Source organism: Coregonus lavaretus (genome assembly GCF_964263955.1).
Source record: "Coregonus lavaretus genome assembly, chromosome: 16".
NCBI classification, from domain to species: domain Eukaryota; kingdom Metazoa; phylum Chordata; class Actinopteri; order Salmoniformes; family Salmonidae; genus Coregonus; species Coregonus lavaretus.
Genome location: NC_140003.1, coordinates 33407323 through 33479411, shown reverse-complemented (window position 1 = coordinate 33479411; position 72089 = coordinate 33407323). Strand labels below are relative to the sequence as shown.

Below are 72089 nucleotides of genomic sequence, written 5' to 3'. Positions count from 1 at the left end.
ATACAGCCACAAGCAATAACCTAAATGCAACCATAAAGTTGGACAGGCAGATCTGGCAACAAAAAAAGAACACACTCAAATTGCGTGCAACGTTATCAACAACGTTGATGGAGGGCCTGAAGAAAGTAGTTAAGCCAAAGACGCCCTGGGTGGTACTCCAGAAAGAGCTCGTTAGCGGGTGGAATGTGGCTGCAGAACAGTGTGAGAGGCGCAAGGGGAAAGGAGAGAGGGAAGGAGAGAGAGAGGTACTCCATTCGTTCTCAAACCTACTTGGACCATGTGAGGCCAAGGCTGGTAAAAACCAAGTGCTCCGATAACATTCTCCATATTCAGCGAAAACTCTCCTCTCGCAGAAGGAAGTCCTGAATGGAATGTGCATTCCATAGGCTGAACTGATTTTAATGGAGTGTTTCTGGGCAGGTCCATGTTGTGGGTGGGTTGCCTGCGATTTGGACGAAGGCTTGGAACTGTGTTTTGAACGAACCCAACACGTGGCTCAGCCAGGTGTAAAGCTCTCTCACAACCTCTCGCCTCTTTCTTTCTCCTCACAGTGAAAACTGCTACATGCCTTAGAGTAGACCTTAATCCAGTGGCTCCAGAACTTTATAGTGCCAGGATCCTCTGAGCCTTCTGGATTTCCATGTCCCATCAAATGAACAAAACAATGTTTTTAGCTCCAACCACACTCCTTGGTGCCTCTCTCTCTCTCTCTCTCTCTCTCTCTCTCTCTCTCTCTCTCTCTCTCTCTCTCTCTCTCTCTCTCTCTCTCTCTCTCTCTCTCTCTCTCTCTCTCTCTCTCTCTCTCTCTCTCTCTCTCTCTCTCTCTCTCTCTCTCTCTCTCTCTCTCTCTCTCTCTCTCTCTCTCTCTCTCTCTCTCTCTCTCTCTCTCTCTCCTCATAGTGAAACTGCAGAGTGAAGGTAATACGATGATGTATTGTGGTTCCCCCAAATGTTTCAATGAAATGAACTAAACGAAAATCAGTCAAGTCTTGGGCTCTGCTCTACCGATAGTTCCTGATATACATCATCCCTTATCCCTCACCCTTTGACCTGGAAGAATTTAGAAACAGAATGTCCTAAACCAGCAATGTACAGTGCACTGTAATATATTGAAATTGTAATGTAGTCTACATCTGTAATGTACATGATCTAATCCAGTACAGAGTGGTCTGTAATGTACAGTCTGTATTATTACATCCTTTTCCTTTGTAGTTCCCCAACGCACATTCTTTAGAAACATCTAGTCCAGTTTAATCTTCAGCAGTCACAATTGAGTGAAGCTATACAGTCGTTACATAACTTACAGAACTATAACTCCAAGGTGACACATTCAAACCCCTGTAGTATGGCTACTTTTGTCCTGCCTGGTTTCAACACCTAACCCTGTGTACTCTGTACATACCGTTCATAATGGAGAATGGCCTTGGATATCATTCCTACTAGCTCTCACAGTCGCACATCAGAATTAGACGTTCATCCATGTTTCTCAAATGTTTAGGCATTAACTCTGAATGTTTAAGGTTAGGCTTAAGTTTAGACATTAACTCAGAAAACGTAAGGTTAGGCATTCACTCTGAATGGTTAAGGGAAGGGTTAAGGTTTGGGATAGGCTTAAAACAAAAATCTCAAAAACAATTTTTTATCACTGGATTCGAACTTGCATCCTTTGGAATCAGAGGCAGATGCTTACGCCCATCCACAACACCCTAGCAAAACCAAAACCTACTTGAAGGTAACAGCGCTCACTGTTGCTCCTTGTGGCTGGTTTCCACGTCATCTCCCGACGTCCTCAGACATGGATGGACATCAAATACTGACTTGTATCATGGGTGACCTGGCTGTATCATTCACATCATCACATTGATATCCTAATAAAGTATAATATTCTCATCCATTCATCCCATAGTCTCTGAGGAATACTGCCCATATGATGGTGATGCAGAGCCAGGATTAGCTCATGGCTTTGCAGGGACTTTGTAACCATCAACAAGTATCAACAAAGAGAGATGTGGAGAGATGCTAGAGGTGCTCAGCAGTACCATCAGAAGGGCCAGTACTAATTGGAGCTGGACTGACTGGGGAGGTCTTACCTCACTCGCACTGACCTCTGTGTCCCTGGGATGAATTATGCTCTACAGTGAATTACATCCAACATAATAAGGCATTATTATTACATAATAAGGCATTCCGTTACTCAGAATGGAGCGATTTTGGAGGCTGAGGGGTTTGCCAGAATGACCCACCCACCCACCACTAACCCCCTACACCCAATTCCCCAGATAGCACAGCGCCAGAGCGTCTAGGGATTCAACCAGAACCAGACGTGATATTAATTTAATGCTTTACATTGATATAGCACGTTTCACTAGGTCTGAGTTCATTAGCTACATTGATATAGTACCTTCATAAGCTGTGTCTTAACAGTTTGATTGTTTGTGTGTGTGTGTGTGTGTGTTCCCGAAGGTGCGTGTGAGGGGACCCTGGCCTGTTCCACCTGTCATGTGATCCTGGATCAGAAGGTGTACGACCAGCTGGGGCCCATCACTGATGAGGAGAATGACATGCTGGATCTGGCCTTTGGCCTCACTGACACGTGAGTCTCACAGGCACACACATACACACACGTAGGCATACATACACACACACACGTAGGTAGGCATTCCCAAACACACATTGACAGGAAGATGATTCTGGCTTAAGGCCTCACAGACAAATGAGTAACACACTTGCTGATGCATACTATATACTCTCGCCCACACACAAAACACCTACAGTATGAACATGTTGAGCCTGGCCCATGGCCTAACCAGCACGTGAGTGACAGCTGGCTAACACCTTCACACCTTCTTATAAGTCACGTTACCTCAGGTAGGTTTCCAGCCAAGAGATCAAGAGGTTCAGTCGCCGGGTGAGATGAGCAGATTAAAGATAAAATCATAGTTTGACTAATGGAGGACGATTGTTTCTGATCAATTCACTTCACATTAGAATATAATCAGTTCCGTATGAAAATGGTACTAATTACCCTCAGGTGACAAATCAAATCAGTACGATTATAACACATTTTCGGATTAAATGTGTGTGTTTTTACTCCCTCACAGGTGCTCTGTCTCAGCAACTTGAGGCTCTCAGCTAACTTGTAGTTGAGACTCTTGTCTGTCTGTAACATTTAACCTGGTCAAGACCAGAGCATTCCCCTGTCGACCTTTCACATATCTAACATGATTCTCCAGAACACATCATTACTAATCTAACGTTATTCTCTAGAACACATCATTACCAGACACTTCTCTACTAATGAGGAATGTTTCATCCCAGTCTGATCATTAACACACATGCTTCTCCCACATGGCTCCCATCCAGTTTAAACAGTAACTCACACATGTAGAATGATAACATAACATGTTATGTAAGGTAATTTCACGTGAATGTGAACATACTGTATGTGCACGTATCATGCTAGCATGGCTTCTTTCTACAGCTTAAAGTGTTGGCTTTAACTGTCTGTAGCATTCTTATTTTTTGGTGGGGCACAAAGTGCATGATAGCAGCCCCGAAAGAGACAAACCAAGCTGCTAGTGGGAAGGGAATAGATTTGATAACATGATTCCTAAAGTGTGTATAATGACCTTGTCCCTGTGCTTGCTGTGTCCTGCAGGTCTCGTCTGGGTTGCCAGGTCTGCCTATCCAGAGATCTGGAGGGCATAACGGTCCGTGTGCCAGACGGGGTGAACGACATGAGGCGGTCTGATGATGCTGGACCTACACTGTAAAAAAAAAATTGTGTTGTTTTTACAATATTACACAATAAAACTAACTGTACTTTATTCATTATTTACAGTAAATTGCCGTAAATCACAATGCACTCTGGATGATTTTAGGCGTAACTGGTAAATGATACCGTAAATTCCAAATAAACTTTGTTTTAACAGTACGTTACTGTCAAGAAGTGCTGAATTTCAAATAGTTGTCACGTTCGTTGAATGACGGGACAGACCAAGGCGCAGCGTGATATGCGTACATGTTTATTTTCTATTAAACACAACGACCAAACAACCAACGAAATGAAACGTGAAGTCCAAGGTAGACGACACAACATACCTTAACCGGAACAAGATCCCACTAGTGCCAATAGGCTGCCTAAGTATGGGCCCCAATCAGAGACAACGAACGACAGCTGCCTCTGATTGTGAACCACACCGGCCAACATAGAACCATACATACTAGATCGACAAACAATGACCAAACACAACAAGGAATATACACACCCTGACTCAACATATAAGCGTCCCCTGAGTCAGGGCGTGACAGTACCCCCCCCCAAAGGTGCCGACTCCGACCGCACAACATAAACATAACAGGGTAGGGGCCGGGTGGGCAATCCGCCTCGGAGGCGGATCCGGCTCGGGGCGTGACGACCTCTCACTCTCCGCCTCCCTGTTGCGCCCCTGGTCTGGTCTGGAGCCGCTGCTTCCCCTCTCCGTCCTCCCACCATACGCCAGGCCCTGTCTGGACCCTGGTGTGGGAGACCCCGAACCTGGAGAGGGGCTGACGTCATGGTCTGGACTGGAGCCGCTGACCGGAGCTGGATCAGGCACCGGTGGAGTGGACTGCTCTGGCTCCAGAGTGGAGCCGCTGACCGGAGATGGATCAGGCACCGGTGGAGCGGACTGCTCTGGCTCCGGAGTGGAACTGCTGACCGGAACTGGATCAGGCACCGGTGGAGCGGACTGCTCTGGCTCCGGAGTGGAGCAGCTGACCGGAGCTGGATCAGGCACCGGTGGAGCGGACTGCTCTGGCTCCGGAGTGGAACGGCTGACCGGAACTGGATCAGGCACCGGTGGAGCGGACTGCTCTGGCTCCGGAGTGGAGCAGCTGACCGGTGCCGGACCAGGCACCGGTGGAACGGGCACGGGCCGTGCCGGACTGGACAAACGCACCACTGGTCTGGTGCGAGGAGCAGGCACGGGTCGGACCGGACTGGCGACGCGCACCACTGGCTTGGTGCGAGGAGCAGGAACAGGCCGGGCCGGACTGGCGACGCGCACCACTGGCTTGGTGCGAGGAGCAGGAACAGGCCGGGCCGGGCTGGCGACGCGCACCACTAGTTTGGTGCGAGGAGCAGGAACAGGCCGGACAGGGCTGGCGACGCGCACCACTGGCTTGGTGCGAGGAGCAGGAACAGGCCGGGCCGGCGACGCGCACCACTGGCTTGGTGCAAGGAGCAGGAACAGGCCGGGCCGGGCTGGCGACGCGCTCCACTGGCTTGGTGCGAGGAGCAGGAACAGGCCGGGCCGGACTGGCGACTCGCACCACTATCTTGGTGCAAGGAGCAGGAACAGGCCGGGCCGGACTGGCGACGCGCACCACTGGCTTGGTGCGAGGAGCAGGAACAGGCCGGGCCGGACTGGCGACGCGCACCACTAGCTTGGTGCGAGGAGCAGGAACAGGCCGGGCCGGACTGGCGACGCGCACCACTAACTTGGTGCGAGGAGCAGGAACAGGCCGGGCCGGACTGGCGACGCGCACCACTGGCTTGGTGCGAGGAGCAGGAACAGGCCGGGCAGGACCGGACTGGCGACACGCACCACATACATGGTGCGAGGAGCAGGACTGGGTTCCTTTATTAACCCCCGCTCCTTCTGCTGCCTAACCAGCTCCTCTCACCGTGCCTCTACACTTTCCTTCTCCCTTTTAGCCTCCTGTAGTGCCTCCCTCTGACCGAATAACTCCTGCTCCCTCTTTACCAATAGCCCCCGTAACATGGTGGCCTCCTCTCCTAACCTGCAGACCCGTCCTTTAACGGCCACCTGCTGCCTCGTCGTCCACACCGTGTGCCCCCCCCCCCCACAAAATGATATTGGGGTTGCCTCTCGGGTCTCCGTCGTCGGCACTATTGGCGCCGTTTCTCCTCTCTATACCGGGCCTCCACTGTCTCCTCCCAAGGACGGCGATCCATCCCAGCCTGAATCTCCTCCCAAGTCCAGGATCCCTTACCGTCCAGGATCTCCTCCCAGGTCCAGGCTGTCTGCTCCTGAACACGCTGCTTGGTCCTCGTTTGGTGGGATCTTCTGTCACGTTCGTTGAATGACGGGACAGACCAAGGCGCAGCGTGATATGCGTTATATGTTTATTTTCTATTAAACACAACGACAAAACAACCAACGAAACTAAACATGAAGTCCAAGGTAGACGACACAACATACCTTAACCGGAACAAGATCCCACAACCCACTAGTGCCAATAGGCTGCCTAAGTATGGTCCCCAATCAGAGACAACAAACGACAGCTGCCTCTGATTGGGAACCACACCGGCCAACATAGAACCATACATACTAGATCGACAAACAATGACCAAACACAACAAGGAATATACACACCCTGACTCAACATATAAGCGTCCCCTGAGTCAGGGCGTGACAATAGTACTGTAATTCCACCCCACAGAATACAGTACCCTACCAGTAGTGGGTGCATGGTATTGTTGTTTCTGGCTCATTTTGAGGAGTGCCTTGTAAGAGCCTACATTTGTTGCACCTGTTAGTTAAAGTGATGTAGTGATGTAGAGTGATGTACCAATTTAACTGATATGTTAAGTCCTAAACCTTAAACCTTTAATGGTTGAGTATTTGCCATGTCCTTTGGTCTGTTTTGCCCTGTAGTCACCGCCAGTTTGGAATCCTTTGTTAAGGCCTCTAGAAGTGCAAGTGATATAAATGACCAGATATTCATATATACTGAACAACAATATAAACGCAACATTCAAAGATTACTGAGTTACAGTTCATATAAGGAAATCAGTCAATTGAAATCAATTCATAAGGCACTAATCTATGGATTTCACGACTGGGCAGGGGTACAGCCATGGGTGGGCCTTGGAGGGCATAGGCCCACCCACTGGGAAGCCAGGCCCAGCCAATTAGAATGAGGTTTTCCCCACAAAAGGGCTTTGGAGGCGGCTTATGTCCTATCCAAGATGACATAGCAGTGCGGTCGTGTACTCTGTTGTGTATCCGTGTAAATAGCCAGTTTTTTCTTTTTTTGTCTTTTGTTGTATATATATATATATATATATATATTTCCCCTATCACACTTTTCATCCTTCTACTAAATATACTTTCCTGCAACCCGCCTCACTCAATGTGGAACGGATTCTATTATTTACTTACCTTTGATCTAGAATCTCCAGTTGAAACTAGCTAGCCAGCTAACTAGCTACTTGCTATTAGCCACCATTAGCGGTTTTCACCCAGAACATCGGATTTTCTGCCAGAATAACTGAATCACTGGACCTTAACACCGGATCGCAACCAGCTAGCCGCAACCGAATGGATGTTGCTGTTGGCTAATCACCACTGACCCCGAAGCAAGCACCAGTTAGCCTTGAGCTAGCCTCGAGCCAGGCCCATATCCCGGCTATCTACCTCTCTGTCTACCGGACGGGAGTAGCCAGCTAACTAGCTACTTGCTATTAGCCACCGTTAGTGGGGGTTTTTCACCATTGTCCGTGGCCTGCACTACCTACCAGCTAGCTCTAGCCTGGACTATTATCGGCCAGTCTGCACAGCGCGTTATCGACCCAGAACATATCGGATTTTCTGCCGGAATCACTGGACCTTTAACACCAGATCATCACAACTAGCTAGCTGCAACTGATTGGATGTTGTGGTTGGCTAATCACCACTGACCCCGAAGCAAGCACCAGTTAGCCTTGAGCTAGCCTCTAGTCAGGCCCATCTCCCGGCTATCTACCTCTCTGTCAACCGGACGGGACCTCCTAGTGTCGACGCGGAGCCCCGCCGATCCATCACGACTGGTCTGCCGATGTAATCGTCTGTGGTTTCAACAGGCTTCCCGTTGCGACGACCACGAAGATCCATCTGCTAGCCCCGGCCCGCTAGCACACGCAATTCAACAGCCGTGCTTCCTGATCGCCTGTGCTGTAGCACCAATTCGAACTGCTCTCGGACTCACATTGCTGTTCACTGGACCTTATGATCACTCAGCTGCACAGCTGATGCCTGCTGGACTGTTCCTGGTACCCTGTCCTGTTTTATCTGTTTAGCCTCAGCCCAAACTTTCATCGCCATTACCAGTTGTTGTCTTAGCTCTCTCGAATAACACCTGTGATTGCTTCATGCCTCTCTCCCATGTTAATATGCCTTGCCTATTGCTGTTCCAGTTACTTCTTATTATACAATTTCACTATAGAGCCCCAAGTCCCTCTCAAACTGCCTCAAATAGCTCCTTTGTTCCACCCCCCATACACGCGGAGACCGGCTCAATCGGTGCCTCCAGTGATGCTATCTCTTTCATTGTTACCCAACGCTTAGGTTTACCTCCACTGTACTCATATCCTTCCATATCATTGTCTGTACATAATGCCCTGAATCTATTCTACAACGCCCGGAAATCTGCACCTTTTATTCTCTGTACCCAACGCACTAGAAGACCAGTTCTTAAAGCCTTTAGCCGTATCCTTATTCTAGTCCTCCTCTGTTCCTCTGGTGATGTAGAGGTTAACCCAGGCCCTGCAGCCCCCAGTATCACTCCTACTCCCCAGGCGCTATCATTTGTTGACTTCTGTAACCGTAAAAGCCTTGTCTTTTTGCATGTTAACATCAGAAGCCTCCTTCCTAAATTTGAGTTATTCACTGCGTTAGCACACTCCGCCAACCCTGATGTTCTAGCAGTGTCTGAATCCTGGCTTAGGAAGGCCATCAAAAATTCAGAAATGTCCATCCCCATCTACAACATTTTCCATCTAGATAGAACTGCCAAAGGGGGTGGAGTTGCAATCTACTGTAGAGATAGCCTGCAGAGCTCTATCATACTATCCAGGTCTGTGCCCAAACAGTTTGAGCTCCTACTTCTAAAAATCCACCTTTCCAGAAATAAGTCTCTCACTGTTGCCGCTTGCTACAGACCCCCCTCAGCCCGCAGCTGTGCCCTGGACACCATATGTGAATTGATTGCCCCCCATCTATCCTCAGAGTTCGTACTGCTTGGTGACCTAAACTGGGATATGCTTAACACCCCGGCCATCCTACAATCCAAACTAGATGCCCTAAATCTCACACAAATTATCAAGGAACCTACCAGGTACAACCCTAAATCCGTAAACATGGGCACCCTCGCATCTGCTACAAGACCATGGTGCTTGCCTACGGAGCTGTGAGGGGAACGGCACCTCCGTACCTTCAGGCTCTGATCAGTCCCTACACCCAAACGAGGGCACTGCGTTCATCCACCTCTGGCCTGCTGGCTTCCCTACCTCTGCGGAAGCATAGTTCCCGCTCAGCCCAGTCAAAACTGTTCGCTGCTCTGGCACCCCAATGGTGGAACAAGCTCCCTCACGACGCCAGGACAGCGGAGTCACTCACCACCTTCCGGAGACATTTGAAACCCCACCTCTTTAAGGAATACCTGGGATAGGATAAAGTAATCCTTCTACCCCCAAAAATTCACCCCCCCCCAAAAAATAAAAAAATAAAAAATAAAAAAAAGAATAAAAAAATAGCCACTGGCTATAGGGTGAATGCACCTATTTGTAAGTCGCTCTGGATAAGAGCGTCTGCTAAATGACGTAAATGTAAATATCATCCTGACTAACTTACCCTCTAAATACACCTCCGCTGTCTTCAACCAGGATCTCAGCGATCACTGCCTTATTGCCTGCGTCCGTAACGGGTCCGCGGTCAAATGACCACCCCTCATCACTGTCAAACGCTCCCTAAAACACTTTAGCGAGCAGGCCTTCCTAATTGACCGGGCCCAAGTATCCTGGATGGATATCGATCTCATTCCGTCAGTAGAGGATGCCTGGTTGTTCTTTAAAAGTGCTTTCCTCTCAATCTTAAATAAGCATGCCCCATTCAAAAAATTCAGAACTAAGAACAGATATAGCCCCTGGTTCTCCTCACACTTGACTGCCCTTGACCAGCACAAAAACATCCTGTGGCGTACTGCATTAGGATTGAACAAACCCCGCGATATGCAACTTTTCAGGGAAGTTAGGAACCAATATACACAAGCAGTTAGGAAAGCAAAGGCTAGCACTAACTGCAAAAAGTTTTGGGACACTGTAAAGTCCATGGAGAATAAGAGCACCTCCTCCCAGCTGCCCACTGCACTGAGGCTCGGAAACACTATCACCACCGATAAATCTACAATAATCGAGAATTTCAACAAGCATTTTGCTAGCCATGCTTTCCACCTGGCTACCACTACCCCGGTCACCAGCTCTGCACCCCCCGCTTCTCCTTCACACAAATTCAGACAGCTGATGTTCTGAAAGAGCTGCAAAATCTGGACCCCTACAAATCAGCTGGGCTAGACAACCTGGACCCTTTCTTTCTAAAATTAGCCGCCGAAATTGTCGCAACCCCTATTACTAGCCTGTTCAACCTCTCTTTCGTAACGTCTGAGATCCCCAGAGATTGGAAAGCTGCCGCGGTCATCCCCCTCTTCAAAGGAGGTGACACTCTAGATCCAAACTGTTACAGACCTATATCCATCCTGCCCTGCCTTTCGAAAGTTTTTGAAAGCCAAGTTAACAAACAGATCACCGACAATTTCGAATCCCACGAATTTGAATTCTCCGCTATGCAATCCGTTTTCCGAGCTGGTCATGGGTGCACCTCAGCCACGCTCAAGGTCCTAAATGATATTATAACCGCGATCGATAGTAGACAGTACTGTGCAGCGTCTTCATCGACCTGACCAAGGCTTTCGACACTGTCAACCACCACATTCTTATTGGCAGACTAAATAGCCTTGGTTTCTCAAATGACTGCCTCGCCTGGTTCACCAACTACTTCTCAGATAGAGTTCAATGTGTCAAATCGGAGGGCCTGTTGTCTGGACCTATGGCAGTCTCTATGGGGGTGCCACAGGGTTCAATTCTCGGGCCGACTCTTTTCTCTGTGTATATCAATGATGTCGTTCTTGCTGCTGGTGACTCTCAGATCCACCTCTACGCAGACGACACCATTTTGTATACATCTGGCCCTTCATTGGACACTGTGTTAACAAACCTCCAAACGAGCTTCAATGCCATACAACACTCCTTCCATAGCCTCCAACTGCTCTTAAACACTAGTAAAACTAAATGCATGCTCTTCAATCGAACGCTGCTGGCACCCACCCATCCGACTAGAATCACTACTCTCGGGGGTCGACCTAGAGTATGTGGACAACTACAAATACCTAGGTGTCTGGTTAGACTGTAAACTATCCTTCCAGACTCACATTAAGCATCTCCAATCCAAAGTTAAATCTAGAATCGGCTTCCTATTTTGCAACAAAGCCTCCTTCACTCATGCTGCCAAACATGCCCTCATTAAACTGACTATCCTACCGATCCTTGACTTCGGCGATGTCATTTACACAAAATAGCCTCCAACACTCTACTCAGCAAATTGGATGTAGTCTATCACAGTGCCATCCGTTTTGTCACCAAAGCCCCATATACTACCCACCACTGTGACCTGTACGCTCTTGTTGGCTGGTCCTCACTACATATTCGTCGCCAAACCCACTGGCTCCAGGTCATCTATAAATCACTGCTAGGCAAATCCCCGCCTTATCTTAGCTCATTGGTCACCATAGCAACACCCACCCGTAGTATGCACTCCAGCAGGTATATCTCACTGCTCATCCCCAAAGCCAACACCTCCTTTGGCCGCCATTCCTTCCAGTTCTCTGCTGCCGATGACTGGAACAAACTGCAAAGATCTCTGAAGCTGGAGACTCTTATCTCCCTCACTAACTTTAAGCTTCAGTTGTCAGAGCACCTTACCGATCACTGCACCTGTACACAGCCCATCTGAAATTAGCCCACCCAACTACCTCATCCCCATATTGTTATTTATTTTGCTAATTTGCACCCCAGTATCTCTATTTGCACATCATCTCTTGCACATCTATCATTCCAGTGTTAATACTAAATTTTAATTATTTTGCACTATGGCCTATTTATTGCCTTACCTCCATAACTTGCTACATTTGCACACACTGTATATATATATTTTCTGTTGTATTTTTGACTTTATGTTTTGTTTACCCCATATGTAACTCTGTGTTGTTGTTTTTTATCACACTGCTTTGCTTTATCTTGGCCAGGTCGCAGTTGTAAATGAGAACTTGTTCTCAACTGGTTTACCTGGTTAAATAAAGGTAAAAAAATAAATAAAAATAAAATGTTATAGACATTAAATTATCTGGCAACAGCTCTGTTGGACATTCCTACAGTCAGTATGTGTTACGAACCGGCTCGTAGCCCGTAACTGTCACACCCTGGCTCTGGGGACTCTATATGTTGAGCCAGGGTGTGTAGATTCTATGTGTGTTTGTTCTATGTTCACAGTCTGGGATTGTATTTCTATGTTGGCCAGAGTGGTTCCCAATCAGAGGCAACGAGTGTCAGCTGTTGCTGGTTGTCTCTGATTGGGAGCCATATTTAGACAGGCTGTGTTCCCACAGGTGTTGTGGGATCTTGTTCCTTTTGGTTTGTTTCCGTGTTGGTTGTTTAACCTAGGACGTCACGTTATTCGTTTATTGTTTTGTTCGTGTTATCACTTTGGAAAATAAAGTATGTTTGCCACCAACGCCGCGCCTTGGTCTACTCCGTTCAACGATCGTAACAGAAGATCCCACCATACCAGGACCAAGCAGCGTGTCCAGGAGCAGGCAGCCTGGACGTGGGAGCAGATATTGGACGGGCAGGGGTCCTGGACCTGGGAGGAAATCCAGGCCGGGATGGATCGCCGTCCATGGAAGGAGACGGTAGAGGCGCGACGGAGAGAGGAGCAACGGCGTAAACAGTGTCGTCGTCGGTCGGACGAGAGGCAACCCCAAAATATTTTTAGGGGGGGGCACACGGCATGGGCGACGGGGCAGCAGGAGGCAGCTACAGGGCGTATTAGGGGGTTAGATGAGGAGGCCACCAGGTTAAGGGGGCTAGTGGTCCAGAGGGAGCAGGAGTTAGTGGTTCAGAGGGTGGAGCTACTGGAGGCGATAAGGGAGAGAGTGAGAGTAGAGGCACGGCGAGAGGAACTGTGTAGGCAGCTGAGGGAGCGGAGGGTTATGACGAAACCCAGTCCCGCTCCTCACACCAAGCAAGTGGTGTGCGTCACCAGTCCGGTCCGGCCCGTTCCTGCTCCCCGCACTAAGTTAATGGTGCGCGTCGCCAGCCCGGCCCGGCCTGTTCCTGCCACTCGCACCAAGCCTACGGTGCGCGTCGCCAGCCCGGCCCGGCCTGTTCCTGCCACTCGCACCAAGCCAGGGGTGCGAGTCGTCAGCCCGGTACGGCCCGTTCCTGCTCCACGCACCAAGCCAGGGGTGCGAGTCGTCAGCCCGGTACGGCCTGTTCCTGCTCCACGCACCAAGCCAGGGGTGCGCATCGTCAGCCCGGTCCGGCCCGTTGCTGCTCCACGCACCAAGCCAGGGGTGCGCATCGTCATCCCGGTCCGTCCCGTTCCTGCTCCACGCACCAAGCTAGGGGTGCGCATCGTCAGCCCGGTCCGGCCCGTTCCTGCTCCACGCACCAAGCTAGGGGTACGCATCGTCAGCCCGGTCCGGCCCGTTGCTGCTCCACGCACCAAGCCAGGGGTGCGCATCGTCAGCCCGGTCCGGCCCGTTCCTGCTCCACGCACCAAGCCAGGGGTGCGCATCGTCAGCCCGGTCCGGCCCGTTCCTGCTCCACGCACCAAGCCAGGGGTGCGCATCGTCAGCCCGGTCCGGCCCGTTGCTGCTCCACGCACCAAGCCAGGGGTGCGCGTCGTCAGTCCGGCACAACCCATACCTGGGTCACCGGTGCCTGGTCAGGTACCGGTCAGCTGCTCCACACCGGAGCTTAAGCAATCCGCTCCTACGATGTCCAGTCCAGCTCCAGCCAGCGGGGCCAGACCGGACCAGGGGCGTTACGGGGGGATTATTGGAGGGTGGTGGGCAAGCCCGGAGCCGGAACCGCCTCCGAGGAGGAATGCCCACCCAGCCCTCCCCTGTTTGGTTTATGTTGAGGCGCGGTCGCAGTCCGCGCCTTTAGGGGGGGGTACTGTCACACCCTGGCTCTGGGGACTCTATATGTTGAGCCAGGGTGTGTAGATTCTATGTGTGTTTGTTCTATGTTCACAGTCTGGGATTGTATTTCTATGTTGGCCAGAGTGGTTCCCAATCAGAGGCAACGAGTGTCAGCTGTTGCTGGTTGTCTCTGATTGGGAGCCATATTTAGACAGGCTGTGTTCCCACAGGTGTTGTGGGATCTTGTTCCTTTTGGTTTGTTTCCGTGTTGGTTGTTTAACCTAGGACGTCACGTTATTCGTTTATTGTTTTGTTCGTGTTATCACTTTGGAAAATAAAGTATGTTTGCCACCAACGCTGCGCCTTGGTCTACTCCGTTCAACGATCGTGACAGTAACAAAGAGGGAGACAACGTGGAGATAAAGAAATAACAAACATATGTATTAAATAAAGTAAACTAATGGTGTCAGTAGTGTAAGTGAGTGGATGCGTGCATAGATGGTGATAATAATGGGTGTTGAGAGGTGCCAAAACAAATTAACATAAAGAAGCCCCAAAATGCCACAACCCAAAATAACAGTGTGTCTGCATGGAGAGAGTCTCTTCAGTGTATGGGGGAAAGGTGTATTTATCCCCGGGACACACCCGAGCCCAGGTGTGTCCCATTTCACTGACGACCCTCCCGGCTCCGCCCACAGACATCCTATTAAGGAGCACCTGTGTAATGATCATGCTGTTTAATCAGCTTCTTGATATGCCACACCTGTCAGGTGGATGGATTATCTTGCAAAGGAGAAACACTAACTAACAGGGATGTAAACAAATTTGTGCAGATTGCAGAGGTCTTGAAAAAGAAGGGTCAACACTGCAAATATTGACTCTGGGTCAACACTGCAAATATTGACTCTTTCCATAAACTTAATGTAATTGTCAATAAAAAACTTTGACACTGTAATTATACTTCAGCATACCATAGTAACATCTGACAAAAATATCTCATAACACTGAAGCAGCGAACTTTGTGAAGACCAATACTTGTGTCATTCTCAAAACCTTTGACCACAACTGTAGAATGCAGGCAGTGAGCTTGAAGATGAAGTCCTGTGTGTAGCTCCAACATGCGCTTATCGTTACACATTCTGCATTTATTCCTTGTTATTTTTTATTTTTTATTATTCTCTGCGCTGTTGGAAACCCCCTGTAACTAAGCATTTCACTGTTACTCTACACCTGTTGTTTACGAAGCATGTGACCAAATACAATTTGATTTGATTTGATTTGAACAGCCTCAATTCGTTGGGGCATGGACACGTACAAGGTGTCGAAAGCGTTCCACAGGGATGCTGGCCCATGTTGACTCCAATGATTCCCACAGTTGTGTCAAGTTGGCTGGATGTCCTTTGGGTGGTGGACCATTCTTGATACACACTGGAAACTTTTGACGTGAAAAACCCAACAGCGTTGCAGTTCTTGACACAAACTGGTGCGCCTGGCACCTACTACCATACCCCGTTCAAAGTTACTTAAATCTTTTGTCTTGCCCATTCACCCTCTGAATGGCACACATACACAATCCATATCTCAGTTGTCTCAAGGATTAAAATTCCTTCTTTAACCTGTCTCCCCCCCCTTCATGTACACTGATTGAAATTGATTTAATAAGTGACATCAATAAGGGATCATTGCTTTCACCTGGTCAGTCTGCAGTATGTCATGGAAAAAGCAAGTGTTCTTAATGTTTTGTAGACTCAGTGAAAAAACGATAACATTACCTAGCACCAATCCTATGTAATTAAAGTAGAATACTGAAAAATACAAACCCCACCTCCCCTCAATGAATATAATTCAATCATTAATTCATCCATTCAATCATTACAATATAATTGCAGTAGCATTCACTTTTTACACTATAATACAGTCCATTTTTACAGACATGTACTGTGTGTCATTAGTCTGATGTACAATAACTTACTGGCAGCCAGTTGATTACAGGAAGATTTACCGTAAAATGACTACAACAGCATTATTGGTATCGTAAAAAAATTACAGTAATTGTATTGACTCCCGAGTGGCGCAGTGGTCTAAGGCACTGCATCGCAGTGCTAGCTGTGCCACTAGAGATCCTGGTTCGAGTCCAGGCTCTGTCGCAGCTGGCCGTGACCGGGATATCCATGGGCGGCGCACAATTGGTCCAAGGTAGGGGAGGGTTTGGCCGGCAGGGATGTGGGTTTGTTTCCCACGGGGGGCCAGTATGAAAAAAAAAAAAAAAAAAAAAACAAACAAAGAAACATGTATGCATTCACTAACTGTAAGTCGCTCTGGATAAGAGCGTCTGCTAAATGACTAAAATGTAAATGTATTGGATATTGGGAAATACGCTATGGGAACATACTGAACCTTTTCTTAAGGTAACTTACAGGCAACTTGCTGCCAGCAAGTTACCGTAAAAACAACAGGACATTTTTATAGTGTACAGGAAATAGCTAGTAATTAACATCAAATTGAGCAGAAATACAGTGTAGACATTGTTAATGTTTTAAATGTCTATTGTAGCTGGAAATGGCTGATTTTTTATGGAATATCTACATAGGCGTACAGAGGCCCATTATCAGCAACCATCAGTCCTGTGTTTCAATGGCACGTTGTGTTTGCTAATCCAAGTTTATCATTTTAAAAGGCTAATTGATAATTTGAAAACCCTTTTGCAATTGTGTTAGCATAGCTGAAAACTGTTATGCTGATTAAAGAAGCAATAAAACTGGCCTTCTTGAGACTAGTTTAGTATCTGGAGCATCAGCAATTGTGGGTTCGATTACAGGCTCAAAATGGCCATAAACAAATAACTTTCTTCTGAAACTAGTCAGTCTATTCTTGTTCTGAGAAATGAAGGCTATTCTATGCGAGAAATTGCCAAGAAACTGAAGATCTCATACAACGCTGTGTACTACTCCCTTCACAGAACAGCGCAAATTGGCTCTATCCAGAATAGAAAGAGGAGTGGGAGGCCCTGATGCACAACTGAGCAAGAGGACAAATACATTTTTACAGTTGGCAATTTCTCGCATGGAATAGCCTTCATTTCTCAGAACAAGAATAGACTGACTAGTTTCAGAAGAAAGTTATTTGTTTCTGGCCATTTTGAGCCTGTAATCGAACCCACAATTGCTGATGCTCCAGATACTCAACTAGTCTCAAGAAGGCCAGTTTTATTGCTTCTTTAATCAGCACAACAGTTTTCAGCTGTGCTAACATCATTGCAAAAGGGTACTCAGTGCTTTGTTGAAGCACCTTTGGCAGCGATTACAGCCTCAAGTCTTCTTGAGTATGACGCTACAAGCTTGGCACACCTGTTTTTGGGGAGTTTCTCCCATTCTTCTCTGCAGATCCTCTCAAACTCTGTCAGGTTGAATGGGGAGCGTTGCTGCACAGCTATTTTCAGGTATCTCCAGAGATATTAGATCGGGTTTAAGTCCGGGCTCTGGCTGGGCCACTCAAGGACATTCAGAGACTTGTCCCGAAGCCACTCCTGCGTTGTCTTGGCGTTTAGGGTTGTTGTCCTGTTGGAAGGTGAACCCTCGCCCCAGTCTGAGGTCCTGAGCGCTCTGGAGCAGGTTTTCATTAAGGATCTCTCTGTACTTTGCTCCGTTCATCTTTGCCTCGATCCTGACTAGACTCCCAGTACCTGCCTCTGAAAAATATCCCCACAGCATGATGATGCCCCCACCATGCTTCACCGTAGGGATGGTGCCAGGTTTCCTCCAGACGTGACGCTTGGCATTCAGTCCAAAGAGTTCAATCTTGGTTTCATCAGACCAGAGAATCTTGTTTCTCATGGTCTGAGAGTCTTTAGATGCCTTTTGGCAAACTCAAAGTGAGCTTTCATGTGCCTTTTACTGAGGAGTGGCTTCCGTCTGGCCACTCCACCATAAAGGCCTGATTGGTGGAGTGCTGCAGAGATGGTTGTCGTTATGGAAGGTTCTCCCATCTCCACAGAGGAACACTAGAGCTGTGTCAGAGTGACCATCGGGTTCTTGGTCACCTCCCTGACCAAGGCCCTTCTCCCCTGATTGCTCAGTTTGGCCGGGCGGCCAGCTCTAGGAAGAGTCTTGGTGGTTCCAAACTTCTTCCATTTAAGAATGAGGGTGGCCACTGTGTTCATGGGGACCTTCAATGCTGCAGAAATTTTTCTCTGAGCTCTACGGGCAATTCCTTCAACCTCATGGCTTGGTTTTTGCTCTGACATGCACTGTCAACTGTGGGACCTTATATAGACAGGTGTGTGCCTTTCCAAATCATGTCCAATCAATTGAATTTACCACAGGTGGACTCCAATCAAGTTGTAGAAACATCTCAAGGATGATCAATGGAAACAGGATGCACCTGAGCTCAATTTCGAGTCTCATAGCAAAGGGTCTGAATACTTATGTAAATAAGGAATTTCCGTTTTTTATTTTCCATACATTTGCAAAAATATATCAAAACCTGTTTTCACTTCATCATTATGGGGTATTGTGTGTTGATTGCTGAGGATTTGTATTTATTTAATCAATTTTAGAATAAGGTTGTAACGTAGCAAAATGTGGAAAAAGTTTAGGGGTCTGAATACTTTCCAAAGGCACTGTATAGAAAATTGATTTGATGCTAAGTTGGTAGAGCATGGAGCTTGCAATGCCAGGGTTGTGAGTTCATTTCCCACGGGGGGCCAGTATGAAAATGTATGCACTCACTAACTGTAAGTTGCTCTGGATAAGAGCGTCTGCTAAATGACTGAAATGTAAAATGGAAATGGAAAGACATGAGTCGTAGAAGTGACTTGTAAAGTACATAATAAAGAAATTCCATTGCCATTCCTAGAACAGAATAATAATTTACAACATTGACTGGCCTGAACATTGTAACAAACGACTCTGTTTAGTCGCAACACTGTACTGTAGATCCCTGTAGATCCCTCACCACCCTGAACTGTACTAAAGGAGTGCAGATTCCTCTCTCAGTCAGAAGTAAAGGGTTATTAAAGGCTGTGCAGAACTGTTATAATGATATTGTACTGTAGCTAAGTGGAGGCCTTGACACAGATGTACAGTTAGCACAGAAACTTGTGTAACTGAAGAGTTCCCTCTGAGTTAGGGGTCAAAGGTCATAATAATTATAGCCACCCACCGTCAAGTAATTAGAGGGCGCACACACTCCTGTGGAGTCTGGACACACTCTCACCTCCATCACACGTCTGACACACACACGCATACACACAGACACACCCCTCTGTTCCATCTCCACCCATCCCTCCTCATCCCTCCCTCGCATAACCCATTGCCTGCATTTAGCGGTCACAGGGTTCACTGGAAACTGGTTTTCTTGAAGTTGCATAAGTGTGCACATGCACATGCACATGCGCATGCGCGCAAGTGCAGGTCAGAAGGGGGTTAGTGGGTAATTGGAAGAACTGTCAATTCTGAGTTGTAAATCACACACAGGTGATCACAGGAGGCGGGAGGAGACAGTGTCAAAAGTTAGGGTCGTCTTCTGCTTTTGGAACAGCTAACCATAAATACAGTGTTACATCAGGAATCAAACAGCACCTAAACCTTGGGGTCAGTGCAGGGGCTTTTTAGTGGAGAAACATGTGAGGTACAGTATCTCTATTAGAGACTTCTAATCTAGGGAGACATGGGGTTTGTCTTCACTAACACACATATAAGCACACATGTATGGAAGCACGGCAGCACAGACACACCCACTCTATTGAGTGTGCTGTAGGGACAGAGGGGAACATTCTGTTTTACAAGCGTGTATAAGAATGACGTTTGTAGCGCTGACTCATACTCATACGTGTCATACGTGTCAATACAGGGGTATTTCTAGATTAAACTTCCAAAGCCCAAGGGATGTTGGGGGGTCAGATTACAACATGTGAGGTATGCTATGGGGGAGAGAGGTGGTGGTGGTGGGTGTGAATAGGCCATTGGATGAAGGTTGGCCTAATCCTTTTATTTTAATGCCAGCAAAGTTCAGTCCCCTGCCCTCCTCACCCCCTCTGACATGCACATGAAAGGGAGTAGGGACCCAAGCACACGGGCCAGGAAAAAGGGCAGCTTTAAAGCCGGGGAATGCATCCGGAGGTTTCCGCACACTGATCCTCAAAGCATCCAGACGATTGTTGATAAAAGAGAGACTGGTGGCTGAGAAAGCTGAGGTGTGTTGGTGTGTGTGTATTAGGACAGTTGGACAGGGACCAGTGGGGCAAGGGTATGCTGTGGGCGTTCGTTCATGTGAGGACACAAGTCTTTGAAGATCAGACAGGGGGTTTCTGGGGATCTGTTCAGAACACAGCAGAGGCCAGGTGCTTAGAATACACCCCACTGAGTACAGAGACATCACTGTCATTGAGCGTTCAAGCAACGTTGGATCAACACGAATTTCCATCACTGCTTGGCTGCTCTTCTGAGACTCTGGCCAGTCCCTGTCTTCCTCTATCCCTATCCCTCCACCTCTTTCTGACAGGTGTCTTCCGCTCTCGTCTACCTGCATCCATCTTTCCCTCTCGAAGCCTAGTGTCCACATCAGAATCAACTCCTCAACTCGACCAGTCTGATGTAATATATTACGTAACTGGGCTGGGGATTTGGTGTCCAGACACATTTTTCCAAGGCCTGTAATTTTGCGGTATTTGGACTATTTGGAAATAAAGATCTCAAAACCCCTTCAGTAAATTACATGTTTATCTCTTAAAGAAATAATCCAATCAACATTTTGGGGGGGTATTTTCTCATTAGTCCACTGTTGATAGAGTTCCAAAATGTTTTGCATGTCAGCAATCAAGTTTCCAAGATATAGGACTTTCAAAAAGCAAATTGTCACTTGCCACATCATCATGATGATGCATTTTGCATCATATGATGCATTTTGCATCATCATGATTATGTGGCAAGTGACAATTTGCTTTTTGAAAGATAGCTTTTGAGTGGATTATGTATTTAATAATATAGTCCTAAACTTTCGATTTAGGACCTAAAGTGTCCAGCCCTGTAAGAATTGCTTCTGTTGCCTTTAACTTTTCTGAAAACTATGAGAAATATTAGTTGTATCTCCTTATTTTGATAAAGCTTTGATTGCCAAAGTGATAACTAATCCAGTTTGTACTCAACAATTGCAAAGATAAATATCATTAGTCTAACATATTTGTAATGACATAATATAACACATATTGTCATATTATTATCTCTTCCCTAAAGTAACATCATATGCTGGGTCCCACACCACATTAGGTAGGGGGTGACTCACACCTGCTTCTCATTGTAACAGTGTAACAACACCAGTATGTGTGTCAGACAAGCGATAGCTGGGAGATTTATCAGGATTTCTGTGCAGGGAGGTAACATGTTATACCACCCGGGTCAAGAGTGCAAAACAAGAAAAAAATACAGTTGATGGCTGTTTTGACTGGGATTGGTAAGAGAGCCAGATAGTATAAACTGTGACCTCATCAGAGAGGGCCATAAACCAGCCAAAATATTTCACCCAGCAGCCCCATCCCCACCCTCTCAACTGGACCCAATCAAAACAAAAGCAAACGCACCATCGCCAAGGAAACCAGAGAGGACCTGGGCGTGTTGGCTGCACCTGTGCTACGGGCAACGTGCCCCATTAGAAATAACAACCCCAGAGTGGAAAGAGTGTAGACAGGCAAGAGTGGCTGTCAAAATACAAGCGCACAGATGCTCAGTGTCTCAGTGTCTCAGTGTCTCAGTGTCTCAGTGTCTCAGTGTCTCAGTGTATCACTATGAGTTCAACAGGGTATTCTAGTGCCTTGGAATTCAACAATGTTGCCAATCAGTGGATGTTCTTAATAAGTGCATACGCTTGGATGGGGTAACCAATCTTGAATGACGAGAAACATTTAATTAGCTCCCCAGTCCCCAAGTAAATGCCTTGGCTTTAGCTTAGCTGGCTAATACAGTCTTATGATGTGCAAGAGACTGGGGTTTGGGCCCAGGCGGTCACATAAACCTGCACTGGGCCCTTGTCAGAAGCCCTGTCATCTCTTGCACATTCTGTCCTCTCAAAGGGCTCAAAGTGTCTGGGACAGTAGATCACTCATGTTTATTGCAGGTTGCTAGAGCCTAGGAATGCTCGACTCTTCAAACATGACTCCAAAGCATCCACAGCATAGCAATTTCAAGGTCGAACTTTAGAGTTTGCGTTTCCAAAAGAACATGCTGTTTCACAAGCAGTTGTAATACCCCATTAAACCATATACATTTTACTACAGCCTCTGCTGTAGAGCCTATGTTGTTTTGCATTGCATAAACTAATTGTGTTGCTTTCATGTGCAAACTTCAAAGAAACAACCTGTCAATCATTTAAGAGGCGCTGTTGGTTTGAATTCTTTAATGTGCTGTCCACTTAATTATTTGGACCTTTTGAGTTGATGTGAACTAGAATGCCCTGATTTGGTTTAGTAAATTAGAAGCCTTGTAAAGTTTTTGGGCCAATCACATATAGGCTGGGGTTTTGCTGTTGCACTGGACTCTCGAGCAGCATCACTTGATAGGGTAATGCTGCTCAAGACGTGAGGAGAACAGAGACCGACACTATGTCGTCAAAGTAAAAAATGTTAAATCTGAAGAGATTACGAATTGCATTCAGCAAAGAGACTGTTGCTTCATTTTACTTACCTATTAAAAGTCTAGAGAAAGTCTAGTTAAAGGGGCAGTGCAGTTAAAAATGTGATTTTCTAGTTTTCCAGCAGAAGAGAACCTCCCCCGACAGTTTTTTCTTCTTCTTCTCATTAAGACCAGTATGTAGGGGATTTAGTTTCAGGGATTTATTTTACGCCTGCTATGTTAGGTAAGGTGGGATGGAACATTTGGCCCACATAATGACGTCACAATTTGATCTGATTATAATAGACCAATGACTGTTCATCTGGATAAGGGGGTGGGCTCTAGACCATCCTACAATCAGACTGAGCATTTCAAGGGACAAAGGAGGCTCAGGGAAATAAATTATGAAAAACATTTGGAGTTATTTTCCTTAAATAAAAAGACACAGTATTTATTAGACATACAGTACACTGATGATATAAAAATGCAATTACAAAGACTGCATTGGGGCTTTAAACATCTATCTATCGAATTTGTCTGAATTCGCCTGCTGCTGTGTGGAGAATTTAGCCATCGTAGCCTAGGTTGTCAGATCAGGAGCTGCTTTATTTCGAGCAAACCAAGGACTTTTTCCAAGGACTTTTTGTTGTGACACTGGACTTCTCTTATGTTGCATGCAGGGCATTTTCCGCAATGAATTATAGATAGGCATCAGCCTTGGAATGATTGTTTCAGGGAGTTTGCTACGTGAGTAACATTGGGTTTCCCATTCATTTGCTGAATAATTCGTCATACCTTTATTGAGCCCCAACGTGCACCAACATTAGCTTGCAAGCTTGCTAGGTCGAACATTGTCATTGACTTCGTTTTAAGAGTGCACTCAAATACCCGGGGGTTTTGTTTTATTTATACAATGAACAAAAATATAACTCAATATGCAATAATTTCAAAGAGTTACAGTTCATATATGGAAATCAGTCAATTTAAATAAATAAATTAGGCCCTAATCTATGGATTTCACATGACTGGGAATACAGATATGCATCTGTTGGTTACAGATACCTTTAAAAAAAGGTAGGGGCATGGATCAGAAAACCAGTCAGTATCTGGTGTGACCACCATTTGCCTCATGCAGCGCAGCACATCTTCTTTGCATAGAGTTGATCAGGCTGTTGTTTGTGGCCTGTGGAATGTTGTCCCACTCCTCTTCAATGGCTGTGCGAAGTTGCTGGATATTGGTGAGAACTGGAACACGCTGTCGTACACGCCACCACGGGGCACTCTGTTCACAACGTTGACATCAGCAAACCGCTCGCCCACACGACCCCATAAACGCTGTCTGCCATCTGCCCGGTACAGTTGAAAACAGGATTCATCCATGAAGAGCACACTTCTCCAGCATGCCAGTGGCCATCAAAGTTGAGCATTTGCCCACTGAAGTTGGTTACTTACGACTCCGAACTGCAGTCAGGTCAAGACCCTGGTGAGGACGACGAGCACGCAGATGAGCTTCCCTGAGACGGTTTCTGACAGTTTGTGCAGAAATTCTTCGGTTGTGCAAACCCACAGTTTCATCAACTGTCCGGGTGGCTGGTTTCAGACAATCCCACAGGTGAAGAAGCCGTTTGTAGAGGTCCTGGGCTGGCGTGGTTACACATTGTCTGCGGTTGTGAGGCTGGTTAGATGTACTGCCAAATTCTCTAAAAGGATGTTGGAGGCGGCTTATGGAGAGACATTAACATTACATTATCTGACAACAGCTCTGGTGGACATTCCTGTTGTCAGCATGCCAATTGCATGCTCACTCAAAACTTAAGACATCTGTGGCATTGTGTTGTGTTTAAAAACTACACATATTAAAGGGGCCTTTTATTGTCCCCAGCACAAGGTGCACCTGTGTAATGATTATGCTGTTTAATCAGCTTCTTGATATGCCACACTTGTCAGGTGGATGGATTATCTTGGCAAAGGAGAAATGCTCACTAACAGGGATGTAAACAAATGTGTGCACAACATTTGAGAGAAATATACTTTTTGTGCATATGGAACATTTCTGGGATCTTTTATTTCAGCTCATGAAACATAGGACCAACACTTTACCAACACGTTGCGTTTATATTTTTGTTCAGTGTATATTGTGATTGATTGTGTGGTATTTGTGTAACTTATCTTTTTCTTAATCTAATAATACATTCTAGTCAAATCGAATGTACAATGCATTCGGAAAGTATTCAAACCCCTTGACCTTTTCCACATTTATAGCCTTATTTACATAAGTATTCAGACCCTTTGCTATGAGACTCGAAATTCAGCTCAGGTGCATCATGTTTCTATTGATCATCCTTGAAATGTTTCTACAAATTGATTGGAGTCCACCTGTGGTAAATGAAATTGATTGGACATGATTTGGAAAGGCACACACCTGTTTATATAAGGTTGCACAGTTGACAATGCATTAATTGTCCGTAGAGCTCCAAGACAGGATTGTGTCGAAGCACAGATATGGGGAAGGGTACCAAAAAAATTCTGCAGCATTGAAGGTTCCCAAGAACACAGTGGCCTCCATCATTCTTAAATGGAAGTAGTTTGGAACCACAAAGACTCTTCCTAGAGCTGGCCGCCCGGCCAAACTAAGCAATCGGGGGAGAAGGGCCTTGGTCAGGGAGGTGACCAAGAACCCGATGGTCACTCTGACAGAGCTCCAGAGTTCCTCTGTGGAGATGGGAGGACCTTCCAGAAGGACAACCATCTCTGCAGCACTACACCAATCAGGCCTTTATGGTAGAGTGGCCAGACGGAAGCCACTCCTTAGTAAAAGGCACATGACAGCCCACTTGGAGTTTGCCAAAAGGCACCAAAAGGACTCAGACCATGAGAAACAATATTCTCTGGTCTGAAAAAAACAAGATTGAACTCTTTGGCCTGAATGCCAAGTGTCACGTCTGGAGGAAACCTGGCACCGTCCCTACGGTGAAGCTGTAGGGAGGTTTTTCAGCGCCAGGGACTGGGAGAATGGTCAGGATCGAGAGAAAGATGAATGGAGCAAAGTAAAGAGAGATCCTTGATGAAAACCTGCTCCGGAGTGCTCAGGACCTCAGACTGGGGTGAATGTTTACCTTCCAACAGGACAACGACCCTAAGCACACAGCCAAGACAACGCAGGAGTGGCTTCGGGACAAGTCTCTGAATGTCCTTGAGTGGCCCAGCCAGAGCCTGGACTTGAACCCGATCGATCATCTCTTGAGAGACCTGAAAATAGCTGTGCCATGACGCTCCCCATCCAACCTGACAGAGCTTGAAAGGATCTGCAGAGAAGAATGGGAGAAACTCCCCAAATACAGGTGTGCCAAGCTTGTAGCGCCATACCCAAGAATACTCGAGGATGTAATCGCTGCCAAAGGTGCTTCAACAAAGTACTGAGTAAAGGGTCTGAATACTTATGTAAATGTGATATTTCAGGTTTTATTTGTAATACATTTGCTAAAATTTCTAACAACCAGTTTTTGCTTTGTCATTATGCGGTATTGTGTGTAGATTGATGAGGGGAAAAAACAATTAAATTCATTTTAGAATAAGGCTGTCACGTAACAAAATGTGGAAAAAGTCAAGGGGTCTGAATACTTTCCAAATGCACTGTATTTGTGCTATTTGCTCCATCACTCCTGTGCGCTTTGTTGACTATGAACTTGCTCGTTTACCCGACCGTGGGACAGAAAATGTTTGTTCCCACACTAGCGACTCTGACTCTCTATCGGTTACACTCAGTGTATAAAGGCTTAGATTACTTTTTCCAGAATGTTATCCAATGAAATAAGAATAAATGCAGTATGACTCAATGAAATAACCACTCTTGGCCTCCCATCCTATTCTAACCGCCTCTCGCCGGCTTTGTATTCATGTTACCTGATGAAATTGCTGTACAATATGATCTTGTTGCCATCTGATGCACATTCAAATATCATACAAAATCCACACTGCAAAGCTCTCCCTGTCCTCTGCCATGCCCTGATTGTATAACTGCTGTGAATGTACACCCTGGCCCGTCTACTGTTGCTAGCCCATATTCTGACTTCTGCTTTGATTTCTGCTTCACTGATTTCTGCTCTCGTAAAAGCCTGGATTTTCTGAACATTAACACTAGAAGTTTATTACCTAAAGTTGATCAATTGAAAGTGTGGGTTCACATCTCCAATCCAGATGTATTGGTCTTTACTGAGACATGGTTAAGAAAGAGTGTTCAGAACACTGATGTGAACCTTTCTGGTTATAACCTTTTTCGGCAAGACTCCCGAATGGCGCAGCGGTCTAAGGCACTGCATCTCAGTGCTAGAGGTGTCACTACAGACCCTGGTTTGATTCCAGGTTGTAACACAATCCGGCCGTGATTGGGAGTCCCATAAGTTGGCGCACAATTGGCCCAGCGTCGTCCGGGTTTGCCCGGGGTAGACCATCATTGTCAATAAGAATTTGTTCTTAACTGACTTGCCTAGTTAAAAATACATATCTTCCAATTGTGGTGGATTGGCAATCTTTACCAAGGAACACATTCTATTATGGAAGACAAGCATTGTAATTTTGAATTCTGTAAAGTGAGTGTGGAAGAGGTGAAAGAATGATTGTTGTCTATCAACAATGACAAGCCACTGGGGTCTGACAACTTGGATGGAAAATTACTGAGGATAATAGCGGACGATATTGCCACTCCTATTTTCCATATCTTCAATTTAAGCCTACTAGAAAGTGTGTGCCCTCAGGCCTGGAGGGAAGTAAAAGTCATTCTGCTAAGAATAGTGTGGCTCAGTTGGGAAAGCATGGCGCTTGCAACGTACGAAAATGTATGCATGCCCTGCTGTAAGACGCTCTGGATAAGAGCATCTGCTAAATTATTAAAATGTAAAAACAAATTAAGCCCCCTTTACTGACTCAAATAGCCGACCAATCAGCCTGTTACCAACCCTTAGTAAACTTTTGAAAACAACTGTGTTTGACCAGACACAATGCTATTTTAGTAAACAAATTGATAACAGACTTTCAGCACGCTTATAGAGAAGGACATTCAACAAGCACAGCACTTACAAAAATCTCTGATGATTGGCTGAGAGAAATTGATGATAAAAAGATTGTGGGGGCTGTTTTGTTAGACTTCAGTGCAGCTTTTGACATTATCAATCATAGTCTGCTGCTGGAAAAACGTATGTATTGTGGCTTTACACCCTCTGCTATATTGTGGATAAAGAGTTAACTGTCTAACAGAACACAGAGGGTGCTCTTTAATGGAAGCCTCTCGAACATAATCCAGGTAGAATCAGGAATTCCCCAGGGCAGCTGTCTAGGCCCCTTACTTTTTTCAATCTTTACTAGCGACATGCCACTGGCTTTGAGTAAAGCCAGTGTGTCTATGTATACGGATGACTCAACACTATACACGTCAGCTACTACAGCGAATGAAATCACTGCTACACTTAACAAATAAATGCATTCAGTTTCAGAATGGGTGGCAAGAAATAAGTTAGTCCTAAATATTTTTTACAAAATAAAAGCATTGTATTTGGGACAAATCATTCACTAAACCCTAAACCTCAACTAAATCTTGTAATGAATAATGTGGAAATTGAGCAAGTTGAGGTGACTAAACTGCTTGGAATAACCCTGGATTGTAAACTGTCATGGTCAAAACATATTGATACAACAGTAGCTAAGATGGGGAGAAGTCTGTCCATAATAAAGCTTTGCTCTGCCTTCTTACCAACACAATCAACAAGGCAGGTCCTACAGGCCCTAGTTTTGTTGCACCTGGTCGTGTGGTCAGGTGCCAAAAAGAGGGACTTAGGAAAATTACAATTGGCTAAGAACAGGGCAGCATGACTGGCCATTAAATGTACACGGGGAGCTAAATTAATGTCAATCTCTCATGGCCCAAAGTGGAGGAGATATTGACTTCATCACTACTTGTTTTTGTAAGAAGTGTTGACAAGCTGAATGCATCGAGCTGTCTGTTTAAACTACTAGCACACAGCTCGGACACCCATGCATACCCCACAAGACATGCCACCAGAGGTGTCTTCACAATCGCCAAGTCCAGAACAGACTATGGGAGTTGAACAGTACTACATAGAGCCATGACTACGTGGAACTCTATTCCACATCAGGTAACTGATGCAAGGTGTAGAATCAGATTAAAAAAACAGAAGAAATAAACATCTTATAGAACAGCGGGGACTGTGAAGAGACACACACACACACAGGTACAGACATACACATACGCACACACATGCTAGCACTCACACTCTAAACACACACGTACATTGTAATATTGTTGTATTGTGGTATTATACATTTTGTATTGTAGATATGTAGTGGTGTAATAATGTTATATATACTGTTTTGTTTTATGTGTAATGTAAGTGCCTTAATGTGTTTGGACACCAGGAAGAGTAGCTGCTGCCTTAAATACATAAATACAAATACTCTAAGTCTGAATTTGTCTTGCTAGGTGACCTAAATTGGGACATGCTTAAACCACCTGACCAAGTCTTAAAACAATGGGACTCCCTAAATCTCTCTAAGATTATTACCAATCCCACAAAGTATCACTCCAAACACACAGAAAATGCTACTCTCCTTGATGAAATCCTCACAAATAACCCTGATAGGTATCAGTCTGGTATTTTCTGTCAGTCAATATGTTTAAGATTTTAGATTTTTCAAAGTAGCTACCCTTTGCCTTGATGACAGCTTTGCACACTTTTGGCATTCTCTCAACCATCTTCACCTGGAATGCTTTTCCAACAGTCTTGAAGAAGTTCCCACATATGCTGAGCACTTGTTGGCTGCTTTTCCTTCACTCTGCAGTCCAACTCATCCCAAACCATCTCAATTGGGTTGAGGTCAGATGATTGTGGAGGCCAGGTCATCTGATGCAGCACTCCATCACTCTCCTTCTTGGTCAAATAACCCTTACACAGCCTGGAGGTGGGTTTTGGGTCATTGTCCTGTTGAAAAACAAATGATAGTCCCACTAAGCGCAAACCAGATGGGATGGCGTATCGATGCAGAATGCTGTGGTAGCCATGCTGGTTAACTGTGCCTTGAATTAGAAATAAATCACTGACAGTGTCACCAGCAAAGCACCCCCACACCATCACACCTCCTCCTCCATGCTTCATGGTGGGAACCACACATGTGGAGATCATCCACTCACCTACTCTGCGTCTCACAAAGACACGGCGGTTGGAACCAAAAATCTCACATTTGGACTCATCAGACCAAAGGACAGATTTCCACCGGTCTAATATCTATTGCTCGTGTTTCTTGGACATCGGATGTCTCTCCATCTTATTGGTGTCCTTTAGTAGTGTTTTCTTTGCAGCAATTCGACCATGAAGGCCTGATTCACGCAGTCTCGTCTGAACAGTTGATGTTGAGATGTGTCTGTTACTTGAACTCTGTGAAGCATTTATTTGGGCTGCAATTTCTGAGGCTGGTAACTCTAATTAACTTATCCTCTGCAGCAAAGGTAAGTCTGGGTCTTCCATTCCTGTGGCGGTCCTTATGAGAGCCAGTTTCATTATAGCGCTTGATGAGTTTTGCAACTGCACTTGAAAAAACGTTCAAAGTTCTTGAAATTTTCTGTATTGACTGTAGTTTCTCTTTGCTTATTTGACCTGTTCTAGCCATAATATGGACTTGGTATTTTACCAAATAGGGCTATCTTCTGTATACCAACCCTACCTTGTCACAACACAACTGATTGGCTCAAACGCATTAAGAAGGAAATAAATTTCACAAATTAACTTTTAACAAGGCACACCTGTTAATTAAAATGCATTCCAGGTGACTACCTCATGAAGCTGGTTGAGAGAATGCCAAGAGTGTGCAAAGCTGTCATCAAGGCAAAGGGTGGCTACTTTGAAGAATCTCAAATATAAAATATATTTTGATTTGTTTAACACTTTTTTGGTTACTACATGATTCAATATGTGTTATTTCATAGTTTTGATGTCTTCACTATTATTCTACAATGTAGAAAATAGTAAAAATAAAGAAAAACCCTGGAATGAGTCGGTGTGTCCAAACTTTTGACTGGTACTGTATATCTTTTTTAAATGTATTCCGTGTGTGGTTGTTTCATTGAGTCATACTGCATTTATTCTTATTTCATTGGAGAACATTCTGGAAAAAGTAATCTAAGCCTTTATATACTTATTGAACAAAACATTAAAAACACCTTCCTAATATTGAGTTGCACCCTCTTTTGCCCTCAGAACAGCCTCAATTCATTGGGGCATGCACTCTGCAAGGTGTCGAAAGCGTTCCACAAGGATGCTGGCCCATGTTGACTCCAGTGCTTCCCACAGTTGTATCAAGTTGGCTGGATGTCCTTTGGGTAGTGAACCATTCTTGATACACACTGGAAACTGTTGAGCGTGAAAAACCCAGCAGTGTTGCAGTTCTTGACAAGCTCAAACTGGTGAGCCTGACACCTACTACCATACCACTTCAAAGGCACAAAAATATTTTTTCTTGCCCATTCACCCTCTGAATGGAACACGTACACAATCCATGTCGTAATTGTCTCAAAGCTTAAAAATCCTTCTTTAACCTGTCTCCTCCCTTTCATCTAGACTGATTGAAGCGGATTTAACAAGTGACATCGATAAGGGATCATAGGTTTCACCTGGATTCACCTGGTCAGTCTGTCATGGAAAGGTGTTCCTAATGTTCTGAGCACTCAGTGTATATATATTAATAATAATAATAAGCCATTTAGCAGACACTTTTATCCAAATCAACTTACAGTCATGCGTGCATACAATTATCATTATTTTTTTTGTGTACGGGTGGTCCCGGGGATCGAACCCACTACCTTGGCGTTACAAGCGCCGTGCTCTACCAGCTGAGCTACAGAGGACCACATCTCTAGCCTCTTGTTTTTCCAATAGCTTATCATACAAGTCCATTTACTGAGATGTCCTTTTCACCATTATTCCCATGCTGATTTATCCGAGCCTTGTGGTGAGAAGGTTACACAGTGAATCACCCTAGTTATTATAACTACTAATAACTCCATCAAGCTCCCTCACCAAACCAACCATTCCTGCTTGTACTACTTTCCCACTAAGCTTCCCACCTCTGTAGAGGTGCGATAAAAATACATAAACAGGCAGAATCACTTCAAAATACAGCTAGACCCCTGACCTTAGAACTCCACAGTGCGTGTTAACCTGGGTCATGTGGGTCAGCATATAGTACCTTTTAGACTAGAGACGTAACACTTAATACTGGTGGAGTCATGCTCCAGTGATTAAAGTACAACAGCATCCAGCCCTACACAACTTGTACACACACACATTTTGAGCAGATGTTCTACTTTGAGACAGGTCCAGGAAGTTGGGCCAAATCTGTGGGCTTCATGGCTCTGCTTCCATTACATAATTGGCCGTGCTCATGTCTCCCTGTCTGGCTGACTAACTCTAACAGACCTGTCAATCTGAGAAGCAGCACCTCAGTGTGAGTGTGAGTGTGAGTGTGAGTGTGAGTGTGAGTGTGTGTGTGTGTGTGTGTCTGTGTGTGTGTGTGTGTGTGTGTGTGTGTGTGAGACTCTCTGGCTGACTCTACCACTACCAGACCTGTCTATCCTCTTAGACCCAGACCTACATCACTCCGCCACCAGAGACCATTACATATTAATTATTCAAGGAAAATATGATGTTTACTTCACACTATGAGTCTGATGATTCATGCTAAACAGGTGTAAAGAGTTTACATTTTAACACTAATAAAGCACTGTGCTTTTAGTATAGTACAGCCTGTCCTACTTTGTCGGTTCTGCAGGGTCGTAGTCCAGAATCCAAGTCATAGAGACCCATAACATCAAAAAGAAGGCACAAAATAACAGAAGAACATTTTCACAATTTTAGCCTTTTTAATAAAGAAAAATGAAGACTCCCGTTGATACATAAAGATACTTTCACAAGAGCAACGTTTTATTATAATCGCTTTATTTAATTTTCATAAGCATTAGACATCAGATATACAAATGGTGTGTTCTGTAGCAAATATACTCTATAGGACAGCAGCAGGATTGGCATCATGTACAAAAATACACATTTTATTTCTTACAGCTCGTAAAACACTATATCAAAGCATCATATGAACATAAATATAGACCTCTACCTGTCGTTGATTGACAGACATGGAAACAGAGCTCAAGCACAACCAAACATCTACTATGACCAGGGGAAAATAACTGTACATATATGACAATATAAACACCAACAACAAGACCATTTAAACATACAAACGATATGCTATAAACAACATTGACCATCCATATAAAACAAGCCCAGACTCTCTTAAAATCCTCTTAAATGTAGGAGAGTCTAAGTCCTATTAAACGTAGGACTCCTCAGCAAATAACATTTGGTCAAAGTCGTCGACGCAAGGGTCACTACACTTCCTGCTCTGCCACTCCCTCTTCCCCTGGACGAGGGCCAGAGCAACCTCCTGACTCCTACCCAGGCACGCGTCTGCATCCACCCGCCCCTGCGAGGAAAAGTAGTCCCTCACTGCCCGCGTGGCAGAGGGAGACAGGCAGATCCGTGGCTCTGAGTTCGGGCCTGCTCCGTTGCGCTGTAGCTCCACGTCAGAGACTCTAAGTCCGCTCTCAGGGAGCTGCTGATCTTTGACCCTGGGCCTGTCCAGGGTGAGGCTGGAGGCTGCGTCTTTCACGCATGAGGGCTCAGAGGCTCTGCGAGGCATGGTGAGGACCTTGCAGCCAGCCTCCATGGCCGGGGTGAGGGAATGAGACTTATGCCTCTGGAGAGTCAGTGTTGAGTCACTCTGTCCATAGAACACACCCTGGGGGGGCTGGCTGACCTCACTTCCTGTTCCAGTGGACTGCTGGGTGACGTCACTTCTGGTGGGTGGTCTGTGGGTGACTTTGCAGGCCTGGTCGTGCAGCAGCCGTAGCTCCCTTATGGTGAGGGGTTTCTCTGTGCCTCTGTAGAAGGGAGACCTACTCCCCTGTAGCTGTAGGATAGCCTGCTGGTAGGATGGAGGGCTGCTGGACCTCCTCTTGGTGGTCACCTCTACACCTTTAACCTCAGGGGATTTTGGGATGCTAACCCCTTCCCCCTCCCCCACTTCCTCCTCCAGGTGTCCGTTGTCGGGTTGCCGTAGCGACAGCCGTTGGTCCCTCTTGAGCCAAGTGTTGGGGTGCAGGCCGTGGTGGGTGGAGGGGGTCCGGGAGGAGTGGGGGGGGTGGCTTTGGCTCCAGTCCACTGTGTCTCTCTTTGGGGGTGAGGCCTGGGGTGAGAGGGGGGAGCGGGGTGAGAGGGGGGAGCGGGGTGAGAGGGGGGAGCGGGGGGAGAGGGGGGAGCGGGGGGAGAGGGGGAAGCGGGGTGAAGGCTCAGCCAAATGGAAGCCGGCGCTGGTCACATAGTCTGTGGAATAATGGGAGAAGGCGGAGTCTAGGGAGCTGAGGGAGGATCCTGTGGGGGAGGTTGCCGGGGATGACAGGCTGGAGCAGCTGGCATCCAATCGTAAAGGAGTGGGCGGGGCGTGCTTCAGCTTCCTCCGCCCGAGAGTTCCAACCCCTCCTCTTTCTCCACCTGTGACTACATTGTCTTTCAGCTGCAGAGCCCTGATCCCCTGCTTCAGAAACACTTCATCCTCCTCTTCCTCCTCCTCTCCTTCCTCTCCCTCCATCGCCGCATCGTAGCTCGTTTTACGTGACGCCAAACGGTGCATATCTGATTGGACAATCAGAGATCCGGGGGTGTGTCCGAGGGCGGGCTCTGAGCTGCGTCGCAACCTCCGAGGGCCATGTGATTGGACAGAGGTGAACTTCCTTGGTCTGGCCAGTGGGGGGAGATGTAGGAGGTCAGCCTCAGGGTCAGGGTCGGGGTCACAGTCACTCAGCGTAATGACAGAGTCTCTACTGCGGCTGTCTGGCATGGCCTTGTCTCTCAGAGGGAGGGACTCCTGGAAGGGCGACTCTGGGTCTTCGTTTAACTCGTTCTCCAGACTGTCGTAGGATGAGTCGTTCATCTGGAAAGATGACACATCTATGGAGGGAGTGAGAAAGGGAATGAGAGAAGGGGGGAGATTGAGTTTGAACAAACCTCCATTTCATTAGATAGACACAGGGTTTGAAAACTAAGCATAAAGTGTTGTCATGGTCCCTAGCATACAGCTGCCATTCATAGAGTTTGGTTTAGGTGGTTTAGGGGAGAAGGAGGGAATTGGCTGGTGTGTTAATGAGTGTCTGAGAGTGTACTAATCACTGAAGTGACTGAGGTCAACATAGTGACCCCAATCAGCAAACCTCACCGAGACACAGGCTTATGGAGAGGCCACGTCTGAGAGAACACTCAACTCGCACACACACACAACCTTTCTTTTTTTTCTTTTTTTTCCAATTTCGTGGTATCCAATTGGTAGTTACAGTCTTGTCCCATCGCTGCAACTCCCGTACGGACACGGGAGAGGCGAAGGTCGAGAGTCGTGCGTCCTCCGAAACACAACCCAACCGAGCCTCACTGCTTCTTGACACAGTGCCCGCTTAACCCGGAAGCCAGCTGCACCAATGTGTCGGAGGAAACACCGTACACCTGGCAACCGAGTCAGCGTGCACTGCGCCCAGCCCGCCACAGGAGTCGCTAGTGCGCGATGGGACAAGAACATCCCTGTCGGCCAAACCCTCCCCTACACTGGACAACGCTGGGCCAATTGTACGCCGCCCCATGGGTCTCCCGGTCGCGGCCGGCTGCGACAGAGCCTGGACTCGAACCAGGATCTCTAGTGGCACAGCTAGCACTGCGATGCAGTGCCTTAGACCACTGCGCCACTCGGGAGACCCTACGCATGACCTTTCTGACCCTTGTGAAGAGCTCTCTTCCTCCCTTTACCAATAGGAGACATCTCTTCTTCCTGTCTTTTCTGTTCCTATCCAACTGTATTTTTATCTGCCACCAAAACAAACAGCATTTGTTTAGAGCACTGTACAACATAATCTGGAATTAGATGTTATTTCTTCAGTAAATAAATGGAGACTTTGTTTACCTGATCCGTGGTCGCTGCTGTTGCTCTTCTGAGGGAATCCACCAAACAGAGAGGTGACATCATCTCCCAGGACCTTCCTGCAGTTCTCAATCAGGAACTGTACCAGCTCACAGACCTGGGAACAGATCATAGAACTTGTTACACACAAGTCAATGACTGGTCCTAGATCAGGGCTCCGACTGCAATTCCAATCATTACAGTTTTTCTCAATTGCTAAAACACTAAACCCTATTGTCTGAACCAAATGCTCAGTTGCCTGAACCCACTGATTGAATCAATCACTCTTTTGGCAAAACCATAAGCACTTTTCACCTGTTTAGACATAACTTGCCAACACATTTTCATTGTGATGCACCCGTGCTGCATAATGGTGAGCACAGGTGACAAAAGTCAAACACAATTAGAGCACAGGTGTCACCACTTGAACACAACAACTCAAAATTGATCACACTTGTGGCTAATGATGTGAGGGAACATATACAGTAAGCCAGTTCAGAGAGCACTGGTTTGTGAGGCCCTACAATGGATAGAAATCTGAGAGGAAGAGTTCGTGTGAGAGGAGGTCGAGGTGGTCGAGGTGGTCAGCGAAGACAAAGAACAGTAATATCTGATGAAATCAGAGCTACTGTGATTGACCATGTTCTTGTCCATGGTATGAGCATGAGGGAGGCTGGACAAAGGGTACAACCAAACATCAGTAGATTCACTGTGTCCACCATAATCCGAAGATTTAGAGAAGAGAACAGGTAATTACCTTTTTTTGACATTATAGTACAGTTTGTGTAAATGTTGACAGCAATTACTGTATGACATACTATATACTGTACCACAGTATACTGTAAGTAAATATATGTTTCAGTACATCACTGTACCAATGTACTGTAGTATTGTAATGGAGGGTTGGTCTAACTGTTTGTAGGCCTAGTATTCCATGTATATTTTTTGTAACTCCATGTTCTCTTTTTGTAGAATTGAAAGACTGCCACATGGGGGTGGGAGGACAGGTATGTTCTCCCCACACCAAGAGACCCTAATTGTTGATATGGTCCGTGAGAACAATGCCATTAAACTGAGCGAAATTCAGCAGAAGATCATTGTATCAACAGTGTCAGCCTCTCTACTGTTGATCGTGTCCTCAAGCGCAACAGACTGCGCATGAAACAGCTATACAGAGTGCCCTTTGATCGCAACTCAGACAGAGTCAAAGAGCAAAGATTCCAGTATGTACAGGTTGGCATATATCCAGACACATTCAATGTTGATTACTCTAAGTAGTGATTTACTGTAGTGGCCTAAATCACTTTTTCCGTATCACTTACAAAACTATATATATTTCTACAGAGGGTTTTTCAACTGGATGCAATGGAAAGACCCCATCAATACATCTACATGGATGAAGCTGGGTTTAATCTCACCAAAAGGAGAAGGAGAGGCCGTAATGTGATTGGCCATCGGGCCATTGTTGGTGTTCCTGGGCAGCGTGGTGGCAATGTCACATTATGTGCTGCCATCAGCAATCATGGGGTTGTCCACCATCATGCCAACCTGGGGCCCTACAACACTCACCAGCTCCTCATTTTCCTCAATCACATGCGAGATGCTTTGTTAGGGCAGCAGGATGAGCATCCCATCTATGTTGTTGTTTGGGACAATGTGAGTTTTCACAGAGCCCTCCAGGTTAGAGAGTGGTACAATATGAACCAAGGTTTTATCAATCTTTGCCTTCCACCGTACTCCCCTTTCCTAAACCCCATTGAGGAATTCTTCTCCTCATGGCGGTGGAAGGTATATGAACGCCAACCTTACACCAGGGTAAATCTCCTGCAAGCCATGGGACTTGCCTGTGGTGACATAGGTGTGGAGGCATGCCAAGCCTGGATACGGCATGCCAGGGGTTTTTTCCTCCGTTGCCTGGCCAGACAAAATGTGGCCTGTGATGTGGATGAAGTCCTGTCGCCTGACCCAGTACGGAGACATGATGCTGTGGCTGAGTAATGCACTTATTTGTATATTTTTGTACTTTATTTTTTACATGGGCTTACTGTACACAAGTGGCAAATGCATAAGATTTCTGTTTGTTTTTACAAGTGCTACATGTAAATGCACAAGATTTCTGTTTTGTCTTTTTATACAAGTGCTAAATGCACAGTTTTTTTTTGTTTTGCAACATGCATTTAGCCTACAGTGAACAATAAACATTTATTTCTCCAGCTTCATGTCCTGAGCATTGTGTTTTCTATTTTTCTACGTAGTGTTTGGTGACTGTTCAGTAGTGTTTTTTATTTTGATTGACTCGGGGCACGATTTGACAACAAAGTTCAATTTTGAACACAGATTGAACTGTTTTGAGGTGAAAGTTTGGTTTAGCAAGAAGAGTCTGAGGTTTTGTGAATGTAGCTTGAAAATTGGGTTTTGTGTTCACAGTTAAGAGAAAAGGAGAGCAGCTTTCAAGAAATGTGTCTTAGCAATCGAGAAAAACTGTAATCCAGAACCTGTTGTCATCAGTGAAGGTGTAAGGGGGCTTTTTCTGGGGTAAGGTAAGCTAGTGTGCGTATTTATTGTGCATACTTTTCTGACAAAAACAACCTACAGTCCAGAGTGTTCCAGACTTCCCAGTGTCCCAGACTTTGTCCTTGTGAGACCGCGACCGACCAGGGGAATGAGTGTGAGTGTGTTTGAGTGAGTGTGTCCGTGTGAGTGTGCGTGTGTTTATGTGTGTGTGTGTGTGTGTCCGTTTGTGTGTGTGTGTGTGTGAGTGTATGTGTGTGTGTGTGTGTGTGTGTGTGTGTGTGTGTGTGTGAGTGTGACCGTGTGAGTGTGAGTTTGTGCCTGTGTGTAAAGACAAGAGAGGAGTGTTTAAAGCGGCGGGTTTGTGAAAACACACTCGTCCTCAGGAATCTGTAGGAAATGCTTTGGATTTTTTCCCAGTGAACCTCAACAGGCCCAAGCCTCAACAGAAACAAACACACATTTGACAAGGAGAGAGAAAGATCTGGAAACACCCAGATTGAGTGTGTTTCAACAACAATGTGTCCAAAATCGACCGTAATTCAGAGAGTATTATAGACATAATGACTTATTCTTGTTTATTATTAACTTACAATACATCTGGGGCCACTGGTGGCAAAACAAATCAAATCAAATGTTTTTTGCCACATGCGCCGAATAGTGAAATGCTTACTTACAAACCCTTAATCAACAATGCAGTTTTAAGAAATTAAAAAAAGTGTTAAGTAAAGAACAGATAAGTAAAAAATAAAAATAGCAAATAATTAAAGAGCAGCAGTAAAATAAAATAACAGTAGGGAGGCTATATACAGGGGGTACCGGTACAGAGTCAATATGCGGGGGCACCAGTTAGTCGAGGTAATTGAGGTAATATGTACATGTGGGTAGAGTTAAAGTGACTATGCATAGATAATAAACAGAGTAGCAGCAGCGTAAAAGAGGGGGTGGGGTGGGGGGGACAATGCAAATAGTCCAGGTAGCCATGATTAGCTGTTCAGGAGTCTTATGGCTTGGGGGTAGAAGCTGTTAAGAAGCCTTTTGGACCTAGACTTGGTGCTCCGGTACCACTTGCCATGTGGTAGCAGGGAGAACAGTCTATGACTAGGGTGGCTGGAGTCTTTTACAATTTTTAGGGCCTTCCTCTGACACCGCCTGGTATAGAGGTCCTGGATGGCAGGTAGCTTGGCCCCAGTGATGTACTGCGGTCGGAGGCCGAGCAGTTGCCATACCAGGCGGTGATGAAACCAGTCAGGATGCTCTCGATGGTGCAGCTGTAGAACCTTTTGAGGATCTGAGGTCCCATGCCAAATCTTTTCAGTCTCCTGAGGGGGAATAGGCTTTGTCGTGCCCTCTTCATGACTGTCTTGGTGTGTTTGGACCATGATAGTTTGTTCGTCAGTCAACCTGTTCCACTACAGCCCCGTCGATGAGAATGGGGGCATGCTCAGTCTTCTTTTTTTTCCTGTAGTCCACAATCATCTCCTTTGTCTTGATCACGTTGAGGGAGAGGTTGTTATCCTGGCACCACATGGCCAGGTCTCTGACCTCCTCCCTATAGGCTGTCTCATCGTTGTCTGTGATCAGGCCTACCACTGTTGTGTCGTCTGCAAACTTAATGATGGTGTTGGAGTTGTGCCTGGCCATGCAGTCATGGGTGAACAGGGAGTATAGGAGGGGACTGAGCACGCACCCCTGAGGGGCCCCCGTGTTTAGGATCAGTGTGGCAGATGAGTTGTTACCTACCCTTACCACCTGTGGGTGGCCTGTCAGGAAGTCCAGGATCCAGTTGCAGAGGGAGGTGTTTAGTCCCAGGGTCCTTAGCTTAGTGATGAGCTTTGAGGGCACTATGGTTTTGAACACTGAGCTGTAGTCAATGAATAGCATTCTCACGTAGGTGTTCCTCTTGTCCAGGTGGGAAAGGGCAGTGTGGAGTGCAATAGAGATTGCATCATCTGTGGATCTGTTGGGGCGGTATGCAAATTGGAGTGGGTCTAGGGTTTCTGGGATAATGGTGATAATGTGAGCCATGACCAGCATTTCAAAGCACTTCATGGCTACAGACGTGAGTGCTACGGGTCGGTAGTCATTTAGGCAGGTTATCTTAGTCAAATTGAATCATTTCAGGGCTAGCATTGGTTGGACACAGTCTAGTGGTAGGGTTAGTACTGTGAACTGGTGTGTCAATTCTTACTCTGTGTGAGTAAGTTAGTGTAAATTGTCAAGCTTTTCTGTCAGTGCATGGATTTCATGCTTGTTTTGTGTCACCGTGACTGCAAGGATAGAGATCTCAAACTTGTGCGTGTGTGTGTATGTGTGTGTGTGTGCTTGTGTGTGTCAGTACAGAGATTGAAAACCGGTGACTAGATCAATGTAAAAGCAGTGTGTAAGTAGGTCAGTCCAGGTTTAAAGAGGAAACATACATAGTATAGCCCAGCCTGAGGCTCCTAGCAGGAGGTTGACACACACTGTAACTCCACACTGCTGTTTCTACTTCCATTGGACATCCTGGTTGGTCAGACAGCTAGGTAGCAACAGTATAACTTTCCTTTACACCCTGTCCTGGCCCTTAGCCTCAGTCCTCCAGACATTTATGCGTGCAGTATGAGTAAGTATGTATGTACGTATGTATGTATGGGGCCCTTGTTCTTAACTGGAAATGTAACTGGAAGTACACGTGAGCAACTCACTCTCATCCAAATCTCCCATTGATATTAATACTTGATATAAGCAAGAGTATGATGTAGTAACACACATACACTTTGAATGTATGGTAGAATTATGTGATTGAAATAAGACATGAAAGTAAATTAAAGAAATGAAAAAGTTTGTTAGCAGAGAGGAAAATCTACAAAAAAGTTTGAGGTTTGGGGTCCATTCTCACCTTCTTGGTGGCCTCCCCCTCCCCCCCTGGGCTACAGGGGGCTGGTGTCCACAGCATGCTGGGAGCGATGCACACCGACAGGTTGAAGGCATTCATCTGGTTGTCTTCTGCATTTCCTTGGATACAGTGGAGCAAGGCAACCACATGTCTGAGTAGCAACAGGTTCTCACTGGGTAGAAGATGGACCAACCTAAGGTGGAGGGGGGGGGACAAAGTAATCAGTGATGAAAACACAACATTGACAACATCTTGTGAGACTGCATATGTCAGACAAAGATTGGGCAGAGAATGGAAGGTGCACTAGCCCCCCCCCCCTCACACACACACATACACATTGCTACATCCTTTGGGAAACCAGCAGAATGTAGGGTCTGTCACATTCCTGGGGTAAGAAGAATGGAAACATATTTTCATTTTATTTTATGCTTTTTCCCCCCTGTAGGCTTGAGAAGAAGGACTTTATTTTCCTCTGGATCAAAACAGCTTTTTCCTCCCCTTTTCTTTCATTCTAGCTCCCTGTGCCACCCCTCCTTCACAGCAGCTTAGTTTTTCGTCTGTGTATGTGTTTGTGAAGGTGCATTACGGGGAGTGTCAGTACCTATGGATGGCTTGCGTCTTCTCCTCTTCTACCTCTCGCTCCATCGCTCCAACCCACTGCTCATACAGATCCACACACAACAGACTGCCCGGAATGTTCCGCAGGAAGTCCTGTTGGGGGACACAACCACAGGGACACACTTTAGGTTAGAACACACCTTAGCATCACCACATATGCTTATTTTCAGTAGAGATTTAATGAATCCTGAAAATATGGCACATAAAATAGAATAGAATGCTATGAAAGAGGCTGTGCAATTCAAGTATGCAGGACTTCTGAAGTAACATTATAGAGTAGTTGAGAGTTGGCACAGCCAGATGTGTTTTTACTGAAGCAATTGATCCTTTTTCACTCAACGTTGTTTGTTTGTCAACTCAGTTGTTTTTTGTTTGTTGGCTAGGATTGGGTATAGTAATATACCTAACTGAACAGCAGCATGTGTTCTCTCTCTCTGTGTGTGTGTGTGTGTGTCCTGTTCTGTATGATCTAATACAGCTACAGGTTTCCAGTAAAGCCTCCCAACGTGCTTTGAATTGAGTGTGTTTTTCTACCTGAGCTTTGTCTTCAACTCCAATCACTTCACTACTTTCTGTCTGTCTAAGACTTTCTATGGGGATTTCAAACACACACACACACACACTGGATATGGCGGTGAATATGTGTGTCTACAGCTGTGTTAGCTCGGTGCTGTGAATTATTCTGATGTGTTGAAGCAGGATGAAACAGATCCTTCAAACCTCCTCTCTCTCATGTCCCATTTTATCTGATCAGACAAGCCTGGCTAAACCATTTAAACTCGGATTAATACAAAAGGACCCTGGTGTGTGCGTGGTGTGTGCATGTGTGTGCGTGCTCAAGTGCGTTCTGTCCTACCTTGAAGACTGCGGCGGTGACGAACACAGACTCGTGTGTGAGTGTGTGTGTGTCCTCTGTCCCATTGTCCAGTCTGTCTTTCAGCTCTCTGCAGGCTTTGGCCCCTGCAGAGCGACGGAATATACCCCTGGTGTAGGGACCCTCCTGGTACAGAAACACCAGCATGTCCATGACAGGTTTGGGCAGGGTGTGGTCAGAGGGGCAGACGGAGCTGAGAGACCGTCCGAACAGGCGTCCCGGGGTGGGGGACAGGGAGGTGGGGGTCAGGGGGACACCGTCCAGCTGGCTACCGGACCCCCTCCAGAAGGCCCAGTTTATCAACAACCTCTTCCTCTTAATGGACTTCTGACCTGGCTCTATGGAGAGAGGTGTGGGGGGGGGGGGGGGGGGGGGGGGTTATTCCAACATTAAAGACATTATTCAAATATTAAGTAGGGCCTACTGCTCAATAAAACATGATGAGAGGGGGAGAGAGGGGGATAGAGTTGGAGACTGAATGGTGTTTGGAGAGAGCAGAGGAAGGGAAAAAGAGAGAGAAGGGTGGTGTGAGAGAGAGAGGGAGAGAAAGAGGCATTGATTCAGAAAGAGACGTGACTAGAGAGGGTTCTGTCTAATTGGGTGGAGGTGGGGCAGTCTGTAGAGCCCTGCCCCACACAGCCCTGTAGAGAGAGAGAGAGAGAGAGAGAGAGAGAGAGAGAGAGAGAGAGAGAGAGAGAGAGAGACAGAGAGAGAGAGAGAGAGAGAGAGAAAGAGATGTTTAATATTTCTGAGATCATGTTAAGAAGCTGTGAGTCTGTGAGTGTGTGTTCATATGTTACGTACCGTGTGTGTCTGTGTATGTCTGATAGACTATGAGCTCTCTGTCTGTGTGTTTATTTAAGTTAAGGTGCAGACATGATGTCTGCTCTTACGTTGCGCGTGTGTGTACCTGTTTGTCTGTCTACTTGGACTTTCTGGATAAAAACATTAAATGTGTGTGAAGCACAGCTTATGCTTTGTTTGTGTGTGGGGGAGGGGGGAGGGGGGGGGGGGATAAAAGGCCCTTCCACATTAGTGGCACAACACCCCTAGCTGCCCAGGACCCTGCACGTTCAAAACTGACTTTAACAATCCACTCCAGCTTTACACTCAGTTACATGTTGGAAGCCAAATCAAAAACAACATTGTTACAGAGCTGCTCCAAAATTCTTAAACGAGCCGAAGCATCGTTCAAAGTTTATAAAGTTGTAAATCACGCATCATTACACGCCAGTGTGAGAAATCTTGGAGAGGGGGAATATTTAAAAGAGAGGGAACGAGGGGGGAGAGAAAGAGAGAGAGGGCTGGTTGTGTGGGCAATGTTTTGATCATTTTATAGATGTTAATGTATCCATTTTGGCTTGTTGCAAAACAGATGCCATATTTCTCTCCTAGCCAATAAAAACCTTTCATTTTCTGGATGTATTGGTAAAAATATTTGGTATCATGGCAGAGTTGACACCCAAATCCATCAGTGACACCCTTTGCCATGTTCATAAAACACTTGTTAGATGGAAATAATTAGGCTGATGTAGCGGGTAGGGGACGGTATGGTTAAATGGAGGCTTATGTAAGAACTTAACGTGGACAGAGAGGAATCTGAGGGGCTTGTGGGTGATTCAGTGGAGCCTCCTCAATGAGCCTCCTGGAACACATTCTCACACACTCTCTCTATGTTCTCTCTCTCTCTCTATGTTCTCTCTCTCTACGTTCTCTCTCTCTATGTTCTCTCTCTCTCTATGTTATCTCTCTCTCTATGTTCTCACTCTCTCTATGTTCTCTCTCTCTCTATGTTCTCTCTCTCGCTATGTTCTCTCTCTCTCTCTGTTCTCTCTCTCTCTATGTTCTCTCTCTCTCTATGTTCTCTCTCTCTCTATGTTCTCTCTCTCTATGTTCTCTCTCTATGTTCTCTCTCTCTATGTTCTCTCTCTCTATGTTCTCTCTCTCTATGTTCTCTCTCTCTATGTTCTCTCTCTCTCTATGTTCTCTCTCTCTATTTTCTCTCTCTATATGTTCTCTCTCTCTCTGTTCTCTCTCTCTATGTTCTCTCTCTCTCTATGTTCTCTCTCTCTATATGTTCTCTCTCTCTCTCTCTCTCATTCCATACTTTCAGAGAGAAAGACGTATGAGGGAAAAGAAGGAGGTATGAAGTAAACAAGCGCAAAAATGGGAGGGGACACATTTTTGGAAGGAAACTTAACCCTTACTTTCTGTTGAGCCGATCACTGTGGGTAAGGGGTCTCATACCTATGAGCGGAGCCTGTCTGAGGCCCACCCGGCTGGGCTTGAGGATGAACTGGCACTGGGTGTCTGGAGGGAGACACTGGTCCAGCAGCATCGCCCCCTGGTCCTCCGGAGGAGGAATCGCATCCTTCCCTCCACCTCCTCCCACTGCTCCCCCATCCCGAATGTGACTCATCTTGATACTGAAGGGAAACTCGTGTCCTGAGGGGTAAGAGAGGAGAGGGTCAGGAGGTTAGAGGTCAGGGGACGTGAGTCTGTCCTGAGATGTGACCAGGCCAGGTTTACAGTATTCAGCTAGTCTCTTATCTACCTCGTCATTAACGGGAGGAAAAATCCCAAAGCAGAGCAACTTTTGATCTCAGAGTAAAGGGTTGTAGTAGGTAGAAGTTGCCCCTGACCACTGATTAGGGACAACTGCTACCTCAAACTAAACGAGAGGGATATGGCTGGGTTTATGCTGGGTGTAAAGGGCTGCGTAGGGCTGGGTAATGGAGGTAAACTCACCAATCAGAGGATAGGGGGAGTCATCCTTACAGGAGCTCATCCACAACTGGTGGTCTTTCACACAGCCCTGTATTGAGAGAGAGGGAGAGACAGAGAGAGAGACAGAGAGAGACAGAGAGCAAGAGAGACAGAGAGAGACAGAGAGAGAGACAGAGAGAGACAGAGAGCAAGAGAGACAGAGAGAGACAGAGGGGAGAGAGAGAGAGAGACAGAGGGGGGGGAGAGAGGGAGAGACAGAGAGAGAGACAGAGAGAGACAGAGAGCAAGAGAGACAGAGAGAGACAGAGAGAGAGACAGAGAGAGACAGAGAGCAAGAGAGACAGAGAGAGAGACAGAGAGAGACAGAGAGCAAGAGAGACAGAGAGAGACAGAGGGGAGAGAGAGAGAGAGTCAATGGCACCAAGGGACACACTTCCAAAACATACCCACTCACACACTAGCACATACACTCAAAAACAAGCGTACACACTTACTGAAATGCCAAACTGCTGTAGTGCCATTCGGATTACATCAGCGGTGCTGTCTGAATTACTGACAGCTAGAGTCTTAGCCTGGGGAAAAGCACAAAAACATGAGATAAATTAACGCAAACACACACACAAACATGAAGGAACGCACACACACACAGACCTGCACCACCCATACGTAAACTTACATAAGCACAATTCCCAATGTCCTTTGCAAATATCTTCAAAGGAATGGTCTTGGGGTCATCCTTCTCTTTCTCTTCGTTTATTCGACTGGAGGAAGAAGGAGGAAGGAAGTCAGAATTAGAAAACAACACTTTATTTCACACAAGCCATACTTCTAGTCTATTCTATACTGAAGTCAAGCCATAGAATATTACTGTCAGAGTAAGTTATGAACAACATCGTCTCCCGTCAATTCTGGTTACCTTTTGATGAGAGAAAGCCACTTCTCCTTGTGCTCCATAGAACTGCAGACGGATAGAGAGATAGAAGAGAAATTGGACCCTATTATGTTTCTCATCTTCTCTTACATAACGTGTCCCTGTAAAACTGCATAGTTCCTATGAATTCCTGGTGTCAAGGCATATAGTGTGTGTGTGTGTGTGTGTGTGTGTGATATTTTACAGTCCCTAGCTCTCTGTGGTCAGAGTAAGGGGGGGTTACGACTAGGAATATGACCCAGGTTGCGGTGTGGTGGAGGGTTGAAAATGTACTGTTCTAGTGGTTGTTCCTTGTTCTGAGACACATAATAACAAGTCCTGTACTGTACTGTGCATACTCAATGAGGATTTATTAAAGGGACTTTCTCACTATAAGGACAGAGTATACAGTAACCATACCGTAACCAGTCTGCTTTTATACATACACTACCAGTCAAAAGTTTGGACACATCTACTCATTCAAGGGTTTTCTTTATTTTTATTATTTCTTACATTGTAGAATAATAGTGAAGACATCAGAACTATGAAATAACACATATGGAATCATGTAGTAAACAGAAAAGTGTTAAACAAATCAAAATATATTTTATATTTGAGATTCTTGAAAGTAGCCACCCTTTGCCTTGATGACAGCTTTGCACACTCTTGGCATTCTCTCAACCAGCTTCACCTGGAATGCTTTTCCAACAGTCTTGTAGGAGTTCCCACATATGCTGAGCACTTGTTGGCTGCTTTTCCTTCACTCTGCGGTCCGACTCATCCCAAACCATCTCAATTGGGTTGAAGTCAGGGGATTGTGGAGGCCAGGTCATCTGATGCAGCACTCCATCACTCTCCTTCTTGGTAAATTAGCCTTTACACAGCCTGGAGGTATGTTGGGTCATTGTCCTGTTGAAAAACAAATGATAGTCCCCCTAACCCCAAACCAGATGGGATGGTGTATCGCTGTAGAATGCTGTGGTAGCCATCCTGGTTAAGTGTTCCTTGAATTCTAAATAAATCACAGACAGTGACACCAACAAAGCACCCCAACACCATAACACCTTCTCCTCCATGCTTTACGGTGGGAAATACACATGCAGAGATCATTCGTTCATCCACAAATTAACTTTTAAGAAGGCACACCTGTTAATTGAATTGCATTCCAGGTGACTACCTCATGAAGCTGGCTGAGAGAATTCCAACAGTGTGCAAAGCTGTCATCAAGGCAAAGGGTGGCTATTTGAAGAATCACAAATAAAACATATATTTTGATTTGTTTAACACTTTTTTGGTTACTACATGATTCCATATGTGTTATTTCATAGTTTTGATGTCTTCACTATTATTCTACAATGTAGATAATAGTAAAAATAAAGAAAAACCCTGGAAAGAGTAGGTGTGTCCAAACGTTTGACTGGTACTGTAAGTGTGTATGTGTGTGTGTGTGTGTCTGTGTGTCTGTGTGTCTGTGTGTGTGGACGTGTTTAACTATACTTGTGGGGACCAGAAGTCCCCACAAGAATAGTAAACCAAGACAAATTGGACCAACTGGGGATATTTTGTTAATCGCCACAAGGTCAAATGCTATTTCTAGGGGGTTTAGGGTTAAGGTTAGAATTAGTGTTAGGGTTAGAATTAGGTTTAGGTTTAGGGTTAGGAGTTAGAGTTAGGGTTAGGTTTTTGGGTTAAGGTTAGGGTTAGGGTTAGGGTTAGGTTTGGGGTTAGGGGTTAGGGAAAATAGGATTTTGAATGGGACTGAATTGTATGTCCCCACAAGGTTAGCTGCGCAAGACTGTGTGTGTGTGTTTGTGTTTGTGTGTGTGTGTGTGTGTGTGTGTGTGCGTGTGTGTACCTGAATGTGGCGACACAGTTAAAAGTGGGCCAGCCCATGACGAAGCTCCTGTCTGGACTGGTGCTGCCTTCACACACCTCCTCCATACAGCCTGCTGTCCACATCTCACACACACGCACCTGAGCCTTCAGCTTGAAGTGTGTGGACGACCTGCAGGAAACACAAGAGGGTCACACACAGTTTAACACACTAGCACACACACACACACACACACACACACACACACACTGAATCACATATTTCTGAGCACATACAGTACATTAATTAATAGCCATGGTCGAATTCTCAATATTCCTACATATAAACTCAGCGAAAAAAGAAACGTCCCTTTTTCAGGACCCTGTCTTTCAAAGATAATTAGTAAAAATCCAAATAACTTCACAGATCTTCATTGCTTGTTCAATGAACCATAAACTATTAATGAACATGCACCTGTGGAACGGTCCTTAAGACACTAACAGCTTACAGACGGTAGGCAATTAAGGTCACACCTATGAAAACTTAGGACACTAAAGAGGCCTTTCTACTGACTCTGAAAAACACCAAAAAAAAGATGCCCAGGGTCCCTGCTCATCTGCGTGAACGTGCCTTAGGCATGCTGCAAGGAGGCATGAGGACTGCAGATATGGCCAGCGCATTAAATTGCAATGTCCGTACTGTTAATTTATTTATTTTATTTTACCTTTATTTAACAAGGTAAGCCAGTTGAGAACAAGTTCTCATTTAAAACTGCGACCTGGCCAAGATCAAGCAAAGCAGTGCGATTGTCATGCCCTGGCTCTGGGGACTCTTATATGTTGAGCCAGGGTGTGGATTTTCTATGTGTGATTTTCTATGTTTTGTTCTAGTTCGTGTTTTCTATGTTGGCCAGGGTGGTTCCCAATCAGAGGCAGCTGATTCTGGTTGTCTCTGATTGGGAACCATACTTAGGCAGCCTGTTGGCACTAGCTATTTGTGGGATCTTGTTCCGTAAGGTTTGTTTTGGTGTATTTACCTAGGACTTCACGTATCGTTTGGTTTGTTGTTTTGTTCGTGTGTGTACTTAATAAAAGATGTACGCATATCACGCTGCGCCTTGGTCCGCTGTTTATAACGATCGTGACAGAAGATCCCACCAAGACTGGATCAAGCAGCGTGACGAGGAGAGAGGATGGACCTGGGAGGAGATGAGTGAGAGTCTGGCAAGAGGGATGGAGGCCATGAGCACGGGGGAGAGACAAGCCCAAACATTTAGGGGGGGGCTCACGCCGTGGACGACGAGGCAGCGGGAGGCTGCGATAGAGCGGTTCAGCAGGTTGGCAGAGGAGGCCGCCAGGTTACGGGGGTCACTGGTCACAAGGGAGAAGGATAGTGTGGAGGCACGGCGAGAGGAACTGAGTAGGCAGCAGAGGGAGCGGAGGTTTATGTGGAAACCCAGTCCCGCTCCTCGCACCAAGCAAGTAGTGTGTGTCACCAGTCCGGTCCGGCCCGTTCCTGATTCCCGCACAAGGCCAGTGGTGTGTGTTCCCAGTACGGTCAGGCCCGTTCCTGCTCCCCGCACTAAGCCTGTGGTGCGCGTCGCCAGCCCGGTCCGGCCTGTTCCTGCTCCCCGCAGCAAGCCAGTGGTGCGCGTCGTCAGCCCGGTCCGGCCTGTTCCTGCTCCCCGCACCAAGCCAATGGTGCGCGTCGTCAGTCCGGTCCGGCCCGTCCCTGCTCCCCGCACCAAGCCAGTGGTGCGCGTCGTCAGCCCGGTCCGGCCCGTTCCTGCTCCCCGCACCAAGCCAGTGGTGCGCGTCGCCAGCCCGGTCCGGCCTGTTCCTGCTCCCCGCACCAAGCCAATGGTGCGTGTCGTCAGCCCGGTCCGGCCCGTTCCTGCTCCCCGCACCAAGCCAGTGGTGCGCGTCGCCAGCCCGGTCCGGCCTGTTCCTGCTCCCCGCACCAAGCCAATGGTGCGCGTCGTCAGCCCGGTCCGGCCCGTCCCTGCTCCCCGCACCAAGCCAGTGGTGCGCGTCATCAGCCTGGTCCGGCCCGTCCCTGCTCCCCGCACCAAGCCAGTGGTGCGCATCGCCAGCCCGGTCCGGCCCGTTCCTGCTCCCCGCACCAAGCCAATGGTGCGCGTCGTCAGCCCGGTCCGTCCCTGCTCCCCGCACCAAGCCAGTGGTGCGCGTCGTCAGCCCGGTCCGGCCCATCCCTGCTCCCCGCACCAAGCCAGTGGTGGGCGTCATCAGCCCGGTCCGGCCCGTCCCTGCTCCCCGCACCAAGCCAGTGGTGCGCGTCGTCAGTCCGGCACGGTCCGTGCCTGTTCCACCGGTGCCTGGTCCGGCACCGGTCAGCTGCTCCACGCCGGAGCCAGAGCAATCCGCTCCACCGGTGTTCAGTCCAGCTCCGGCCAGCGGGACCAGACCAGGGGTGCAACGGGGGGGTAGAGAAAGTGTGGTGGTCACTCCCGGAGCCGGATCCGCCTCCGAGGCGGAATGCCCACCCGGCCCCTACCCTCTTGTGTTTGGTTGGCGCGGTCGCAGTCCGCGCCTTTGGGAGGGGGGTACTGTCACGCCCTGGCTCTGGGGACTCTTATATGTTGAGCCAGGGTGTGGATTTTCTATGTGTGATTTTCTATGTTTTGTTCTAGTTCGTGTTTTCTATGTTGGCCAGGGTGGTTCCCAATCAGAGGCAGCTGATTCTCGTTGTCTCTGATTGGGAACCATACTTAGGCAGCCTGTTGGCACTAGTTATTTGTGGGATCTTGTTCCGTAAGGTTTGTTTTGGTGTATTTACCTAGGACTTCACGTATCGTTTGGTTTGTTGTTTTGTTCGTGTGTGTACTTAATAAAAGATGTACGCATATCACGCTGCGCCTTGGTCCGCTGTTTATAACGATCGTGACAGAAGATCCCACCAAGACTGGATCAAGCAGCGTGACGAGGAGAGAGGATGGACCTGGGAGGAGATGAGTGAGAGTCTGGCAAGAGGGATGGAGGCCATGAGCACGGGGGAGAGACAAGCCCAAACATTTAGGGGGGGGCTCACGCCGTGGACGACGAGGCAGCGGGAGGCTGCGATAGAGCGGTTCAGCAGGTTGGCAGAGGAGGCCGCCAGGTTACGGGGGTCACTGGTCACGAGGGAGAAGGATAGTGTGGAGGCACGGCGAGAGGAACTGAGTAGGCAGCAGAGGGAGCGGAGGTTTATGTGGAAACCCAGTCCCGCTCCTCGCACCAAGCAAGTAGTGTGTGTCACCAGTCCGGTCCGGCCCGTTCCTGATTCCCGCACAAGGCCAGTGGTCTGTGTTCCCAGTACGGTCAGGCCCGTTCCTGCTCCCCGCACTAAGCCTGTGGTGCGCGTCGCCAGCCCGGTCCGGCCTGTTCCTGCTCCCCGCAGCAAGCCAGTGGTGCGCGTCGTCAGCCCGGTCCGGCCTGTTCCTGCTCCCCGCACCAAGCCAATGGTGCGCGTCGTCAGTCCGGTCCGGCCCGTCCCTGCTCCCCGCACCAAGCCAGTGGTGCGCGTCGTCAGCCCGGTCCGGCCCGTTCCTGCTCCCCGCACCAAGCCAGTGGTGCGCGCCGTCAGCCCGGTCCGGCCCGTTCCTGCTCCCCGCACCAAGCCAGTGGTGCGCGTCGCCAGCCCGGTCCGGCCTGTTCCTGCTCCCCGCACCAAGCCAGTGGTGCGCGCCGTCAGCCCGGTCCGGCCCGTTCCTGCTCCCCGCACCAAGCCAGTGGTGCGCGTCGCCAGCCCGGTCCGGCCTGTTCCTGCTCCCCGCACCAAGCCAATGGTGCGTGTCGTCAGCCCGGTCCGGCCCGTTCCTGCTCCCCGCACCAAGCCAGTGGTGCGCGTCGCCAGCCCGGTCCGGCCTGTTCCTGCTCCCCGCACCAAGCCAATGGTGCGCGTCGTCAGCCCGGTCCGGCCCGTCCCTGCTCCCCGCACCAAGCCAGTGGTGCGCGTCATCAGCCCGGTCCGGCCCGTCCCTGCTCCCCGCACCAAGCCAGTGGTGCGCGTCGCCAGCCCGGTCCGGCCCGTTCCTGCTCTTCGCACCAAGCCAATGGTGCGCGTCGTCAGCCCGGTCCGTCCCTGCTCCCCGCACCAAGCCAGTGGTGCGCGTCGTCAGCCCGGTCCGGCCCATCCCTGCTCCCCGCACCAAGCCAGTGGTGGGCGTCATCAGCCCGGTCCGGCCCGTCCCTGCTCCCCGCACCAAGCCAGTGGTGCGCGTCGTCAGTCCGGCACGGTCCGTGCCTGTTCCACCGGTGCCTGTTCCGGCACCGGTCAGCTGCTCCACGCCGGAGCCAGAGCAATCCACTCCACCGGTGTTCAGTCCAGCTCCGGCCAGCGGGACCAGACCAGGGGTGCAACGGGGGGGTAGAGAAAGTGTGGTGGTCACTCCCGGAGCCGGATCCGCCTCCGAGGCGGAATGCCCACCCGGCCCCTACCCTCTTGTGTTTGGTTGGCGCGGTCGCAGTCCGCGCCTTTGGGAGGGGGGTACTGTCACACCCTGGCTCTGGGGACTCTTATATGTTGAGCCAGGGTGTGGATTTTCTATGTGTGATTTTCTATGTTTTGTTCTAGTTCGTGTTTTCTATGTTGGCCAGGGTGGTTCCCAATCAGAGGCAGCTGATTCTCGTTGTCTCTGATTGGGAACCATACTTAGGCAGCCTGTTGGCACTAGTTATTTGTGGGATCTTGTTCCGTAAGGTTTGTTTTGGTGTATTTACCTAGGACTTCACGTATCGTTTGGTTTGTTGTTTTGTTCGTGTGTGTACTTAATAAAAGATGTACGCATATCACGCTGCGCCTTGGTCCGCTGTTTATAACTCCTGAGTGGCGCAGTGGTCTAAGGCACTGCATCGCAGTGCTAACTGTGCCACTAAAGATCCTGGTTCGAATCCAGGCTCTGTCGCCGCCGGGAGACTCATGGGCGGCGCTGCCGGGAGACTCATGGGCGGCGCACAATTGGCCCAGCGTCGTCCAGGGTAGGGGAGGGAATGGCCGGCAGGGATGTAGCTCAGTTGATAGAGCATGGCGTTTGCAACGCCAGCGTTGTGGGTTCGATTCCCACGGGGGGCCAGTATAAAAAAAATATGTATTCACTAACTGTAAGTCGCTCTGGATAAGAGCGTCTGCTAAATTACTAAAATGTAATGTAAATGTAAAAGACCAAGTCCATATTATGGCAAGAACAGCTCAAATAAGCAAAGAGAAAGGACAGTCCATCATTACTTTAAGACATGAAGGTCAGTCAATATGGAACATTTCAAGAACTTTGAAAGTTTCTTCAAATGCAGTCGCAAAAACCATCAAGCACTATGATGAAACTGGCTCTTATGAGGACCGCCACAGAAATGGAAGACCCAGAGTTACCTCTGCTGCAGATGATAAGTTCAGTAGAGTTACCAGCCTCAGAAATTGCAGCCCAAATAAATGCTTCACTGAGTTCAAGTAACAGACACATCTCAACATCAATTGTTCAGAGGAGATTGCGTGAATCAGGCCTTCATGGTCGAATTGCTGAAAAGAAACCACTACTAAAGGACACCAATAAGAAGAAGAGACTTGCTTGGGCCAAGTAACACGAGCAATGGACATTAGACCGGTGGAAATCTGTCCTTTGGTCTGATGAGTCCAAATGTGAGATTTTTGGTTCCAACCGCCGTGTCTTTGTGAGACGCAGAGTAGGTGAGTGGATGATCTCCGCATGTGTGGTTCCCACCGTGAAGCATGGAGGAGGAGGTGTGATGGTGTGGGGGTGCTTTGCTGGTGACACTGTCAGTGATTTATTTAGAATTCAAGGCACACTTAACCAGCACGGCTACCACAGCATTCTGCAGCGATACGCCATCCCATCTGGTTTGCGCTTAGTGGGACTATCATTTGTTTTTCAACAGGACAATGACCCAAAACCCACCTCCAGGCTGTGTAAGGGTTATTTGACCAGGAAGGAGAGTGATGGAGTGCTGCATCAGATGACCTGGCATCCACAATCATCTGACCTCAACCCAATTGAGATGGTTTGGGATAAGTTGGACCGCAGAGTGAAGGAAAAGCAGCCAACAAGTGCTCAGCATATGTGTGAACTCCTTCAAGACTGTTGGAAAAGCATTCCAGGTGAAGTTGGTTGAGAGAATGCCAAGAGTGCGCAAAGCTGTCATCAAGGCAAAGGGTGGCTACTTTGAAGAGGTAATTATAGGCTGGATAGGAGCGAGTATGGAGTAGAGAGAGAGAGGGAAGAGGGGATGAGAGAGGGATACAGTATGTCTCACTTGGTGGAGGAAAGAAAGAGAGATGGAATGCTGTTTTTAGCTCTCTCTCTCTCCCCCCCCCCCCCCCCCCTCCTCTCTCTCTCACACACACACACAGAGAGACTCACTTGGCCTTGGCGATGAGGAGTGTGTCAGTGAAAAGGAAGAGGTGTCTCTCCTGCGTCTGCAGGCCGGTCTTCAGCTGGGTGTGGGCGTGGGCCAGGAACATCCTCCATGGGGAGAGGAACGCCTGCACCAGGGGACACGTCTCTGGGCTGACTGGGGACAGGCAGTTCTCCCTGTCAACACACACACATCACACACTGTTAGAATAACCAGGTCAACACACAGTAGAGGGTTCATTTCAGGTTGGCTCCCAATGGGCCAATGGGTCAGAAGGATAACTGTTTGGGGTCAGAGTGAGAGGAGGTGTGGGTCCCTTGGGTTGTGTTTATGGATGAACCCACTGCTCCCAATTCTGGTCGAATGATCACACATGCAAAAACACACAGAAACACACAGATATAACCACTGTATCAGGTTCAAGGGAAAGTTACATCTTCCGGAATGATGTCAAAATCTGCCATGGGCAAATACAGCAGATGGAAAGAGTTGGCGTTTTTCCAGGGAACAACGGAAATAGTTGCAGGGCTCTGTCCTTTCCTGTTTACAGCAGGCAGTAAGATCGGATTCTCAGCTCACATTCGAGAGATAATGGCCCTGTACACACGAGCGCACACACACCCATCATCCTAACCACCAACCCCAGAGAACTGCCTTTAAACTGTTTCTTCCTAACACTGGAAAGCACCAAAAGCTTGGCATCAAATATCCCTCCACACCCATAGTACAGATCTCTTTCTCATTGACTTGTGTAATTAATCAGTTAAGTATTGTAATTACCTAATGGAAGACTGAGTGACTCTGATGTGGCTTGATCTTTATGTGTTTTTAAAACTCTTCCTATTCCAAAAAGAGCAAGTGAACCAATTAATCACAGACTAAGGTCTTCAGTTTGCTATTGATTCATTGCTTCTAGATGAGTCTTAAAGGCCGAAACCATGATTCCAAACCAGGGTGGAATTTGTAGGAGGGAAAATTGGGAGAGGTTCATACCCCTGGACCCCCTAAAAATTCTGAAATATAACCCTAACTAACACCATAACAGAAGACCACTTAGAACAAGCTTCAACGGCTCTCAGGGAGATTATAAAACCACATCATCCCCTCCTTCTCTATCCGCTTTTCTTAATACATAATATATCCGGGAAGTGCCCAAGTCATAGAGTCCACACACACACACAGAACAGCTTCCCGTAATATCTCTCTCTCTCCCTCTATACAGACACCAAACTTCCATATTCAGCCCACATCCCTTCCCCTGAATGGTTGATTGGCAGCTGAGCTCCTGTTCCATTGAAGCTGATGGATGACTGGCTAACGACCCCATTGTGTGTCATGCAATGTTGATAAATTGGACATAGAGGCCGTTTGCATACACACCACATACACGGCCATCTTTGTTGGGGAACAGTCCTGTGGAGCGAGATGTTGACATTTCAGACACAATGCTGGTTGTTTATTCTCGGGGGGCTCCTGTGGGGTAAGGCCTCTAAACCCAACCCTGGGAGACAACAGCACAACACAGCATACTAATGTCCCAGCATGCCTTTAGTGAGAGAATGGTGAATATTGATGAGCCCGCCATCACTATATCAGACCTACTAGTCAATCAGAATGCCTAACGAATGGCACCACCCTCTTATCCTGATTATGGTCACACTGGCTTTCTTTGATGTACCCCACACCTAGACTATCTCTCTCTGTCACTCTCTTTATGTCTCTCTCTCTCAATCTCTGTCTCTCTGTCTCTCTGTCTCTCTGTCTCTCTCTCTCTCTCTCTCTCTCTCTCTCTCGCTGACACACACACACACAAGGAGGTGGGGTGTGTCAAGGTTACCGGGGGCTGCAGCCAGGAGATGAGGTCACCCTGGTCCAGATGTGTGTGTTGTAACACCCCCCCAGTGTGGATGAAATCATCTGTAAGGAGAGACCCCCAAGAGGACAGCAGCTGGACGAACAGCTGTCCCTCAGATGCCACACACACACACACAGAAACCCAACCTCATCTCCACACTACGTATGTTCTCTAACCCTGTGACCCTCCTGCTCTGTATCCCCTAGACAGACACATTACACATCCTTATATTATCTTAATAATGGCTAAACCCCGCTATTTCTACAATTTTTCTTCTTAAAATCTGATTTTAAACCTACCCTTAACCCTACTCTTAACCACACTAGTAACCTTATGCCTAACCCTAACCTTAAATGAAGACCAAAATGCTAATTATTGTTTTCATGACTTTTTTCGATATAGCCAATTTTGACTTTGTGGCTGTGGTAACTAGTGACAACCACGCACAACACAGCATACTAATGTCCCAGCATGCCTTTAGGGAGAGAATGGTGAATATTGATGAGCCCGTCATCACTATATCAGGCCGACTAGCCAATCAGAACGCCTAACGAATGGCACCACCCTCTTATCCTGATCATGCTCTCTCTCTCTCTCTCTCCCCATCTCTCTCTCTCCCTCTGACACACGCAAACACACACACACACACACACACAAGGAGGTGTGGTGTGTCAATGTTACCGGGGGCTGCAGCCAGGAGATGAGGTCACCCTGGTCCAGATGTGTGTGTTGTAACACCCCCCCCCCCCGGTGTGGATGAGAACATCTGTAAGGAGAGACCCCCAAGAGGACAGCAGCTGGATGAACAGCTGTCCCTCAGATGCCACACACACACACACACACACACACAGAAACCCTACTTCATCTCCACACTACATACAGTGGCATGCGAAAGTATTCACCCCCCATGGCATTTTTCCTATTTTGTTGCCTTACAACCTGGAATTAAAATGGATTTTTTGGTGGTTTGTATTAATTGATTTACACAACATGCCTACCACTTTTTTTTGTGAAAACTACAGCGTGCATAACTATTCACCCCCCCAGAGTAAATACTTTGTAGAGCCACCTTTTGCAGCAATTACAGCTGCAACTCTCTTGGGGTATGTCTCTATAAGCTTGGCACATCTAGCCACTGGGATTTTTGCCCATTCTTCAAGGCAAAACTGCTCCAGCTCCTTCAAGTTGAATGGGTTCCGCTGGTGTACAGCAATCTTTAAGTCATACCACAGATTCTCAATTGGATTGAGGTCTGGGCTTTGACTAGGCCATTCCAAGACATTTAAATGTTTCCCCTTAAACCACTCAAGTGTTGATTTAGCAGTATGCTTAGGGTCATTGTCCTGCTAGAAGGTGAACCTGGGTCCCAGTCTCAAATCTCTGGAAGACTGAAACAGGTTTCCCTCAAGAATTTCCCTGTATTTAGCGCCATCCATCATTCCTTCAATTCTGACCAGTTTCCCAGTCCCTGCTGATGAAAAACATCCCCACAGCATGATGCTGCCACCACCATGCTTCACTGTAGGGATGGTGTTCTCGGGGTGATGAGAGGTATTGGGTTTGCGCCAGACATAGCGTTTTCCTTGATGGCCAAAAAGCTCAATTTTAGTCTCATCTGACCAGAGTACCTTCTTCCATATGTTTGGGGAGTCTCCCACATACCTTTTGGCGAACACCAAACGTGTTTGCTTATTTTTTTCTTTAAGCAATGGCTTTTTTCTGGCCACTCTTCTGTAAAGCCCAGCTCTGTGGAGTGTACAGCTTAAAGTGGTCCTATGGACAGATACTCCAATCTCTGCTGTGGAGCTTTGCAACTCCTTCAGGGTTATCTTTGGTCTCTTTGTTGTCTCTCTGATTAATGCCCTCCTTGCCTGGTCCGTGAGTTTTGGTGGGCGGCCCTCTCTTGGCAGGTTTGTTATGGTGCCATATTCTTTCAATTTTTTAATAATGGATTTAATGGTGCTCTGTGGGATGTTCAAAGTTTCAGATATTTTTTTATAACCCAGCCCTGATCTGTACTTCTCCACAGCTTTGTCCCTGACCTGTTTGGAGAGCTCCTTGGTCTTCATGGTGCCGCATGCTTGGTGGTGCCCCTTGCTTAGTGGTGTTGCAGACTCTGGGGCCTTTCAGAACAGGTGTATATATACTGAGATCATGTGACAGATCGCACACAGGTGGCTTTATTTAACTAATTATGTGACTTCTGAAGGTAATTGGTTGCACCAGAACTTATTTAGGGGCTTCATAGCAAAGGGGGTGAATACATATGCATGCACCATTTTTCAGTTATACATTTTTTTGAATTTTTTGAAACAAGTTTTTCTTTCATTTCACTTCACCAATTTTGACAATTTTGTGTATGTCCATTACATGAAATCCAAATAAAAATCTATTTAAATTACAGGTTGTAATGCAATAAAATAGGAAAAACGCCAAGGGGATGAATACTTTTGCAAGGCACTGTATGTTCTCTAAGCCCTGTGACCCTCCCCTAGACAGACACGTTACACATATGACACTGTCCTCTTGCTTTGCTCTGGTTAAAATCTGTGTGTGTGTGTGTGTTTTCTCTACCATATACAGTGAGGAAAAAAGTATTTGATCCCCTGCTGATTTTGTACGTTTGCCCACTGACAAAGACATGACCAGTCTATAATTTTAATGGTAGGTTTATTTGAACAGTAAGAGACAGAATAATAACAAAAAAATCCAGAAAAACGCATGTAAAAAATGTTATAAATTGATTTGCATTTTAATGAGGGAAATAAGTATTTGACCCCCTCTCAATCAGAAAGATTTCTGGCTCCCAGGTGTCTTTTATACAGGTAACGAGCTGAGATTAGGAGCACACTCTTAAAGGGAGTGCTCCTAATCTCAGCTTGTTACCTGTATAAAAGACACCTGTCCACAGAAGCAATCAATCAATCAGATTCCAAACTCTCCACCATGGCCAAGACCAAAGAGCTCTCCAAGGATGTCAGGGACCAGATTGTTGACCTACACAAGGCTGGAATGGTCTACAAGACCATCGCCAAGCAGCTTGGTGAGAAGGTGATAACAGTTGGTGCGATTATTCGCAAATGGAAGAAACACAAAATAACTGTCAATCTCGTGGAGTTGTAATGATCATGAGAACGGTGAGGAATCAGCCCAGAACTACACAGGAGGATCTTGTCAATGATCTCAAGGCAGCTGGGACCATAGTCACCAAGAAAACAATTGGTAACACACTACGCCGTGAAGGACTGAAATCCTGCAGCGCCCGCAAGGTCCCCCTGCTCAAGAAAGCACATATACAGGCCCGTCTGAAGTTTGCCAATGAACATCTGAATGATTCAGAGGAGAACTGGGTGAAAGTGTTGTGGTCAGATGAGACCAAAATCGAGCTCTTTGCCATCAACTCAACTCGCTGTGTTTGGAGGAGGAGGAATGCTGCCTATGACCCCAAGAACACCATCCCCACCGTCAAACATGGAGGTGGAAACATTATGCTTTGGGGGTGTTTTTCTGCTAAGGGGACAGGACAACTTCACCGCATCAAAGGGACGATGGACGGGGCCATTGGGTGAGAACCTCCTTCCCTCAGCCAGGGCATTGAAAATGGGTCGTGGATGGGTATTCCAGCATGACAATGACCCAAAACACACGGCCAAAGCAACAAAGGAGTGGCTCAAGAAGAAGCACATTAAGGTCCTGGAGTGGCCTAGCCAGTCTCCAGACCTTAATCCCATAGAAAATCTGTGGAGGGAGCTGAAGGTTCGAGTTGCCAAACGTCAGCCTCGAAACCTTAATGACTTGGAGAAGATCTGCAAAGAGGAGTGGGACAAAATCCCTCCTGAGATGTGTGCAAACCTGGTGGCCAACTATAAGAAACGTCTGACCTCTGATTGCCAACAAGGGTTTTGCCACCAAGTACTAAGTCATGTTTTGCAGAGGGGTCAAATACATATTTCCCTCATTAAAATGCAAATCAATTTATAAAAATTTTTACATGCATTTTTCTGGATTTTTTTGTTGTTATTCTGTCTCTCACTGTTCAAATAAACCTACCATTAAAATTATAGACTGATCATGTCTTTGTCAGTGGGCAAACATACAAAATCAGCAGGGGATCAAATACTTTTTTTCCCTCACTGTACACTCCAACAATGAATGGCCAACAGCTCTCCTGAGTACTTGAGCTAATTTATTGTCGAGGCCCAGCGTCCAATATCTTTTAATTATCAATTTGTCTGCACCTGTCTAGACCCAAGTAGTTCACTTGACGTCTCTGGGGGGCACAAAAGGTTTTGTAGTTTATGATGACAATCCGAGGAAAAAGCAAATAAATTGTGGCTTAACAAGACCCCTTGGCAAGACACAGGGAGGTAGAAGTTTATATAAATCTCATTGGCTTATGTAACTTTTGAACTTTGACCGGTGTGTCAAACAGTGTGTTTGGACCTGGCAGTGTGTGTGTGTGTTTTGCTTGTTTGTGTGCATGTTTTGCATGTGTGTGTGTGTGTGTGTGTGTGTGTCTGGGCAACAAGGGTCAGCAGTAGCTTGACTTCTCCTCCAGACAAACACTGTCCAGACCAACACCACTGACACTCTGTGAAGTGCTGTGATTAACGGCGCAGTGTGTGTGTATGCATGCGTTCATGTGTGTGTGTGTTAGCAATCTTGTCAACCATGGTGAGAGACCTAAGCCAAAGTGCACACTGCATCAATACACTGCAGCCAATACACCATATTTTACGTCTTAAATTAAGACGTCACTACTGACAATTGGATTTATAATCCAAACTTTAGCTGACCAAGGAGACTACACTCGCTTTCTTTCTCTTCCCATCAACCAATCTTTCTCAAACACACACACACACACACTCACACACTCGCACACCTCTTCTGTTCACAATCTATTTCCTTATCTAATATGAGTCATCTAGTGTGTCCAGTGACTCCTGGAGTGGACCCTTGTTGCAGGGGAGATGGAGTGGACCAATGTAGCAAGGGAGATGGAGTGGACCAATGTAGCAAGGGAGATGGAGTGGACCAATGTAGCAGGGGAGATGAATGGACCAATGTAGCAGGGGAGATGGAGTGGACCAATGTAGCAAGGAAGATGGAGTGGACCAATGTAGCAAGGAAGATGGAGTGGACCAATGTAGCAAGGGAGATGAATGGACCAATGTAGCAGGGGAGATGGAGTGGACCAATGTAGCAAGGAAGATGGAGTGGACCAATGTAGCAAGGGAGATGAATGGACCAATGTAGCAGGGGAGATGGAGTGGACCAATGTAGCAAGGGAGATGAATGGACCAATGTAGCAGGGGAGATGGAGTGGAACCCTGTAGCAGGAGATATGGAGTGGAACCCTGTAGCAGGGGATATGGAGTGGAACCCTGTAGCAGGGGATATGGAGTGGAACCCTGTAGCAGGAGATATGGAGTGGAACCCTGTAGCAGGGGATATGGAGTGGAACCCTGTAGCAGGGGATATGGAGTGGAACCCTGTAGCAGGGGATATGGAGTGGAACCCTGTAGCAGGGGATATGGAGTGGAACCCTGTAGCAGGGGATATGGAGTGGAACCCTGTAGCAGGGGATATGGAGTGGAACCCTGTAGCAGGGGAGATGGAGTGGACCCCTGTAGCAGGGGATATGGAGTGGACCCCTGTAGCAGGGGATATGGAGTGGAACCCTGTAGCAGGGGATATGGAGTGGAACCCTGTAGCAGGGGATATGGAGTGGAACCCTGTAGCAGGGGATATGGAGTGGAACCCTGTAGCAGGGGATATGGAGTGGACCCCTGTAGCAGGGGATATGGAGTGGACCCCTGTAGCAGGGGATATGGAGTGGAACCCTGTAGCAGGGGATATGGAGTGGAACCCTGTAGCAGGGGATATGGAGTGGAACCCTGTAGCAGGGGATATGGAGTGGAACCCTGTAGCAGGGGATATGGAGTGGAACCCTGTAGCAGGGGATATGGAGTGGAACCCTGTAGCAGGGGATATGGAGTGGAACCCTGTAGCAGGGGATATGGAGTGGACCCCTGTAGCAGGGGATATGGAGTGGACCCCTGTAGCAGGGGATATGGAGTGGAACCCTGTAGCAGGGGATATGGAGTGGAACCCTGTAGCAGGGGATATGGAGTGGACCCCTGTAGCAGGGGATATGGAGTGGACCCCTGTAGCAGGGGATATGGAGTGGAACCCTGTAGCAGGGGATATGGAGTGGACCCCTGTAGCAGGGGATATGGAGTGGAACCCTGTAGCAGGGGATATGGAGTGGAACCCTGTAGCAGGAGATATGGTCTTATAACAATACCACCAGTGTGTTCTTTCCAAATCTCACGTCATGGTTCTTGGAAAGCAATGGCAACACACTTTGTCTCTCATACATAGGGTAGAAGGAGTGCTGGAGGGTGCCATGGTTGTTGAGAATGATGAGGTAGCATAGGGAAGGACAAAGGGAGCCATGTACTGTACCTACATAAGTTATAGTGTGGACAATGACCATAGTCAATTTACTGTATATAGCTGTCATATAACGTCAGTGGTAGAAGGTAGTAGAGAGGACGCCAGGCTATTGGAAATAATAAGAGAAGTCAAGCCCTGTCTTATAAAACTATCCATAACAGGGCATCTCCTACATGACACATGGTGGCTGGTGGCCATGGAAAACGGGGTCATGATTATTGCTTAAACTACGTTTAGTTTCTAATACCCCCCTCCTCCCATATCCATTTCACTGCTACAGGCCAGGGTGCTCTGTGGAAGTGTGTCCTGTCTTATACTGTTCCTCAGTGGGGACTGACTTTAGCCCTGGAGTCGTAAAGCTGGAGCAGGATGAGGCGACTTCTAGATGAGGTGACGGGGGAGGGGGTGACGTAAGTGCCTGAGCGAAAGGACAAAGTCGCCACACAGCAACTCTAGGCACACACACACATACATGCACACACACATTCAAACACACACATACAGACACTATCGCAGACACACAATACCTCCAACCACGAGGGCAATGACCCATTAAAGCGTCGACAGTGTTCAGCTCAACACTCCTAAGTGGTCCAGTTTCACACTTAACATGCTCCAACTCAGCCTAAAATCACTGGGTAAGCAGTCAGCACTAGAACACACATAAACATGTCAAACAACACCAGGACAGGACAAGGTTTCTCTAGCTTCTCTAACACTGGAGAAATGTGTTTGTTTGAAGTGTAAACATTTTCATAGCAGTGCTGTAATTATAATTAAAGTCTCCTGGGGAACTAAATTATTTGTTCCATAGGTTCATGGAGGGAGGGGGGTGGGGGTTGGGGGGGTGGGGGGGGGGTTCAGCATGATTCATGAACACAGAGACGCACATGTGAGCACACACACCTCAATCTAAAGACATTAAAAACCTTTTGATGGCTGCACTTTAGAATCCCCCCCAGAACTAACAATGATGGATAGTGAAAAATAGGTAATTCTCCCTCTGCATTGGCCTGCAGGGAATGTGCTTTCTCATAAGTCAGGCCAGTACTGAAAGATGGGAATGATATCACTATGCCCTAGAAAGATAATAAATCACCTAGAGTGGATCCCAGACCTACTTTCCATTTCAAAGTCAAGAGTTGAGAGCAAACAATATTGCTGAATCTCGAACAGTGCTTTTTGTTCCTGACCATTTGATCTGACTCATGATCTGGGAAAAACTCCTGACCCTATTTATGGGCACTATCTATAGAGACTACATGTAGTGATAGGTAGCAGTTAGTTGAATAGAGGTATCCGATAGGCTGTTACTGTACCTGGACATGCTTCGTGATTTGGTAAGTGCTTTGCTGATAACCAGGGAGGGGGCGGACTGTCGTCGATGGGCCAGGGTCTTCATCTGCTACGGAGAGAAAAGAGGGAGGGAGAGAATACTGTGTTCACTCCAGAATAGGCTATAGTTCACATAGTTAGTGAGTCATTATTCATATAGTCCATTGTTATTTACTGTAGTCATATTTACAGAGGTCATACCGGAACACACCCTGCTTGTCATAAACCACATATCTGTCTAACGGGGGTTAAGGAGGGGAGGGGAGAGAAAGAAAGTACTGTCGATGTTTCTACATAAATCACAATCTCTCTCACAATGTAAGGAATTGAGTAGGCCACCACAGGAATTTCATTTAAACACAATCTATTTACGCCTCCCAAAAAAACATGTGACTCGTGAAACAATCTCTGCCAGTGTCTTGGGTAACATACACTACAAGGGTATGTGGACACCTGCTCATTCCAAAATCATGGGCATTAATATGGAGTTGGTCCCCCCTTTGCTGCTAAAACAGCCTCCACTCTTCTGGGAAGGCTTTCCACTAGATGTTGGAACATTGCTGTGGGGACTTGCTTCCATTCAGCCACAAGAGCATTAGTGAGGTCGGGCACTGACGTTGGGCGATAAGGCCTGGCTCGCAGTCGGCGATCCAATTCATCCTAAAAGGTGTTCAATGGGGTTGAGGTCAGGGCTCTGTGCAGGCCAGACAAGTTCTTCCACACCAATCTCGACAAACCATTTCTGTATGTACCTCGCTTTTTGCACGGGGGCATTGTCATGCTGAAACAGGAAAGGGCCTTCCCCAAACTATTGCCACAAAGTTGGAAGCACAGAATCGTCTAGAATGTAATTGTATGCTGTAGCGTTAAGATTTCCCTTCACTGGAACTAAGGGGCCTAGCCCGAACCATGAAAAACAGCCCCAGACCATTATCCCTCCTTCACCTAACTTTACAGTTGGCACTATACATTCGGGAAGGTATAGTTCCAAACCTAGATTCATCCGTTGGACTGCCATATGGTGAAGCGTGATTCATCACTCCAGAGAACGTGTTTCCACTGCTCCAGACTCCAATGGCGTCGAGCTTTACAACACTCCAGACAACGCTTGGCATTGCGCATGGTGATCTTAGGCTTGTGTGCGGCTGCTCGGCCATGGAAACCCATTTCATGAAGCTCCCGACGAACAGTTATTGTGCTGACGTTGCTTCCAGAGGCAGTTTGGAACTCGGTAGTGAGTGTTGCAACCGAGGAGAGACGATTTTTACACGCTACGCACTTCAGCACTTGGCTGTCCCGTTCTGTGTGCTTGTGTGGCCTACCACGTTGCGGCTGAGCCGTTGTTGATCCTAGCCGTTTCCACTTCACAATAACAGCACTTACAGTTGACCGGGGCAGCTCTAGTAGGGCAGACAATTGACAAAATGACTTGTTGGAAAGGTGGCATCCTATGAAGGTGCCACGTTGAAAGTCACTGAGCTCTTCAGTAAGGCCATTCTATTGTCAATGTTTGTCTATGGAGATTGCACGGCTGTGTGCTCGATTTTATACACCTGTCAGCAACGGGTGTGGCTGAAATAGCAGAATCCACTAATTTGAAGGGGTGTCCATGTACCTTTTTATATATAGTGTATATACACGGAGTATACCAAACATTAGGAACACCTTCCTAATATTGAGTTGCACCCCCTTTTTCCCTCAGAACAGCCTCAATTTGTCGGAGCATGGACTCTACAAGGAATCAAAAGCGTTCCACAGGGATGCTGGCCTATGTTGACTCCAAGGCTTCCCACAGTTGCTTCAAATTGGCTGGATGTCCTCTAGGTGGTGGACAATTCCTGATACACACGGGAAACTGTGGAGTGTGAAAAACCCAGCAGCGTTGCAGTTCTTGACAGAAACCGGTCCGCCTAGCACCTAATACCATATCCCGTTCAAAGGCACTTAAATATTTTCTCTTGTCCATTCACCCTCTGAATGTCACACATACACAATCCATGTCTCAATTGTCTCAAGGCTTAAAAATATTTCTTTAACCTGTCTCCTCGCCTTCATTGAAGTGGATTTAACAAGTGATCTCAATAAGGGATCATAGCTTTCACCTTGATTCACCTTGTCAGTCTGTCATGGAAAGAGGAGGTGTACATTCAACAGATGTCCGTGAGAAAAGTCACAGCCAAAAATCTAATAAGGTTGGCTTAACAACCTCTTTTCAACTTGCCCTTGAAGTCAGCAAATTCCCTGTTTTCCCCTATGATTTCTCAGCACATAATTTAATATGGCAAACCTAATCACTATGGAACAAAGTTTCACTCTCAAAGTAGCTTGGTCAGGCTGGAGACCATATTATACCATTGCACAACATGTTACATGATGCTACATGAAGAGCTGCAACTTAGCGGTTGGTTTTAGAATTCTTAGACGATGCCATTGCAATGCAGTGGCTAAGCTCAATGAATCGATATTCAATAAAGCCATCAGCATTCGTTGATCATAATGTTTGACTGATTCCCCAAGTGAACTCAATCATGAGGACAAGCTGTATGGACCTTTCCAAAGGATCCTTTTTCATTGGTTGCACGCATTTAGAGGGCATTAGGGATAAACTGAGAACTTCCCTCATAAAAATATATGTTATCAGAGAACAGTTTGGCTTGATTCTTCCTACTACAGATGTTGGATCTTAATTTGAGCCAGTTTGCTACAGCAGAAAAACAATCCTGCAGCAACAGGAAATGTGAATTGTTATGTGGATTATAATTACTGGACATTTTTTTAGGGGTTGATAAATTTTTCGAACATCAAGTCTGAGATTTCAAAGTGGAAATAACAAACTTCAGAAGCCTTTTTAAGACCTCAAATACACTACAAGTTTAAAAGTTATCCTGCAACAGTGTGATCAAATTAAGATCCTACATCCGTATGGACTTTTATAGGTTATATGTAGTGAAGGACTAGAGCAGGGTTCCCTCAACTCCAGTAAAACTACTGTAAAGGCAAGCTTTCCACTGACCTCATACTTTCAGAGTGCAGTTACATATTCCAAACAGGAGTAGGATGGAGGCGCTGTTTACTAGAACTTCATTTCATTAATTAATTTTTGTGGGCTCAGAATGTATTATTAGCAATAGTAAGGCAACACGTTTATTGAAATAGCATACTATACTACAAATATGTGTTAGGATTGTAGGGAAATAAGTGTACTTATAACGCCGCAGAGTAGCTATGTTGAAGGCAACATCGTGATATTTGCACTTAAACTGAAGCTATATTGCAAGTCTAAAGCAATATTTATTCCATGAATTATGTGAATTATTTATGTGAATTAACATTAACAAAACTAAATGGGATTGTATGCTGAGTGGGGCGACGGATGGGCCAAAAAACAGACAGACAGTAGGTCAATCCATTGCCTCTGCTCCCAGTGTGCACGTAGCCGCTCAAGTACAGCGTGACTGTTGTCTGTCTGGTGACTATCATTCCCTATTGATTTGTGATCTGAGAGCAGATTATCAGCATGACGCATAGTTCATTTGCTTCCATATTTTAAACATTACCTATCTGTAGCTCATCAAAATTTGAGAAGGAGACTCACAGCTGTCACACAGGAAAATATAGATAAAAATGGATGTGAAACATTCTGCCGAATATGATATCTTTATTTTTTATCTAGGTCTATTTATTACCTAATTGCTTGCCAACATTTTCAGTGGGTGGCATGACTTAATTTTACACATGCATTTCCACAAATTGAATAACATTTAGCCCAATCAATTTTAAATTAGCCTGCATTAGGCTACACATTTTTTTTCTTAGAACGCATTAGTAACCATAATATAATTATCCAGCAGCTGTCTGATATTATGAAATACACCAAAAATAAACACTATTAAGTATGAAATAATATTAAAGGTTAAAGTGCAGGAATCCATCCAAGTGGCACAAAGAGAAGACCCAGATTGAACCAGCAGGAATCATAGATGATAACATACCCTCACCTTCAAACATGACCAGTAACTCTCAATAGCATCTGTGTATAATGCACACAACCTAAAATAGGCTGGAAGCCAAGTGATCATATGAAATCCCATTTAGCCTCTACTTTGCCAACAATACAACATGCATGGCATGCTACCTGGCGATATACCATATAGAGCAAGTGGCAAACCCAGTAACAACCCCAAAAGAAGATCAATACTATCCACACCCACTACAGAATGGCACAATAATACGTTATAATGCAAATCCAAAATCCAAAATTCTCTAGTTACCTTTTTGCTGTCTGGCAGCGCACATAATTTGCAGTTCCCTGTCAAAGAGCCAGACCTATTCTGTCCGATAGTTCCCTGCTGGGGAGACATGGTTTCCATCAAGGCTACTACAGTAGATCGACACCGAGTCTGCTGCCTGCTGCCTCAGACCACAGCGCACGTATTCCTATTCCCATTGCATCCAAAGTTATCCAGCGACAGCATCAAATGAATAAAGAGACAAAGCGGTTGGAAATCCATCATTCACGCCAATAGAATGGATAAAAAGGAAACAAAACGCGTTAAATAAACCTGGACTGAGTTCTTTACTGAGAGCTCACAGAACGCACTGATAGACAATCCTCTCTCGTCCCTTTCAACATTCGGTCTGAAGCGCTGTAGTCATTTCAGCTCAAACCCAGGGGTACAACGGAAACTGTTTACGCCAAACGGAAAATGTTTTGCAACTAAAACGACAGTTTCTATTGGACAAATTAATTTAGGTCCCTTTGGTTCTTCTGTTTGGTTCTTAAACGGTGAACGGTTTCCATTGCAAGACGTAATGAATACACCCCATGTGTAAATTTGCCTCTACAGTCTGAGCTGAGGGAGGTCCTAGCGCCGCTGTCTTCCTAACCTGAAAATGAGCACTAATAGAGGTGGTAACTGTTCTTGCTCAGGAATCACATGAAAACAGTTAGCAGACCAGGTGAAGGAATGTGCTCCGCATGCCAAGAATAACATGACTAATGTAAAATAATTTCCGAAGCATGATTTTTCTCCATAGCCATGACACAGTCCACCCCACTGTATGCACACCCAATGGAGTTGGTCTGTTTGCTTTCAAACGACCTGTCTACATTTTACATGTTAGTCATTTAGCAGACGCTCTTATCCTGAGCGACTTACAGTTAGTGAGTGCATACGTAATTTTTTATTTTTCATACTGGCCCCCCGTGGGAATCGAACCCACAACCCTGGCGTTGCAAACGCCATGCTCTACCAACTGAGTTACATCCCTGCCGGCCATTCCCTCCCCTACCCTGGACAACGCTGGGCCAATTGTGCGCCACCCCATGGGTCTCCCGGTCGCTGCCGGCTACGACCCTGGATACATGCCAATTTTGCTTTGAAAAGATGTGTGGAAAAATATATTACATTTTACATTTACATTTTCGTCATTTAGCAGATGCTCTTATCCAGAGCGACTTACAAATTGGTGCATTCACCTTATGATAGCCAGTGGGACAACCACTTTACAATATATCAACAAAAAAATATAACAAAAAAGTAATTTATTAAAAAACATTTTTTTGGGGGTGGGGTAGGGGGAGGGTAGAGGGATTACTTTTATCCTATCCCAGGTATTCCTTAAAGAGGTGGGGTTTCAAGTGTCTCCGGAAGGTGGTGAGTGACTCCGCTGTCCTGGCGTCGTGAGGGAGCTTGTTCCACCATTGGGGTGCCAGAGCAGCGAACAGTTTTGACTGGGCTGAGCGGGAACTGTGCTTCCGCAGTGGTAGGGGGGCCAGCAAGCCAGAGGTGGATGAACGCAATGCCCTCGTTTGGGTGTAGGGACTGATCAGAGCCTGAAGATACGGAGGTGCCGTTCCCCTCACAGCTCTGTAGGCAAGCAACATGGTCTTGTAGCAGATGCAGGCTTCAACTGGAAGCCAATGGAGTGTGCGGAGGAGCGGGGTGACGTGAGAGTACTTGGGAAGGTTGAACACCAGACGGGCTGCAGCGTTCTGGATGAGTTGTAGGGGTCTAATGGCACAGGCAGGGAGCCCAGCCAACAGCGAGTTGCAGTAATCCAGACGGGAGATGACAAGTGCCTGGATTAGGACCTGTGCCGCTTCCTGTGTAAGGTAGGGTCGTACTCTGCGAATGTTGTAGAGCATGAACCTACAGGATCGGGTCACCGCTTTGATGTTAGCGGAGAACGACAGGGTGTTGTCCAGGGTCACGCCAAGGTTCTTTGCACTCTGGGAGGACGACACAACAGAGTTGTCAACCGTGATGGCGAGATCATGGAGCAGGCAGTCCTTCCCCGGGAGGAAGAGCAGCTCCGTCTTGCCGAGGTTCAGCTTGAGGTGGTGATCCGTCATCCACACTGATATGTCTGCCAGACATGCAGAGATGCGATTCACCACCTGGTTATCAGAAGAGGGAAAGGAGAAGATTAATTGTGTGTCGTCTGCGTAGCAATGTTAGGAGAGACCATGTGAGGATATGACAGAGCCAAGTGACTTGGTGTATAGAGAGAATAGGAGAGGGCCTAGAACTGAGCCCTGGGGGACACCAGTGGTGAGAGCACGTGGTGCGGAGACAGATTCTCGCCACGCCACCTTGTAGGAGCAACCTGTGAGGTAGGACGCAATCCAAGAGTGAGCCGCACCGGAGATGCCCAACTCGGAGAGGGTGGAGAGGAGGATCTGATGGTTCACAGTATCAAAGGCAGCAGATAGGTCTAGAAGGATGAGAGCCGAGGAGAGAGAGTTAGCTTTAGCAGTGCGGAGAGCCTCCGTGACACAGAGAAGAGCAGTCTCTGTTGAATGACTAGTCTTGAAACCTGACTGGTTTGGATCAAGAAGGTCATTCTGAGAGAGATAACAAGAGAGTTGGCTAAAGATGGCACGCTCAAGAGTTTTGGAGAGAAAAGAAAGAAGGGATACTGGTCTGTAGTTGTTGACATCGGAGGGATCGAGTGTAGGTTTTTTGAGAAGGGGTGCAACTCTCACTCTCTTGAAGACGGAAGGGACATAGCCAGTGGTCAACGATGAGTTGATGAGCGAGGTGAGGTGAGGTAAGGGAGAAGGTCTCCGGAAATGGTCCAGAACTGTGAGGGGTGCGCCATCCTCAGGAAAGGAACTTATCAAGGCGTCAAGCTCATTGATGAACTCTCCAAGGGAACCTGGAGGGCGATAAATGATAAGGATGTTAAGCTTCAATGGGCTAGTGACTGTGACAGCATGGAATTCAAATGAGGAGATAGACAGATGGGTCAGGGGAGAAAGAGAGAATGTCCACTTGGGAGATAGGAGGATTCCTGTGCCACCGCCCCGCTGACCAGATGCTCTCGGGGTATGCGAGAACACATGGTCAGACGAGGAGAGAGCAGTAGGAGTAGCAGTGTTTTCTGTGGTAATCCATGTTTCCGTCAGCGCCAAGAAGTCGAGGGACTGGAGGGTAGCATTGGCTTAGATAAACTCTGCCTTGTTGGCCGCAGTACGGCAGTTCCAGAGGCTGGCGGAGACCTGGAACTCCACGTGGGTGGTGCATGCAGGGACCACCAGGTTAGAGAGGTTTGTATGGCCTGTGCAGAGAGGAGAGAACAGGGATAGACAGACACATAGTTGACAGGCTACAGAAAAGGCTACACTAATGCAAAGGAGATCGGAATGAAATTAACTAAACATCTGGAGAAACAAGGCCTCCCTCACTAACCTTTCACTGAAACACTCAAATACAACTCTTCCAACTTCCACTTGATGATAATTGCTGTAATCTACATATATTTCACACATTCACATATATTTTTCCACACAGCTTTTCATAGCTTTTCATATATGAATGTATGCACGCATGACTGTAAGTCGCTTTGGATAAACGCGTCTGCTAAATGGCATATATTATTATTTTATGTTGCAGTGGCCCTCGTTTATAAGTGCGGATATCGACTCTGCCACTGGAGCATGCTTTCGTGGCACAGTCGATTTCCGCAGTGCTACGGGACAGAAGTTTGAGGGTTGGCGCCGCACTCCCTGCCTGTGTCATTACACTTGTGCCAGAAGTGATTGGACCTCGCAT

At 46.8% G+C, this 72089-nt stretch overlaps 2 protein-coding genes across 2 annotated transcripts in view; one reads left to right on the top strand and one right to left on the bottom strand.

Moving 5' to 3' along the window:
* Positions 1–3774, top strand: part of LOC311143262 (adrenodoxin-like) — an 18348-nt gene extending 14574 nt beyond the window's left edge. The window contains exons 3-4 of the mRNA XM_084179079.1: positions 2464–2593; positions 3659–3774. Of these exons, the coding sequence (XP_084035205.1) occupies positions 2464–2593; positions 3659–3773 (245 nt within the window). The 3' untranslated portion in view covers position 3774. The remainder of the gene's footprint in view (positions 1–2463; positions 2594–3658) is intronic.
* A 28831-nt stretch (positions 3775–32605) lies between these two features.
* On the bottom strand, positions 32606–68821 carry LOC311143801 (rho GTPase-activating protein 20-like). Its single transcript, XM_084179682.1, has 14 exons — positions 68304–68821; positions 64017–64102; positions 54389–54559; positions 48061–48210; positions 46212–46253; positions 45972–46056; positions 45790–45867; positions 45317–45383; positions 44816–45013; positions 42551–42906; positions 41678–41787; positions 41080–41269; positions 35691–35805; positions 32606–34693 (listed from the first exon to the last, which is right to left on the bottom strand). The coding sequence occupies exons 1-14, from the start codon at positions 68400–68402 to the stop codon at positions 33018–33020; spliced, it is 3423 nt and encodes a 1140-aa protein (XP_084035808.1). The 5' UTR covers positions 68403–68821; the 3' UTR covers positions 32606–33017.
* Positions 68822–72089: the final 3268 nt, after the last annotated feature.

Bases quoted from the DNA above. Each gene is read 5' to 3' on its own strand.
- LOC311143801 (XM_084179682.1), bottom strand. From the start codon at position 68,402: ATGGAAACCATGTCTCCCCAGCAGGGAACTATCGGACAGAATAGGTCT. The intron at 64,103-68,303 runs GTAACTAGAGAA...TTCTCTCCGTAG, and splicing joins CGCTGCCAGACAGCAAAAAG to CAGATGAAGACCCTGGCCCA. The intron at 42,907-44,815 runs GTATGAGACCCC...CTCTCTCCATAG, and splicing joins CAGACAGGCTCCGCTCATAG to AGCCAGGTCAGAAGTCCATT.